The sequence below is a fragment of the Thermobia domestica genome, chromosome 7, assembly GCF_964235325.1.
Source record: "Thermobia domestica chromosome 7, izTheDome1.hap1.1, whole genome shotgun sequence".
NCBI classification, from domain to species: Eukaryota; Metazoa; Arthropoda; class Insecta; order Zygentoma; family Lepismatidae; genus Thermobia; species Thermobia domestica.
Genome location: NC_137460.1, coordinates 199,247,638 through 199,319,726, shown reverse-complemented (window position 1 = coordinate 199,319,726; position 72,089 = coordinate 199,247,638). Strand labels below are relative to the sequence as shown.

The 72,089-nt window shown below is 35.8% G+C and overlaps 1 protein-coding gene across 3 annotated transcripts; it reads left to right on the top strand.

Annotated features, from left to right (window-relative positions):
• The first annotated feature begins 36,604 nt into the window (after positions 1-36,604).
• Positions 36,605-50,917, top strand: LOC145690634 (uncharacterized). 3 transcript variants are annotated; one of them, XM_081765713.1, is made up of 3 exons: positions 36,605-36,732; positions 44,290-44,756; positions 49,285-50,917. In XM_081765713.1, exons 2-3 carry the CDS (start codon positions 44,323-44,325, stop codon positions 50,816-50,818), a joined length of 1,968 nt encoding a protein of 655 aa, XP_081621839.1. In that variant the 5' UTR covers positions 36,605-36,732; positions 44,290-44,322; the 3' UTR covers positions 50,819-50,917. The 3 variants fall into 3 exon arrangements, with proteins under 3 accessions (XP_081621839.1, XP_081621840.1, XP_081621838.1); XM_081765714.1 differs by having other exon boundaries at positions 36,689-36,717; XM_081765712.1 differs by having other exon boundaries at positions 36,721-36,856.
• Positions 50,918-72,089: the final 21,172 nt, after the last annotated feature.

Below are 72,089 nucleotides of genomic sequence, written 5' to 3'. Positions count from 1 at the left end.
GAATTCACCAAGCAAAATAATATAACTTTTGTCAGGTAAGTAAGAAAACATAAGGCAAGAGGAGAGAAGGACATTTTTGTCCTGCATTCCACTTGCGTCCCTGTTTAAAATATTTCGGCCAGTAGTTCCTGAAAAAGAAGATACAACGTACAAGACAAGTTGAGTCGAGACTGTCGGCGACCGAGCCCAGACATAATATATAATGATCTTTATACCTTAAGCGATAATTGGAAACCAAATTTGATTTAAATCTGACCAATAGTTACCGAGAAATAAAGTACCACATACAAACAGAGCCGAACCGAGCCTGTCCTTTGCCGAGTCGGCCACCAAGTATAGAGATGTTTATTCTTTGGATAATGGGCTATCTGCACACCAAATTTCGATTATATTTGGCCAGTAGTTACGAAGAAATAAAATAGAACATACAAGGCAAGCCGAGCCGAGCCTATCGCCGACCAAGCTCGGCCATCACATGTAGTGATCTTTATTCCTTTGATGATTGGGTACTTGTACATCTAATTTGGTTTAAATTTAGCTGGTACTTACCGAGGAATAAAGTACTACATACACATATACTTAATTACATCTGGAGTAAAACTAGAAGCTCCCTTATGCTTACTAAGGAAATTAAAAGGAAAAGTTCTAACATTACAAATGGAACATACTTCATGTAAGCAGAATCCACTTTCAACATTACAACACTAATGGGGAGAGCTTGAGGCGGGTGAGCCCCCCTGACTACGCCACTGCACTTTTGAGGCACTTGAGAGCTATCCGAATGGAGAAAACTGCTTTCACCGTTCTTGCTATCTTTTACCGCTCTTGCTCTATGTAGACCAATATTTATTGAAACGAGAAATTATAGTTGAATGAACCACTTCCGGTTTTAGTAGAGAGTTAATAATAGAGATTAAATATGTTCTTACGAAACAGAAACCCGGATCTTAATACGTATTACGTTTCCAATCTATGATGATCAATGATCAAACCGGAAATGATTTATTTAAACCACTTTCGGTTTGAGAAGACTATTTTAATAACAAACTCACTTCCTAATTCTTGACTCTTTGTATTTTTACCAAATTTGGTGATGATCCATGAAATACTTTATTTATTTACTTTTTGTCACACACTGACACACGCGAATATGGTAAATATATAATGGAGCTTTGATAAACCACTCTAGTTATTCAAAAAAAAAAAAAAAAAAACACACACAATGAAAACTTGATTTTTGGCATCCCTGCACACAATTAATCCGTTCTAACCATAGAAACATCGTACTGTGTGCGTTTTTGTGATAAATATTATAAAATGAAAAGAAATCTATCCCTCCAGAAAACAAAAGAAATAGGCAAATATATAAGAAACATTTAGACTTTTTTTGGTTGTACATTTGTGGGTGGAAGAGATTAAAGCTACTGCTTCGAAGGAGAATCCATCCGTTTCAACCAACAAAAGATGTAGAAAACCAATTGGAAAGACATTCCATCCTGAGATTTCAAAGATCATTATCTTTGTTCTACGAAGTATTTTGTTGACACGTGAATCATACCAACTTACGCCGAAAAAGCACATTCAGATACAATAGTTGCGTCGTAAAGTTGTGGGAAATCAGTAGGAAGTGGGAGATGGGAGTGGGAAGGGAGACTGCTCAAGGCATAAATGATTATGAAGCTGGAGGGGTAGACACGGGTTTCACTTTTCAAATTGTCATAATACATCCCTCCTCAGCATTTGTTCTTCAAAGAATGTCATCCATAGTAATTCATGAGGTTTGCAAGTGGTCTTTTGACTCTTTACCTGCAGTAACTCAATACGGAAGAATGCATTACAATTAATCCAAGTAATTAGGTGCAAAATTGTGACAGTCATCTGAATTGTATTACTCTTTGGCAACAAAATTACCAGTTCCTAAATGCAGTATTTTCTAAGATATTTATGAATTAAATTTTACATGTTATCTTATGAAGATTCTGAAGCCTCTGATGATGGGAAGACATCCCCTTAAGCTGTAGGTCATGTCTGACAGTGGCGTAGTCAGGGAGGATCACACGGCTCAAGCCCCCCTCCATTAGTATTGCGATGTTGAAAGTGGATTCCGCTTACATATAGTATGTTCTGTTTGTGATCCTGATGTTAGGACTTTTCTTTTTAGTTCCCGGCGTAAGCTGACCGGATGTTGTACTTTTACTCCAGATGTACTGTAATTATGTGTGTGTGTATGTAGTACTTTATTCCTCGGTAACTATCAGCTAAATTTAAACCAAACTTGATGCGAAAATACTCAATTATCTAAGGAATAAAGATCACTACATGTGATGGCCGAGCTCGGCCGGCGATAGGCTCGGCTCGGCTTGCCTTGTATGTTCTATTTTATTTCTCCGTAACTACTGGCTGAATATAATCGAAATATGGTGCGCAGATAGCCCATTGTCCAAAGAATAAAGATCGCTATACTTTACAAAGCGACAGGGCAAAGGACAGGTTCGCCTTTACAACAATAAAAGAACTACGAATATATTTTGTTTGACGGAAGGTGAAGGGGCTGAAGTATAATCTTGGGTGTGAGAATGTGTTCATTTGGCCCTGTACATTGTCAGTTATTCGCTTCAAACGCTATATTTCTTACCTTTTCATGCCGGCATATGTAATGACTTCTATATATTGATTTGCTATATATTACAGGCACGCCACGAAACCTCAAGTCTGAATCCAGGAAAAAGATCATATAGTTTTTTCTTTCTTTTTTCTTTTTTTGTTTTTTTTTTCTTTCTTTTTTTGCAAGATATAATTTATGCAAATGTCTATCGCCAAACTGAAATATTCAGTCATCATTGGCGATCTGGCGATCGAAAATTCCAACCTGGCGACCAATTGGTACATGGTTTTGTTTTATATTACTTAGGCACCAGACAAGGGTTGGAAAAAATAGTTTTATTTTTTTAAAAAAAGAACAAAACATGTGTTTAAAACATAAAAAATAGATGTTCAAAACGTTTTAAACATGTTTTAAAACACAGACGAAAAAAACATGTTTTAAACATTTTTAACAGTTTAAAACACGATTTTTAACATATTTCAAAATCATGTAATAACTTATTTCTTAGGACTTTCTGCTCTTTACTAGCAACCGACCTTTTCATTTATTTTATCCTGATTTATAACATTGTGCTGGGTACAGAATATTTCAGTATAGATTAGTAATTCTCAACTTATTTCATATTCCAACCCCTTTTTATTACACCCTCTTGCGAGTGATTCTCATAAGTACTTTCTTGGTTGTAATTAGCTTTTTAGGTAGATTTTAAAATCTACCTACTGTGGAGATTTCACACAATCTATCAATATGCATGGTGAAACAAGAGTCCTCACCACCCTTGTGCGTTGAGAACGGGTTGAGGGAGAATGATGAAACTTTTAAGTGGTCTGATACATCAGATAGTGCTATCAAGCATCATGGCTGCCATCTTTGATTGGAATTCAAAATTTCAAATACAAATGGAGTCATGTTACGTGTTTTAAGGCTAGAACTTTAGCAGAAATACGCTTGTGCGGTTACTTTAGCCTTTAAACAAGTCATTTCGAAGTTACTGCTTCTGAAAATTTCCTAATTATGCTCTTAGCGGCTAAGATCGCGTTTCATGGAGGCGGATGTGAATTTTAATTGCAAACATTTGATTACTATTTCAGAACACTCATGCTAATAAAATTATCTTAAAATAATAAATTTTCGAAAAGTAAGGATAGTTTGAAGCACACTTCATGTTGTGCTAACTTTAGAATATTTTCTGCAAGCCTATGTAATTGGTTGTTTTTTAAGTCAATAATTCATTGAAGAAAAGTAATATTTGAGGCGTTCAGAGCATTATGGATCCAAGTCCATTTTCAATAAGGTTCAGGTTTGCTCAGCAAATGAATTCTATTTCCAAACGTAATATTTTCGCAGTCAAGAGTCCGCAATAAGTATAACTAAAACCACGTTAAAGGCCGTGGGATAGTTTCATATGACAGCCGCTAGATAGAGGCGTCAATGGGGCAGGAGGGCATCCGCCCCCACCTCACCCTGAATTTCAGACTTTGGGGGCAGTAAGGCAGTTTTAAAAACCTTTCGATAAGCAAGATCCAACAAAATAAGTTTGAGGTCCTTACACCGAATAAATAAGGAGGAAATACAGATGATCGAAACTGGAAAGTTGTTCCAAATGATGTCGTTTTTTCTTCCTGTAAAACTAATGTTAAGCGATTCCAAGTTGTACGGAGACTGACAAGGTACATTCGCGAAGTGTCCCCTCGAGATTCGTGTAACATTGATTCAAATGCAAAGTTCTCCGTGGCCCAATGTGTATTGTACTAATTTAAGCGGCCCATACCGGTAATTTCCATATTTATGGGCCTTCATATATCCGGAATTCAATCATACACTACTATAACACTCGGACACAAAGTTGCTTTTAGTTTCTTTAGATTTCACTGGACATGAATATGGGCATATGCAGAACAAATTGAATCAAGTACTTAGCGTACGCGCCTTTCGCCTGGAAGACCCGGGTTCGATTCCCGGCGTGAGCACATGTGGTTTCGATTCCATGTTAATCAGTAGGTCCCGTCTCATAAAGCCTCGCTGTCGAAAAGGACGCTAAACTCCAAATCAACTCAACTATCGGCAGTGTCATCACAAGAAGAAAAATCTTATCAATAAGCTTACATTAAAAGCTTCACTCTTTGATCATTTCTCTTTTTCCTCTTTTTAAATACAAAGCAATCAAAGTAATGCTATTCTCAAAGGACATGTGCCTGAGGGCCTAAGGTGTTTACTGAATCTTAAGTATGAGGAAAAAGAAAACAGACTGAAAAATGTGGAATTTATTTACTAGTATAATGGAGATTCTTTTAAAGCCAACCTTAGACTCCCTGTCGCCAAGGATGTTTAAACGTTACTCAAGTGTAACTCCAAGACCATCAGAATTGAAGAAGATGAAATACAGGTACAAATGGTAACCGATAAAGAAAAGAGAATAATGGAAATGGTACTCATCATAACAAAAATATGTCTACTTACACAAAAATGTTCTGCAGAATTTCAATACGTTTCATATCGCTAAAATCAAGGAACAAAACCCTTTGGGTTCGAGAGAGAACTGGTATTCAGTGGAACCAGTTTTATCTTAACAATCTCAAGCAGGTACGACATACGTGGGTATTTCGAGTAACGCTAATCCCTTGGTGACCGTAACTACAATACCAAAATGTAGAATGTTCCATTGAGTAACGTTACTCAGCGTAACATAATTCAGAGCGTACCATTTTAAAAGTTACACTGACTAATAACGTTATTAAGTAGGTGCAGAAATGGGTTACAAAATAGTAACCGTAACAGATAACAAATTGTAAATATTGCACATTTCGTTAAGTTATCCACCCTTGGCAGAAACCTCTTTGTAAAACGTAATCTTTGGGCTGCTTTCCAAATTCTCACCAAAATGTAACAACAAAAGCCGCTTAACATCATGCATTTTCTTTTCTTTGACATAATATACCTTCGGAACCGTGTCGATTGGGACATTTCTTATTGTCTTTCCTCGGTTGCTAATTGGTTTCATGGTGCATGTCTGAAAATTGAAAAATGGTTCTCTTTAGACCAGAACTGTTGTACAGCTATTGTTTTCTTTTTCTTGCAGAATAATTTTGCATGTTTTTGGAATTAAAATACCAATTACCAGGCTGTTTCAAGATTTCACCGGAGGCATGTTTCCATTCCATGATCTCACAGTCTATTCCTAAATATATATCCTCATAATCTAAAGTAAATCAAGTAATAGCAAGCAAAAATAAATAAAGAGAAAAAATCGGAACTGATCTACATTTCAAGAACCAGAAAAGTAAAAAATATCAAAGCCTTATCCTATTGAGTGTGGAAATTTCTGTAATGATAAAATTGGGCTACGGTTTTATATAGAAAAGAAACATGAAATATCTGCTGCTTCAATAACTGAAGTAAACTTTTCAATTGTTTGTTCATATTTTTCAGGATTTTTTATGACGGAATTGCTTTTGATTTCCCGTTCAATATTGCTAAATACACAATCTGGAGGGATAAATGAGTGTCCCACTACTGGAAAATACAAAACGTTTTTACATGTGGAATTGCTTTATTCAGAAGCCTTGAACAAGACTAGTGGTTTTATTTTGACTACCAGAGCTTTCAGAGAACAAACGGACTGTGGTAATTCAGTAATATAACAAAAATGAAGCAGGATCTATTGAAAATATTCTTAAAAAACATTCCAACTGTGGTAAAACAGACAAAAGTGTGACATTTTAGGTCAAATTTTAACAACTCCGTTAAGAAGAGTCCTTACAATTAAATGTTTTACCAAAACACTGAATATTGCCTTTCCAGAAAAGCGCCTAGTTTGAGGTAGGACATTCACACAGAGTTACAACGGTCACATCCTTCGTACTCGGAGTTAGAGTTATACCCATCCATATACATTTCTAAGTTGAATAACTATATTTTGGAAGAGTTTGTAAACTTTTATGGAGTAACTTAGGTGGATATCAATTTGCGAATTATCCCAATATATGAATTTGAAATATAGCAAAACAAAATGTGCAAATCTTTAGTTGGAGCAAAACAGTGGCTACATTTTGTTTCCAGTTTTCCGGGTGTCGTGCATGTTTTCTAGACATTTTTGGTGTTTTCTGAACAATAAAATTATGATCACCACTGCCTACAATATCGTTTTTTTTTTCGAATTCGCGTTTTATTTGTCTAGTAATTATTACAGAAAGCCAATTAGCACAGACACACATCACAAACAGTTAGATTAAGACGTTTAACGCCTTATGCAGAGTCGTTCTGAAGTATGATTAGCGTCATACTAAAGGCATGACTACTGCATTAAACATATGTTAGTAGAACACTTTAGTATGATACTAATCGATCGTCAGAACGACTCTGCATAAGGCCCTTAGTGTCTAAATTCTCAGTCCAGAGTAAATAAATAAATTAATAAAAATTAAAGCACAAATTGCAATGAAAAAACTTTCGAATTTGTAGCACTTGAATTTTGCGATCATAATTTAATACTTATCTGTCTCTATCGCACGCCAGACAGTAATGTCAATGACTTTTTGAATAAATCAGAAAGGCTTATATCGGAATTCTCGTCCTCTAAAAAGTCGTTAGTAATTTATGGTGATATTAATATTGATTTTTTACTAAATAATAGCAAAGAAAAAGAAGATCTCATTTCGCTCTGCACATCATTTAATCTGAAACCTATCGTAAATACTCCTACCAGAATAGGCAAAACAAGAATCTCTGCTCTTGACCAAATTATAATTCCACGTGATGATTTCGTATCTCATGTTGATGTACTAAATCTAGGCTATTCTGATCATAATGCTCAACTTCTTTATTTTTACACAGAAATAATTAATAAGAATACAAACATGGGCGTGGAATGGTCCAAACGGCGTTCATTTACACCCACTAACGTGGCATATTTCAGATACTTGTTGAAAACTGAGTCGTGGGAAGATGTTTATATTGAATGTAATGTTAATGACCAATTTAATTCCTTTTTATGCATATTTACTCATTATTTTAATATTGCTTTTTCTAAACAAAAATTTAAGATAAATAAATCGGTAGATGTCAGTTCGAAGAGGAAGACTTTTGGAATAAAAGTTTCTCTATAAAAAATGCGCTATTTACATCAACTATCCCGACGGTGCCGTACTCCCGTGTTTAAACGATACCACAAAATGTACAGACGAGTTTTACATAAGGTCATAAAACAGGCAAAAATGTTAGAGAATGATACTTACATAGGGAAAGCTTCCAATAAAATGAAAGCTACATGGCAAATTATTCGGAAAGAATCTGGGGAACGAAAACCCTCCTCTAAGATAACTAGCGTTCCTTGTCAAAATAAAATTATAAAAAATCCGACTGAAATTGCAAATGCTTTTAACGATTACTTCACGAATGAAGTGGAAAAGCTTATCACTAATAACGTGAACAATAAACTATCTAGCAAACAATACGTTAGTAGACATAACGATATTTTCGAAAAATCATTGTTCTTGCACCCAGTAACTAGTCAGGAAATCTTAAATACTACACTGAAAATGACAAATAAGAGTTCTTCAGGATATGATGAAGTTCCTGATAAAATTCTAAAGCAATGCTCTTGTGAAATTGCTTATATCTTGTGCTTCATAGTAAATAATTCATTTAGTAGTGGCGTTTTTCCTGAGGCATTGAAGCTAGCAGTTGTTAAGCCCTTATATAAAAGTGGCAAGAAAGATCTTACATCGAACTATAGACCAATATCATGTCTGTCTACCTTCTCTAAACTTTTTGAAAAACTTATGTATATAAGACTAGTTAGCTTTCTAAATAATTTTAACTTAATATCTCCTGCTCAAAATGGCTTTAGATCAAATAAATCTACTGAAACTGCTCTTTACTCTTTTCTCTATTCTTCTTTAAATTCAATAAACGCTAAGAAATATACAACCGGCATATTTCTTGATCTTAGCAAAGCTTTCGATACAATTGATCATCAAATTTTACTTTAAAAATTGCAAGATTATGGTATTAGGGGAAATGCTTATGAGTGGTTTAAATCGTATATATCCAACAGAAGGCAAACTGTTGAAATTAACTGTCAAACTCGAGACACTCAGGGAGTAAGCAAATATTATTCAGATACCAGAGAGTTAAAATTTGGAGTTCCTCAAGGTTCCATCTTAGGCCCTATTCTATTTTTAATATATATATATATATATATATATATATATATATATATATATATATATATATATATATATATATATATATATATATATATATATATAAATGATTTACCACAATGTTTAGACTCTGCTAAAATTGTTCTGTATGCTGACGATACAAATATATTAATAACTGGAGAAACTTACGTTGAGTTATGTAATGCAGTAGATTCCACCATGTCTGCCATCAGTGACTGGATGGATAGAAATAAACTAATACTAAACACAACAAAGTCTTCGTGCATGTGCTTTCACGTAGCAAAAAACGAGATAAGAAAACGCCATTGTGTAACAATTAACGGCAAAACGTTGAATTACGTCTCGGATATCAAATTTCTTGGTCTTTGGGTGTCAGATATATTAGATTGGAAAATTCACATTCAAAAGTTATCTAGTAAATTGGCTCAAACCTGTTACATGTTAAAGCTTTTACGAAATAGTGTCAGTCAACATGTTCTGCTCACAACTTATTTTGGACTTTTCCATTCTAAATTGAAATATGGTATTATATTCTGGGGATCTACTGCACTGCTAAATTCCATATTCATTTTACAAAAGAGAGCTTTAAGGTTTATGACCGGAAGTAAACCTCGAACTTCTTGTAAACCTCTAAATTTCTTGAAATCTTACCTCTTCCATGTTTATATATATATGAACTTCTAAAATTTGTAAGAAAAGATATACAGATAGATACAAGCAGCTTCCGGTTGAACTCAGATATTCATATGCATAATACAAGACAAGCGTCTGACCTTCATGTAGAGTCCTCACGTTTAAAAGTACATAAGAATAGTACATTTCCTATGGCAGTGAATATTTATAATAAGCTTTCTTCCACTTTAAAAAACAAAACATCTGGTTTCAATAAAGCAGTCAAGTCCTACCTACTCGAGCACTGTTTCTATTCTGTAGAAGAATATCTCGCCTGTAGTAAATAATGTTTAAAGTATATATATTTTGTATATCTATAATGTAAGGTTTTATTAACTGTTATGTTGTTTTATATCGATGTATGTAAATTAGAATAATGAAAAATGTACCTCTTCTTTTTACATAAATTCACACTATTTTAATATTGCATGTAGATTTAAATCTATACATATGTACACATTCAGTGTTCTTATGACGTGTCCAACTCATACGTAACGTTGTGAACAATTTGTATGAAAAAGGATGAAAATAAATACAAATACAAATTGCCAAATGAAATTTCGAATGGTTTACCAAAAGTTGCAATAAATATTCAGATGACTAACCTAATCCTATACAGTACGAAACCTCAAATTGTTTGAAATATGGAATTAACCGGCTTTGATTCTGATTTTCTCATGACACTATTTGCAGATATGGGATTTACCGGTTTATGAAACTGAATATGGAAGATTGATTCAACTGGTTTTGCATCTGTAGCCATGATGGATTTAACAAGTTTTGGAAATTGACACATATTTCAATATCAATTTTCAACTAGTTAAAGTGACATTTTCTACTGAATACTACTTGGAAATAAAAGCTTACAAACTAAGGTATCCACAGCAACCACTCTCTCTCTCTCTCTCTCTCTCTCTCTTTTTTTTTTTTTTTAAGTGGATTTAACGGGTTTTGCCATTGATCTAGTCAAATATGGGTCACATATTCTCGGAAAATCTTGTCTTTATGGACTACGTCGTAAGAGTTACTCCAGGAATCCTGTCTCTTCCCACTCCTACTTAATATCTTTGCGTTGAAATTTTATCTATGCTGTAACATCACATTAGGAATCTGAGTTACTTTTGTGATAATCTATTCTATGTAAAAGGTTACTCGTTAACAAAGATCTAACGACGCCTGCAGCACGCCTTACAATTTATACAACAATGGAATTAGTATTAAATGGAGAAAATTGTACACCGTTTCTACACGTAAACGCCAGACAAGCTTCATACGGCACCGCATTCGGAAATACAACCTTAAATGTACGACTGACGTAAAATAATTTGGACTTATTCTAGATGTTCATCGCACCTGGCAACATTTAATGAAAATTCAACTTGTCTAGTGTTGTAAAATTTTCGGAAATTTTGAACGTGTTGGTAAAGAAAAACGTTTTTTACGGTTTCTTTCCAGAAAAACTGGGAAAATAACAAATCTTTGCATTAGGTTAATTTTATTAGTAATGGGACCAATTTTTCTTTCGAACGCGTGAAAAGCACAAGTTGAGACAGGGGCGTCATTTAGGGGGGGGCAGGGAGGGGCATTTGCCCCCTGAGTTTGAGATTTATATAGATTTTATCAATAGAGTAGTAGTAAATGAGTGAAAACGCGAAATTTTACTTATATCGAGGGGTTTTGCCCCCCCCAACCAAAAGCTGAAATGACGCTCCTAAGTTGAGAAATTTCAATATTGCGAATATTTGAGAAAGAAGCATTCGAAAGTAAACTGTTGTAATTGTTGAAAATTAATAGTCTGCACTCATTTCCTTCATGTTTTTTTTTTTTGTTGTTGTTGTTGTTGTTTATTAGTGGCTGTACATTAATTACAGAACTTTAACACTTGCATATACATCTACCACCATGAAGCGTTTCTGTTGCAACAAATAAGGCTCCTGAATGAAACTGAGTTCTTAATGTGCTCTCTGATCTGGTAAAATATTGTTAATTTTAACCAAATTACTTCTTAAAAGAGAGAGCAGTACGCAAGTTTCTCTAATACTCAAGTACTAAAACATATAATTACTATTATTTAATATACTACGGTAATATAAACTTTTATGTAAATTTTATGTACAAGATTTTATGTGTAAACAAATACGTGTTTTCTAGCACGACAAATTATATAAAAATGAAAGTGACTATATTTTACCTTAACAACTCTTGAACCACCAGACCGGTATCGATAAACTTTTCAGCATACAAGAAATTCGGCCCCCATATGTTTTTTATTATTTCACTTGGAAGGTGTAACTTAGAGGAAGGAAGGGGGATATATAGTGAAAATGATTGATATTAGTATCGAATCCATAGTTTTCAATTGCTAAGATCAACAGTGACACTTCCGATGCCGCTTAAATCCAAATTCATTATGCAACTTGGGGGAAGAGGGAAGGGAGATATATAAAATGATCGAAATGATCAATATTAGTGTCGAATCCATAGTTTTCGGGGACGCTGAGGTGAACAGTGGCACTTTCGATGCTGTTTAAATCCAAATTCATGCCCACAACTTAGAGAGGAAGAGATACATAAAATCGAAAATGGTCCTTATTAGTGTTGAATCCACAGCTTTTGGGGTCGCTAGGATGAACAGTGGCACTTCCGATGCCGTTTAAATCGAAATTCAGCCCCCATTAGTACTTTTAAAGGGGGAGGGTGACATGTGAAAGTAATTGAAAATGACCGACACTAGTGTCGAATTCATATTTTTGGGGGTCCTAGTTCATTGGTGACAGTTTTGGTGCCCTTTATGTCCAAAATGAAACGTATTGTCCCTGTGCGAAAAACGGGTATTTTGCTAGTATTTAATAATAATGAACGGAAGTTTCTTTGATATATTTCTCGCTGCTCAAATTTACGCGCTTGTGCGGTGTATGTGTGTATGTCTAAATCAGATAATATCTCTTTTTGAGTTGTTCGAAAAATATAAAAATAATAGAAGGATTTTTACTACCAGAGAACTGAAAAGTAAAATTAAAACCTGTTGCTTTAAGTATTTTTCTGCTAGCAAAATACATTGTATATACGCTGCAGACACGTTACAGCAAATAAGATTAGCATCGGTCGAAGAAATAGTTTTTAAATTATATTTTTCGGTTTTTGCCAATATTTCCAAACAAAAGATTTTTTCTAAGGGGTTCAAAAACACTTCATACAGGACACGTAAGTTTGGCCCTCCACTGTACAACATGTGTTGCGGTTGCCAATCGTCTTTTGTTTTCAATGTATCATGTGGACCTTCCTCTTTCGTCAGCAGTAACCAGTTCACCTGTGAGTGTCGTGGTGTGAAAGTGGTGCGGTAAAATGGGCGACCTGACAGACATCCAAAGAGGCATGATAATTGGCGCCCGTCTGGTTGGGGCTTCAGTGGCAACAGTGGCGAACATTTTGGGGGTATCTAAATTCACTGTGTCCAATGTCACGAGGGCATACAAAATTCATGGGCAAACGACGTCTCCAAAGCAGAACAGTGGTTGAAAGACAATCCTGTCAGATAGAGACCGGAGGGCATTAAACGGATTGTAGCAGCTAGAAAGAAGACCACTGCAATGAAAATTACGTCTAAACTCAATTCCGGCCTACAGAATCCAGTTTCATCGAAAACAGTGCGACGGGAACTTCATAAAATGAAAATTCATGGCAGGGCCGCTATCGCCAAAACCCTGGTCACAGCAGTAAATGCGAAGAGGCGTGTCCAGTGGTGCAAGGACCACAAGGCGTGGACTCATGATCAGTGGAAACACGTAATGTGGTCGGATGAATCGACCTTCTCCTTGTTTCCAACAACCGGTCGTGTTTACGTATGGAGAATACCGTCGCAGGCCTATGATACAGACTGTCTGCTCCCAACTGTAAGGTATGGGGGTGGTTCTGTTACAGTATGAGCAGTGATATTGTGGTTTTCGTCAGGTCCCATTATAGCTCTACATGGAATGATGAATGATAAGGCGTATGAGGCCAGCTTTGGGGACCAGGTTCGACAAATGGCTCAAATATTGTTCCCTGATGGTGATTGTATCTACCAAGATGATTTGGCACCCTGTCACGCTGCAAAAACGGTGAAATCATGGTTTGTGGAGCATGACCAGGAGCTATCACACCTCCCCTGGGTCCCACAATCATCAGATCTGAACATCATTGAGCTATTGTGGTCTGAGTTAGTATGGCGCGTTCGGTCTCATTACCCTCCATCAACATCCCTTAAGGAACTGGAGCATGTTTTGGAGGAACAATGGTACAAAATTTCACACACCACGATTCAGGAGCTGTATACGTCCATTCCACGTCAAATCCAAGCTATTTTGGACGCAAAAGGAGGCCCCACACCGTACTAAGTATGATTTTCACACCTCTGGAAACGTTTCAGATTTTTTGTCCGACCCCTATATATATATATATATATATATATATATATATATATATATATATGATTTTAACATACGAGTATTAACTAAAATGATTCTAGCGCTGTTTTTAACACTTCCTTCTATAAAGCAGGAACTTCATAAGATTTAAGATAATTTATATGTGCCTGTATTAATTAATCTAACTAGGATTATATTTTAGTATCTTTAGTAGCCATAATTCCATTCTATCACGGTACTAACTTGAAAGAAGTAGTGCACATAAGGTTATTTGTTGGCAAAAATTTTCCCTATTCTAATACAAGAAACATAAGTAGGGGAAAGCTGCACAAAATGGGGACCCTTATATATTTTAGTACATAAAACCAAAACTATCAGTGATAAAATTGCTAGATGTAAATCAAAACATTCAGTGGAATGTTAGCTACCATGAAACAGGTCTTTTTTGTATCATAAGAACGTTTATTTTAACAAAAAATTAGGGAAATTGAAAAAGGGCGAAAGTCCCCGTTTTATACCACTAGTCGGGTAAAATGGAGTCGCCTTTAAAAACTTACGAAATACTTTCAAAACTTACAAATGTCTTGCTTAAAACTTTTTACATCTTGTTGACAACTTGTTTATATCTTATACACATATCCAGTTTACAAATACATTTTTATAATGAATCAAAAAGAAATAAAAAAAATAGATTTTCGTACTAAATAAAACTAATTAGAAATAAAATGCTTTTGTCTAGTAAGTAATAATTTAAACTTTACGTGCTACAAAAGTCACAAAGAGATATATAATCCTTTTCGTCCACGTGAGAGCAGGCATCGTGTGCCCACCCATTGCAGCCAGAACACCAAATCCATCCTTGTTTTGCTTTCGAATGACTATAGAGTCCGTTGCAAAAACACAAGCCACATCAGAATTCTCTTCCGACGATGAAAATAGTATTGTTTCCGTCTTGAGTTTAATTTTCTTTGATTTCGGATCTCTAAGAGTATAATCCTTATCAGACAAGATCTCACTTTTTTTTCCAATACGCTTGCTCACTTTTCGTTCTTTACTAGTAGATCCTAGGATTAGCCTAATTTAGCAAATTCTCTGTATTTTTTTCTTATTTTCGTCCTTTTGCTTTCCTTCTGCTTGCAATTCAACTTTGTATGGTGAGAAAGTGAGAACTATCGCCTTACCCCTTTTTTTATTATTTTTGTTTCTTAACCCTGTTCAGCTCTTTAGGTGGAGGTATGAGCAATTTTGATGAAATGTGAAAACTTGAAAAACTTTCCACCGGATCCCAATTAATCCCAGATATTGAAGGTTCAGAAGGCTTAACTTTTTATGTCGGAGAAGTGGCAGCCGCATATGTGGAGTGTTGAGATAGTTCTGCAGCTGGTGGCAGGACAGAAATTGGCAAAGATGTTGAAGGTTGAGAAACCTCAGCAGCAGATGTCGGAGAACCGGTAGCTACAGAGGTTGAGTGTCGAGATGGTTCAGCAACTGGTGGGGGGATACAAATGGGCACAGAGGTAAAAAGTTGAGAAAGCTCAGCAGTTGTTGTCGATCCGCATGGTCTTTCGGTCTTCTCAGATAGAGTGAATAAGTGATCAGCAAATACGTCTCTGTTTAAGGGGTATATTCCAGTTTTCTTAAAGCAATTTACTGCCGTTTGCACTGAAGCTGCTTTACAAAAGATGCATTGAAGAGTTTTCCCGACTTAATAAATGGTTACTTTCCGGCCAGGATGCTTTATCAACCATTTCCTTACTTCTCCAGAATAGTAGTTAGAGGTGCCATGAAACTAACATCCAGAGGTTGTAATCTGTGGAATGTGTAGTGGAAAGCAGAACAAAATTACATTCCTTTTCTTTGCTAGATTTGATCAGTTTTAAGCTCTTGACATTTTAATTGTGACCGTCTGATAGAAGTAGCACAGGTTTCTCAGAAGTAGGATTTATGAACTCTAAATATTTATTAAACCAAACCAAAATTTTTCCTTATTTATCCAGCCACTCTCGTGATACACAACAAAGGAACCAAAAGATGCATAGGATTTTCCTTTTTCTGGGGAAAACAAAACATGGCGGGCACAAAATTAACAGTCACGTTTATACATATTTTTGTAGTCACTAAAACCTTTTCAGATGATGTCAAAGCACCTACTTGTTTCTTTTTTTTCTTTTTTTACAAAGAGCGCAAGCATTTTAGACGGCTTATTGGGTACCATCATGATGCCTGTCTCGTTAACATTATAAATATCATTCGGAGAGAAATGATATTGTTCATAAAAAGACTCCAATAGATCAAAAACTTTTTGACAGTCTCGCGATTAAATCTCTTTGCCTTATTCATAGATGTCTTCTTAGGGTCACGCGAAGAAAGGTTAGGGTGCCTAAGAGAAAACCGTAAACCAGTGTTTTCTAGCAATCTTCTTGTTCCCTGTTAAACGAGTGGGAAATACGGTTCGCTTCAGTTAACTCGAACCCAAGAGAACGTAAATCATTTAGTGTCATGCCAAAAAGTCTGTCTTCTAGTGTTAGTATGTGCTGGGCTGAAATATGCAGCCTCAAGCGGACTGTAATACGCGAACTACGAATAAATTGTAACGATGTTATATGTCGTCTAAAATGGGGACGTCTCCAATTTGTACTACCTTCTATGTCCCCGTTTTGGCAGAATGTGACATACATGGAAAAACATGGCTTTACTATGCACATAGGTTATATAACCCAATAAGTGAAACGTGTAAACAATAGCTTAAATCTAATGAATACATTAGTGTATTTACCAAATTTATTTCTACATGTAATCAGGGAGTAAGTCAAATAGTAGAAAGGCGACATATCGAAAAATATTTCGCCAAAAACTTCAAAGCAATACACATCCACACTAACTGTACAGTGATGTTTTTATTCCTGCCCAAAAATGGTTTAATCGTTGTCTTGAGCAACAATGTATAGCCTTGCCACTGTATGCAGCGCCAATCATGTAAAAACACCATGTCCCCGTTTGAACCGCCGCCGTCCCCGTTTTATACAACTCTCCCCTACTCAATGATCTTAACTGTAAACTAGTAAATATAAAATAGTTTTTATTTTAAAAGCATAATGCAGTAAAATATTCGAAAATTTCAATTTTTCCCAAATTTTCTGTTTTTTACCCAAAATTTCAGTTTTTTTCCAGGCTTCACAACACTAAACTTGTCTACAGATTATCCGAAGGGTCAGTCACAAAATATGGAGCACGGAAGTTGATTCCCTCTTATGGATCATCCAAGAATGTATTGATGGGATGTTATACAATGGTGGTTATTTCTTCGCTCCCACTCCCAATAGACTTAGTGCTCAACCATTACACCTTTAAGTTTGTAAAATGGTGGAGGTCTGCTCGGGCCAAACCCGCGGACCGGGCTCGGGCCTATAAAGCATATATCACTTCGGGCTCGGGCCGTGAATTTTTAAACATACAACCATATTTCTCAGGCCTAACTTTGTAAATATACTGTACAACGATATACATATATTGCGCCGTTCTTTGTGGAGAACTTTTAAAGCACAAATGGGGAACTAAACCTCTAATTGCTGTAAATAAAAATACAATTTTGTGTTAATTACTAAGTGTCTGTAATTCGGGCTCATTTGATTATCATACGATTTCGGGCCTAAATGATAAAACATTTTGGACTCGGGTCGGGCCTCATATTGTAAATTCACGGGCCGGGCTAAAAGTTCCGCCCGTGCAGACCTCTTTAAGACATGAAACTATTTTTAGCTAACCTGAATCTACACTGGTCAACCCTTTGCTCGTAGTAGTAGGTACCGCCCCCTTTCCATTTCAATTATTTCATCTCACTGAACTCTTCATGTTACACCGGTTAGGCAATGCCTCATCAATGGCTGCCCTTAAAGTTTTTTTTTTTTTAACGCAAAACTGGGAGCGAACTTTGATTTATTACAGGCAGCTCCCCTGTGTGACGCCCTTCTCTTTTTATTCTTAATAATATTTACTTTCCCTTTAACATTAATTAATGTAAATTCTGCTGTTGTTCAGTAGTCATGTTATTAATTAAAATAAGTGAAAATAAACAAGAAACATTGACAATGCTAGGAGGACACTCGATAGTTAGTGGATATACAAAAGAGCCATTTTGTTTATATATGATATAAAGTATTTAATTTCAAATGCAATAATACGATAAAAGAAGAAAACACAAAGTAACTTACCCTACACCAAAAATGAATATTTATTACTGATATCTGTAGGGTCAAACTACATAATAGTTAACCAATAACTAAAAAAAAAAAAAAAAAACTAACTCTATGGCCTATGGAACCCGGAGGTTCAATGCCGCGTTCACAAAAGCTCTCCACTGACATCTATCCTTAGCTAACTGCATCCAGTTTCTACTCTGTATTCCAATCTCTGCGAGATCCATCTTAATATTGTCCTCCCATCTGCGCCTAGGTCTTCCTAATGGTCGTTTTCCGATTGGTCTCCCAGTCAAGACTTTGAAGGCGTTTCTACTTTCTTCCATCCTAGCTACATGACCTGCCCACCTAAGCCTCCTAGACTCGACGACCCTAACAGTGTTTGATAATCCGTATAAATTATGTAGTTCCCCGTTATAAAGTTTCCGCCATTCCCCATTCCCGTTCCTCTTGGGTACGAATATTCGTCTCAGAATCTTGTTCTCAAATACTTTCAGTCTATTTTCTTCCCTCAGAGTAAGTGACCATGTTTCGCAACCATACAGAACAACAGGCATGATTATCATTTTGTATAATTTAAGCTTCAAATTCCTCGACAGAATTCGCGACGACAAGAGATTTTGAACCGAATGGTAACACGAATTCCCTGGTTTAGTCGACATTTAATTTCTCCGTGAATATGATTTTCGTCTGTCAATATTGATCCTAGATATTTGAAACTATCCCATTTATCAAAAGTATTATTTAATATTTTAACGCACCCATAATTTGCTGTATTTCGGTCCCGACGCACTTCCATGTATTTAGTTTTCTCTGCATTTACTTCTAAACCCATGTCCATGCAAGCGTTTAATAAAATCTCTGCATTTCTTTCTATTGTCCTCGTATCATCCCCTATTAAATTTACATCATCAGCATATGCCATAACCTGGTGAATACCGTTCAACTGTAGGCCCTGGCTGCTATCTTTGATTTTCCTTATAGCGTATTCCAGAACGAAGTTAAATAATAATGGCGACAATGCATCTCCTTGTTTCAGACCATTTTCGACGTGAAAGCTCCTGGGAAAAAATTTTCCTACCCGGACTTTGCTTTGGGATTCATTTAAACATAACTTAATTAATCTAATTAGCTTTCTCGGTATTCCAAGTTCTGTAAGAACGTTGTATAATGTTTTTCTCCTAACCGAATCGTACGCCTTTCTAAAATCAATAAATAGTTGATGTTCCGGGGTATTGTATTCCCACTTTTTTTCAAGTATTTGACGAATAGTAAATATTTGGTCGATAGTTGATCGATTTCGTCTAAATCCACACTGATAATCTCCAATAATTTCATCTGCGCATGGGGTCAATCTCGCTAATAGAATATTCGAAAGGATTTTATAGGATGTTGACAGAAGAGAAATGCCTCGATAATTATTACGGTCAGTTTTGTCGCCTTTCCTGTGAATTGGAACAATGATTGATTCTTTCCACTCTTGTGGCAATTCTCCCTTGTTCCAGATAAGGAGAATGAGTTTGTGTATCTTGTTCCACAATTTTTCGCCTCCAGCTAAAATGAACTCAGCCGGAATTTCATCTACACCTGGAGATTTGTGTTTCTTTAATTTCTTTATAGCGGTTTCTACTTCAATATTAGTTAACATTTACAATACTAAATCATAGATTGGATCTTAATATTTTACATGTAATGGTGGCCTGTCTGAGAGACCATCCGATATATTGGACATTGCACATATTTGCCTCTGTAAACACAATGTTGCACCTTGTATCGGTAGAAAAGTTCCTTTCTGTTGTACTTACGAAAGTCCTTCCATTTTCAGGTATTTGCCCTTCTCTCAGTGTTGTCTGTTTATAATATATGTATGCAGCACTGGATAGAGTAATCAAGCATATGCCAGACTCTTCCAATCGGAGACCAGCAAAAAGATCTTCCAACCAGTCGCAGAATAATCAGAAATAAGATAACTCGTTAGAAAAATCTAACCTTATATAGTGTTTCTTCCTGTGTGAGTACATTCCATTTTTATGTTGGTCACGTAGGCTTCTATTCTAAGAGAGTTGAAATAAATATATTCCACGAAAAGTGAAATATTAGAAGATATATTTTAAAAAAATCTTTTTCCATTTTTTCAAATTAAAGATTAGAATAACGCTACACTTCCATTCTGAGGGGAAAAAAAAAATACTAATCACTTTTAATGTGTTAGTTCATAACGTTTTGTTTAAACTTTTCCTACAGAGTTCATCATTTCTCCTGAATTGGCTAAATTCAGTTCGTAGAAATGGAATAAGAACTGCAGATAAAACCTATTTAGTTTTAAGGATCGTCTGAGACCCCGACATCACCTCAGGATAAAAGAAATTGCATGGAAGTTTGAATTAAGCAACACTGTTAAGTTGTAACCTGGGTTCAAGTGCGCCGATCCTGGGGTGGCCGATGGGGCCCGCCCCCCAAAGCTCATGTGGGCCCCTCGTATTTGTAAATTTACAATATTTTGCATAATTTGAATGTAATTTGTCTTAAAATCCTCATATATGCTTTCTGCATCTGAATGCGCCCCCCCCCCCGAAATTTACAGAGAAATCGACGCCCTTGCCTGGATTGAGGTCTTAGTTCAGGTCCATGTGAGAAGGGCTTAAAGAAATGAAGGGCAGTTCGACAACTTATGCCAGAGGCCACCGAAGAGCAGAAAATTCGTTTTCTATAAATAGGATTACAATGAAACTTCTTGCAGACAATACAGCATTTACAAGAGTGTCTCCATTCTGTGGGAAATGCCCAATAACTAATGAAGGAGAGGTACTATGTGGAATTATCTGAGATGATTCATTCTTTTTACAGCCAACCCCACCGCCTGTCAGCATTTCGTTTAAGCGAATAATCTGTGATTCCTAACTCTTCAATACCAACCCACACAATCCATTTCTACTGTGTATAACTCAATTTATACCCAGGAGTAAGAGTGAGAAGGAACGCGGCGGGACGTCGTCCCCTCACTTCTAGAAAATATATGTGGCATCTCCCCGCTTTCTCAAAAAATACAATGGACAAAGATAGGCAGGAAGGACGGCTCGACGTCATACACAGACTAGAATACATACAGATGAGCAACTTTCTATATGCGCTATAGAAATCAGTTTGGATCGTCTGCACAGCGAAAGAACCAATCAACTCTCTCGGTGGGCGGGATCAGTATCGTCGTGTGTGGATGGCGCTGCCATCGGTTTTGGAAGGTGACGTCATGGGTTGTCATAGTAAATGACAGATTGTTTTTGTCTGCTTCGCAACTCAGTGTTAGATGTAGTGCAGAAAGATCAGATGTTCACTTTTTCTTGTACTATCTCTGGACTGGATGTTCCATTCCAGCTTTTTTATTTATATTAATAGATTTTTCTTTCTTCTAAAGAATTCACTTTGAAAATACCTAAGTTCCGTGAAGTACGTCAACAGAAAAACCTGTTTCCCAAACCCAACTAAGGGGACTAAATCTAGTCTGTGGTTACTTTCGAAATTTCCACGTAGATGACGTCAGATCGAATGGTTAGTTCCGTCGTCGCGTGTTAGAGGAGCTACTGTCGCCAAGTTTCCAGTTTTTCGCTCAGTTTGCGGTCTGAATATCCTAGTCTGTGACGTCATGCGTCCATCTACTTTTTCAGATCCACTGTTATCCCTGCCTATACCTAATTATTCGCAAACGCAATACTTATAACTAGAGACCGGATGTTTAGGCACTAAAAACCTGGAAAATAGGCAGGCAAATATGCACTTAAATTTTAAAAAATAGGCAGTAAAATAGGCACTAAAAATAGGCAGTAAAATAGGCACTAAAATGTAACTCGAAATAATGAAGATAAATACTCAATATCATTAAAAAATAGATTCAAGTCATAGATAATGTTCAAAGAATATAGAAACACTTGTTTGTTAAATAATATTTTATTTTACTGTATACACAAAAACGAGGCATGTTATGCATTGCACATACTGGGTGAATCTGAAAGATGTGCACATACTTCGGGAGGTGATTCGTGACATGAAAAGAAGACAAAAAGTGCTGTTGCATGTTGTCGAATTCTGCGTCGTGTTCGAGTGACAGGTGTGCCAAATTGGAATCGAAATCGAATCCTGACAATTGGAACGGGACATAAAGATACGCACATACTTCAAATGATGATTCGTAAAATTCAAGAGGACTTTTATCTTCTTTTCATGTCACGAATCACCTCCCAAAGTATGTGAACATCTTTGTTCATCCTGTATATATATTGTAACGTACCACGAGCTTGTGTTTACAAACACATAATATAAGTAAATATGTGTGTATTATGTTACGTAAATTATGTATTTTCCCAATGAAAGCTTATTTTGAAGAAAATGCATAGAATAGGCAATATTAGGCAATAACGCAATTATTTAGGCAGTAAAGGTCAAAATAGGCAAAATAGGCAAAATAAAATTGGCTTAAATCGAAACTATAATCCCCCATATAAACTTTAAAACGTTATTTTTGATCATATTTTTAATATTAAAGAATAGGCATTTTGCCTAACATCCGGTCTCTACTTATAACATTTACCCTCTCTACCGCTAGTGCAGAGTTTTTATCCCACCAGTCAACCATAAGTTAACTGATGTTTCAAATCTAAATCCCCACCAAATAAATCAGAGCTTCCTCATACCGATCTAAGCAGGTTAGCAAATGAAATTACCGAACTTTCACTATTGGTCGCACAAAATGGTATGAAGACTAATTTAGAGCGCAATAATGGATTAAGAAATCGGCAGAGAAACTCACAAAAGAGCGCCACGAAAAACATTGGACAGGGCAAAAACAAAGATATGTAAAATAAAAACTTCAAGATATCTGCATATGCTATATAACAAGACAGGGGTGTAGCCAGCAGGTTTATGTAGGAGGGGCCCGTCGTTTTTGAGGGGGGGCAGCTACAAAGCCAAAAAAATTATGTTGCAGCTAGTATTTTTGAGGCCTGAAAAAACCGGAAAACTTTGTTTCCTTCCAGGAAGCTAAAAAACCTTGCTTTCTAGATTATTATTATTATTATTATTATTATTATTATTATTATTATTATTATTATTATTATTATTATTATTATTATTATTATTATTATTATTCGCTTTTTCTCCATAAATTATATTCCAGATAGTTTTTATTATGTTTAACCAATAATTACTGTCCCGGACCAAACGTTATACCTTTGTGCATAACTATTTTTAGTTTAAGCTCTTGTACACAGAACCTGTCTACATAAGGCTGATTTTCTTTGAAATTTCACTTATTTTCTTTAAGATTTCCTGACAAAAATATTTATTTATTATTCGTGACTAAAAAAAACAACAACACACAATTATTTTATTAACATCCATGTCTCATTTCTTGTTCTAGGGGCCCTCCACATATTACGTAACGCTAGTTTTGACCAATTTTTACCCCCTCCCTCCTGTTTATCACACTTCGTAACGCAATGCCGAACCCCTTCCCTTTGTTACGTAACACTTTTTGATTTTTGTTTTTTTCATTATTTTGATAATTTTAGGGCTTATTACAATAAAAAACTATTTTTAATGATAGAACTTTTTATTACAAAATGCTTGTATTATTGTGAATATATTTGTAGCGTTTTTCGCCAACAAATCAAAGTATTAGAAAATGTTATACTCATAATAATATTTTATCCCCATAAGGTTGTTTAATTAACCGATCCTAATTCTTCAAAACTACTGTCGTTTCCGCAAGGAGATCGCACCCATCAGTTTAGGTCACTGGTGATTGGCATTGTGAAAGTACTGCGGAAGATGCAGTTAAAACAGGATTTAAAGAAATAACATCGACCTCTTCTTCCCATATCCAGGATGCTTCGTGCATTTGAAGTTCGCCAGTGTTAACGATGCAGAGGTCTGTTCCTCGTCGGCCACAGATTCAAAGTGGCTGCACGCATGAAGGAGCAGGAACATCTCGTTTGTAAACAAGCTTTCGAGCATCTTCTTTGGACTTCGGACTTCAGTTTACCACTTTACCTTTTTTTTTCTAAATCAGTGCGAGAATGCGAATTAACTCGATTTCTTCAGCAATATTCAAATCCAAAAATAATAATAAAAAGTACAGGGTGCGGCACGTAAAACCGGCCCGTAAAGTGAACACATAAAATGAAATGTAATGTATCGAATATGATTAACTACAACACATAAATGAAATGTAATGTATTGAATATGACTACTCACCTTCACAGCAGGTGCTGAAAGTGTTCTCTGCCCACTTCAACACACATGTGAGCACGATTGAGGAGATTCATATATACCCTTGTCAGTTCTTGTGTTGTAATGCTATTGGTGACATCCTGGATCCTGGTCTTGAGTTCTTCAATTGTGTGTGGATTTGTTTCGTATAATCTTCCCTTTAACAGTCCCCATAAGTAAAAGTCACACGTGGATAAGTCACCAGACCGCGGAGGCCACAAATCTTTGCTGATTGTCCTCTCTGGTGTAAACATCTCATGCACAAGGGACAATGATGCAGCTGATGTGTGGCATGTTGCACCGTCCTGCTGAAAGTAACATAACTGACGCTCCTCTTCGGTCAAGTGTGTATAAAACTCCTCCAGGATTCCCATATACACGTCACTGTTCACTGCCGTCTCAAAGAATATGGGCCCAATAACGCGTGTGGCGGAAATAGCACACAAAACACCAATCTTCTCATCATGCAAGGGTACCTGGTGGATTGCAGGTAGATTTTCTGTCGACCAATACCGGTTGTTTTGGGAATTTACGTACCCAGACAGGTGGAACCACGCCTCGTCACTCATGATGAGCATTAGTGGATCCAAGAAACCACTGGCAACATTGCTCAACAGCCATGAACAGAAATGCACCCTCTTCTGCAGCAGAGTTGGCGTGGGTCAATGAAAACTTGACCCACGACCCACTGACCCACCATCCACCGTGACCCACCATGACCCACCACCCACGGTGACCCACTCTGACCCACCACCCACCATGAACCACTCTCATCCACTTGTGACTTACTTTGACTCACCAAAATCCATCGTCATCAACTCTGAACACGATCCACGGCCTCTTCTAAACTGACTAAAGAGTTTACACTTTTAATAAAACAAGACTGTGAAATTGTCACTAATCGGAGTTTGAATTTCTAATCAATCGCTCAAGCACCACTCTGTTACAGTAACAGTGGATCTGACCTTTACGATATCAAATGGTAAAGTGTTTGTCAGTGAGGAAATTGAAACAGTTCGAGGTGGGGGGAAATTAGTGTGTGCCTAAAATATACTTGTACTAAGAGAGTATTCTTTCAAGTGTTAATTTCTGAAGGCATTCCACAAGAAATTTCTATTCGCAGGAAAATACCCCTGTACAATATGGAAAAGGTTATGGTTTCTCAGTTCACAGTATTTTTCTCACAAAAGACTTGAAAAATTAGTTGTTCATAGGGTATAAAAGTGCTCGGTTACCCTCTGTGAGAGCATCTCCATAAAGTATGCTCATAATTGTAATTTGTGTAATCACTAAAACACCATGTTAAATTTAAGTTACAAATATGCATAATTGCAATTATTATGAATATTTAGTGTATTTCTAATATTAGTCATCTGTAAATTCATAAGGAGAAATTTCCGTTCGCACTCTGTCGTGGAAATTGATAATATTTCTACCCGATTTCTGCAACTTCTCACCGACAATCTACTTGTTAGACTTAAGTCTGATAATTTTTCTTGGTTAGGTTTGAAATACTCAGCAAAAAGTATCATCTCTCTATCAGCATACAACATCTTTTCCATATCGACCATGTCAGTTGGTGATGTCGACCCATGTAGAACAGAAACTTCATCTACCACGCCTTTGATAGGAAATCTTGTGAATAAATTATCAATTAAAGCCTGATAAACTGATGATTTCTTATTTGTTTATAAATTTAATTTTTGTAATTACACATGAAGGTTTGATGCCATTACCAAGTTCGCTCCCCCTTCTAGAAAGAAAAAAGGGAACGAGGTTCCTGGAAAGTGTTCAGAGTTGAATGGGAATTTCCCTCCTTCTTTCTATTCAATTACCACATTGCTGTTTGCCATGTGCCAAATTACGATGAATTTCAATTAAATTATCATAGTATAATTATTTCCTTGTTGAATTATCAATACTTTTCAGTGGAAAAAAGGATGAAATTTGAAAGTTCCAAATCAAAGTAAGTAGACCAACGTAAAGGGAGAAAAAGTGTAAAATTTTCCATACAATTATGCGTACAATCCAAAATTCAAATTTCCGTATAATTAAGCTTACAGTACAAATTTTATGCCTATTTTTCTCACAACTTTATGGGTTGATTGCCCTGTGCTATAAGCGCTCCAAATAATTAACATAAGCTTCAGCAATTATAATAGCAGAAAGCAATGGTTATATGAAGCCAAGCACTGTATTTTTTGTTTCTAATTTTTTTCTTAAATAACATCGATCGTTTTCGATCATTTTTACAAACCAACTCACTACCAATTTTCCATATATAGAAAGTCCCCCCCCCACATAAAGGAGAATTTAAAAAAATGCTAGGACACACACTGTTTATTTTCAATAAAGAGTTAATACATTGAATTTCATCTCCGTAAGTTTAACGGCTTGCGAGATACTCATTTTTTTTCGCAAAAAATCGGATCCTCACTACCTCCTTAGGATATTATGCATTATAATAAAAGCAATATAACATTACAGTTTGGATTAAGGCCTAACTATATACCAAAAGTAATTTCATTTGACTTTGCAATTTGACCGTGATGATCAGGCACACATAGTTACATTCATTTTTTTTAATATAATAATTTATATATTAGTGATTCAAAAATGTATTTTTGCCAGTAGTTAGCTCTAAAAACTCACAGGTCTCGAAAGCCAAGTAGTAGTGTAAGTCCTATTGCTATTATTACTATTAAAAATATCAATATCCAAAAGTGCCTGAAGTTCTTTTTTCACTTGGTTAAATATACTCACCTCAGGTTAGTAGACAGAAACAAGTGGAAAAGAAAGGGAAATGAAGGTCTTGAAAGTAAATCGGAGTAAATTTACCAGTTCTCAGAAGATACTGTCTACAATGCAGTGAGCAGAGAGGGTCGGTACATCATACTGAGTCGGTGGGTCGCAGTGGGTCACGGTGGGTGGTGGGTCACAGTGGGTCACACGCTGTTGACCCACGACCCACTGACCCACCCAGAAAACTTGACCCATTTGACCCACTGACCCACTCCATCTCTGTTCTGCAGGTCAGGCTCCTTCAGTTCTTGCACAACACTTATCCGGTACGGTTTTAACTTCAGTCCCCTTAAAACACGTCTGCAACTTCTCTCACTCGCATGAACCTGTTGACTCAATCTCCTGGTTGACTTTCGAGGACTTCTTGTCATTATCTCCTCCACCTACATCTTTAATTCAGGTGTGCAGACAGATGGTTGTCTGTTCCTGGGAGCATTTTGAACCGATCCTGTACGCCGCCATTTTTCAATCAATTCCTGAATGGTGCTTTTTGCTGGCACAGAACGACCTGGAAATTTCTCCCGAAACAAATTCTTTGTTTTCACAAAAGATCCAGTGAGAATGAACCCTTCAACAATGGCAACACGCTCGGGTATCGAATACGGCATTATCACACACTGACACTCACCCGGCTTAACACAACGAGGCCTTTTTCTCAACTGGTTTCGGCAAGTTTCACTGGCTGCGGCTGCACGTGACTGCTGCAGGTCACGTAAGTCGACCCGACCTCGACACGCCATCTCTTGGTAGGAAGGTAGATTATTTAAGTGTTGCCAAAATCACAATATACCAGAATATTACGACGGGCCGGTTTTACGTGCCGCACCCTGTAGTACGACATTAATATCCGACGAATTAGGTTTTTAATATCTTTAGATCTGCAAATCGTGCATCGTTCCGTCGTGGAAGATATTATTTCACGAAAAAGAGTTTCTTCTGTTTTACATGCGAAACTTCTTCGAAGAAAAGAGTGGGTAATGATTCGAATCAGAAGTTTTAAATAATATTCTCAGAAATAGCGATACAAGTGGGAACGCGAAGGAATTTTAAAGTGGTGGTTACGATCACTAACAACTAACTCCAGAAAAGCATGTGACGTAAATGCAATGCTGCGATAGCCACAAAACGAGTTTTATTTTATTGTAATACACACAGGGTTTTTCACCAGTCATTCTGGTGTCTAGTGCGTCTTCGAATCCCTTCTGTATGATTCAATTTATATAGGCTATAGTTCGCAACTTTCCAAAATAATGGAAATATTTATTTATCTATCTATATATTTATATATACAGAATGAACGGTAACTACGTGGACGAACTTGGACGAGTGATAGTACATCTTAAAGAAAGCAAAAAAAAAAAAAAAAAAAAAAAAAAACCCTAGCGAACATGGGGGAAATTCCGTCCCGTTTAGGAATGACAGAGTGTTGAAAGCGTGGGAACATGAACTTCAGAGGCCAACAGCTTAAAAACAATACATCGTACAGAGTCCGGTTAAAAACCTCACTTAGAAAGTCATACCTACTCTAATGAAAAATGCATATTTGAAAACGCAGATACATGTGCGCACGGGATTAACAACGCATGACACTTCTTTCCTTTACAGCATGTCCGGGAATCCCTCCGTTCCTTTGGAGAATCCCGTGCGCACGCATAATTGCGTTTCCAAACATGCATTTTTCAATAGAGTAAGTATGACTTTCTAAGTGACGTTTTTAACCGCACTCTCTATGATGTATTGTTTTTAAGCTGTTGGCCTCTGAAGTTCATGTTCTCACGCTTTCAACACTCTGTCCCCCCTAAACGGGACGGAATTTCCCCAATGTTCACTAGGACTTTTTTTGCTTCTTATTAGATGTACTATCACCCGCCCAAGTTTGTGCAAGTTGTTACGGTTCAGCCTATATATATATAATGAAGTGACTACATTCGTAACAACTCTTGAGCCGCCCGACTGATTTCGATTAAATTTTCAACGTAGATGAGGTTCGGGCCTGGGATGGTTTTTATAGCTTTACTTTGAAGAGAAGGGAAAGATATAAAAAATGATCAAAAATGACCAATATTAATGTCGAATAATAGTTTTCGGAGTGACTGATATGAACAGTGCCACTTCCGATGCCGTTTAAATCCGAATTCAGCCCCCATTAGTACTCCTAAGGGGGATGGTGACATGTAAAAATAATTTAAAATTACCGATTAATTGAAATCCATACTGAAAAACGTTTTTCACCAAATTTCCACCTGATATAAATATGTTTTTTTATACTAGTTACAGCATATAAAAAATATAATGCAGGCCTACTTACAAATCAGTTTAGTGCCATTGTTTTATGGTAGTATTTATAGAAACTGTCAAACGTTGAAACGTTTGTCTTCAAACTGTCAAATATGAATCGCAGTAAATTGTGTAATCTGCTGTAAAAATAAATACATAAATAAATATAAAAATAAAAATAAATCACACTGTTTTCCGATTGGTATAAGGAGGAGATACCATACAATTTTTCGATTGGTATGGTAAAATACTATTTTTCCATACTATTTTACCATAAATTACTAATTATTTGTAAACTTTGTTACTTTTAAGTGGCTAAAGCGAGGTAATATTACAATGATGTTTTAAAAGCTGGTCGTTTGGGGGGCCAGGAAATCATTTGGAGGGGCCTGGCCCCGATGCCCCCCGTGGCTACATCCCTGTAACAAGAATCCTGGGGCCTTATGCATAGTCGTTCTCACGTGGGATTAGCGCCATACTAGAGAGTTTGACTAACATGTTTTCTGCAGTAGTCAGGCCTTTAATATGATGCTAATCATGCGTGAAAAAGACTGCATAAGTTCCATGGTGTCTTGTTGAAATAGCCCACAAAATTGCACCTCGGGTGAATGGCATAGGCTTTCATAGTCAGGCCTCACGGGCCAGAGCAGGAACCACCGTCACAGAACATCAATGATACTTAGGATATACACTTATCAACAGAAATTTCCAACTGTACGTAGGAAAATTTCTTTACTCAAGCAACTTTCAGCAACAGGAGAGAACACGCCGACTTAAAAACAAATTATTTCTTAGCGCCAAGGTTAATTAAACAATCCACCAGTGATTATTGGCACAGGGTCGTTTTCGTCACTATGGTCCCGAAAGGATTTATCTTCATATTGCCAGTTAAGACCATTTGAAACATGCCTTAGGGCTATCGCTGATAAAATCATTATACTGAGGCACAGGTCCGAAACCAGCCAAAGGTTTGGGGGCCTTGAATACATTAGGGGTTGCAAGTCATTAAAAATTCTCTTACAAATATCTAAATTGTGCATTTTATATTAAGGTCTGAAGGGACCACGAAAAGTTTAGGGGGGGCAGGCCCCTGTAGCCCCCTTTGGTTGCGGGAGTGCTGAGGCACATAGCTTTTATTAAATTCAAAATTGGAAACACTACTTTTTCGTACTACTTCCATCATAGATCGAGGCTTCAATCCAATATTTAGTCAAAATGAACTTTTTATAAAATCGACCTGGAACGTAATTCTATATCTATTCAAAAGTCAAGGAAGCCTATTTTTCCACAAAACATAGGAAGACTGAGGAAATGTCACGACAATTACTCGTTCGTTGCACCTAGAAACGAATGCAGATGTCTTCACATAACATAAAATTACTATTCCAGCCAACTCGCAGTTCTTCCTCCCACTATCGATTCACAAGGAAAATAAAGACGCAGCATTCTATATTCTTTCACTACTACAAATATTACTAGACAGATATGGATTGGAATCAATTACAATGAAAGTTCTAACCAACGGCTTTACTTTGTTTATTTCAAATCGCATGTCACATATTATCACGAATGAAGTAACTCCAAGGTTTAGACAAAGTGCCACAACTTTCATCATTGATGGCTTTGATTATGAACATCCTTCATAAGCAACCTTCACTTATCTGAACACCAAAAACTTTCTGTACACAACTTGTAGAAATACAGAGATGTAATCTCATACAGTCCAGAAAATATTGGTTATTTTAGGGATATGAAAATAAGATACGGATAGATAAAATCGCTTCGTTCCATCACCGTTCCTCACCTATTCCATTAGAAATATAGGACCAAATTACTAAACAGATACAACTGTTGGATGCTAGCATTATAAAAGAGACGCAGATTAGCAGTTTCTCATCTTCTCTATTAGTTTAAAAAAACAAACACTGAAGAATTTAGACTAAAGTTCAATTTTAAGGCCTGTAACAGTTATATGAACTACATATGTCTATATCATTTTAATCAGTGGGTAGTATCTTATACATGCTAAACAGAAATTTTTCTTATCTTCCACCGATTGAAACAATCATTCAGATTGTATTTCATCCAGAGTACTAAATGCATGGCGATCTGCATCGTACACGGAAAAGCTGTACATGAGAAAGGTGCATCATGGGGTCACAAGACAAGTACCCAGGAGTTATCTATAGCAACTAAAATTATATTAGACGGGTTAGCGAAACGAATCATCTCATTTGCTGATAACATAGTTATCGGCTGCATTGGAACTGCCGATTTTGAACCACCGTTCCCGAAATGGAAATTCTATTCCAAGACTGCGAAAACATGATGTTCAAGCTATTGCGAACAACACGCATTTACTATACAATGAATTAGAAGAATTGAGATTCTGAGCTTCTGAAAAAATAAAAACTAGCATTTTACTGAAAATAGCTAATAAAATTATGAACTTCAAGAAACCAACTATAGCTTATCCAGACTTAAGAGTGGACTGTTGGTCTTATGGGAACAGGGAACAGCGATGCCAAGTTAAGCATCAAAAACAAATGCAGAATTGATCGCGCTTCAATTATACTGCCGACTGATGTTGCCAACTCACGTAGTAAAAAGATAAATAATCCACACCACAGCGATTAATTATTATTATTATTATTATTATTATTATTATTATTATTATTATTATTATTATTATTATTATTATTATTATTATTATTAATAATAATAATAATAATAATAATAATAATAATAATAATAATAAACAACTTACCACATTGAATCAATTGTACTCCACAGAATCAATTCCTTCCATATCATCATCATCCCAATCCAACCCAACTTATACTTTGCCCGGGTTTTTCTGCTTTAAATAATTAAACACGTTCATAACAATATCCCTTTATTTGCTCTTGAACACTTGACCACTCTTACGCTTAAAAGAGGTGCTGGCTGTAGTTTCTTCCATTTTGATATATTAACACACACTCTCTCACCTATGTACACACAGATGGCGCGATTTTGTTCCCAGAACAGCACAGTAAGTAAATGAACACAATCAAGAAAATGACTAATGTTCAGAGACCACACTCCGCCACACACTACACAATAGCAAAGACAACAGAGAAGAATTTCGTCTAGAATCTGACATGAGTCATCTAGCGCGACAATGGACGATACAGTAGGTAAGCTATTGGCCCCACCCACCGCACCAAGCTTTCTCCCTATTTTCTGGTGTAGTTTCTGAAACGAATGCTATTATGAAACCCAACAGAAATCACAGTCAGTTATGAACTCCCAAAGAAATTTCAGTGCACGAAAGATAAAAGAAATATGAAATGCGTCCTGCAGCAAATCTTGCTCAAATTTCCTTCACAACAAGGAATACATATACCTATATATAATTAATAATTGAACTCAGATGTTCCGAGAAACACTTCATGAATCAATGTTTGGCCTAAGAAGTTTTACACTTAGCGTTTATTTTTAATACAAATAAATTAATAGTTTTGGAAAGATATTGATTATGGCTGTAGCTTGGTTAAATAAAATAATAATAATAATAATAATAATAATAATAATAATAATAATAATAATAATAATAATAATAATAATAATAATAATAATAATAATAGTAATAGTAGTAGTAGTAATAGACTTAATGAAACTGAAGTACTGAAAAAAACATCCCGCAGACCATCCCCTGAAATTATTACTGCTTTTTATTCAGAGTGCCCCCGTGGATGAGTGGTTACGCTCGCCACCTTGTAATCAAAGGGTCCTGGGTTCGATTCCCGGTGGGGACACAAGTTGTTCGAATCTCGAGTTAAACTGCAACAACATTTCCGGTCTCTCTCCTTTTTTGATTAAAATGTTTTTCTTTGGTTGAGATAAAAAAACAGAAAAGGAGATGGAAGTAAAATTTTATTTTTTCTTAAAATCAGAAAGATTTCATTCAATTCTACCTGGCCGTACTTTATTCCTTTTTAGCTACCTTTTTTCGTACTTGAAATAAGTGGAAGTGACAATACTAATGAGCGCACAAATGTAGGTTGACACTACAGTGAAATTTCTCGTCAGTTGGTAACGGTATCTTTGAGCAGACAGTTTTAGTCACGTGAAAATGCACCGGCAACGTTGTAGCAGCTGTTACGCTTATCGTGTCTTCCCCCTTGGAGTTTAGAAAACAAAAACTAGCCATTAAAAGCTAATTAAATACTTTATAAGGAAAAGAGAAGTTACAAAAATTATTTTTGTATAATCGGTAAATATTTAACATTCTTTAAGATAAACTACAATACTAAAATCCGTTCTCTTTAAGGGGTAAGTACGCAAAAGTAAAAGCCCACAAACAACCACAGTACAGACTTAACTCTGGACGAACTATACTAAAGGAACTCTTCTTTTCGTAGGACTTTGTAAAGTGGCGTGCATTCGTTTCCTCATCATGTGCGGAGGTTGCGGAAGAGTTGGAGTTGGCTGGGAACTAAATTGTCAGTTCATTGATATTTTCATTATATTAGCATAACAGCAGCAAACGAAATTCCACTCAAACAAATCTGTAGCAAAATCAAATTTTCAGTTTTTTGTAATGTTTCTACTTGTTCCAAATATCTTATGATGACCGTAGTATTCGATACTAAGGTACTTTGGATATGCGTTACCCCATCTGTCTTATTTGAATTGGTACTGTTGTAGAAGTCTCCAAAAGTTGATCGCTTCTCTATGTTAATGATACTGTGCCGTCCTTATTTTAGAACACTGCACAAAAAGTGTGCTATTGCAGTTTATGTTTAATGCAGGTTTGGAATATGCAAGAACCTGACGAAGTCTCGTTTGCAAAAATACAATTTTATGTTTTTTTTTTTTTTTTTTAATTTATGAGAAGAGATTTTATCGTGGATAACTGATCGAGACCTGTTACTACTTACTTCTTATCCGTAAGAGAGTTTGGTACAAACTGAAGAAAATTCAGTAGAATTCAATAATATTTCTTTATTCATATTCTGTCCAAGAAGTGCTTAAGTAATACCACAATAACTGGAATACTACAGTAACTGCAATACTACAATTATCTGCTTAGTTTGACGCACTTGATAATAAACGGATAGCATCACAAATACAACTTCGCACGTACTTTACAACCAGTAACCGAATAAATGTCTTTTCAGTCCTTCAATTCTGTATTAAACTCACACAACAACTTTGAACTATCAGGGATGTAGCCATGGAGAGGGTCCCCGACTAAAATGGAAAAAGAAATCATAATAAAATTCAAATTTAGGCTATCCTATATTGGTTTAAACTGAAATACAGTTTTTTAAAAAAGGTATTGAAACGCAATTTTAAGGCTCAAGTTTTACAAAATTTTCGAAAGGTACTGCCGCACCTCGTGTATTCGGGGGGAAGAGGTTCCCAGACACCCTCTTCCGGTGTCATCGAATCGAAATCCTGGCTGCGTTCCTGACTACTATTACAATATCAACAGCACAAATAGTTATCGTGTCCGACAAATATCTACTTTTAAAAAATTATTTTCTATTTTCTTATATTTGTGTAAGAATGCCTATCCCATTGACAATTTAGCAAGTTAAAGCGGATAAAAACGTATTTGCGCTCAAGAATGGCCCAGGAAAGACTTAATTCATTGGGCATAGTAGCTATTGAAAATGATGAAGCCAGAAAGTCACATTTCAAGGAGATATTGTCCATATTTGCTCACAGAAAGTGCAGGAGAATGTCATTTCGTGTTTGAATAAAGTATGTATATGTCATTATGCAGTTAATTTTGCTCACTTCTGTTTTAGTTTATTAGTATTTTTATGTTACCATTAAGAAGTATTATAGTTCTTATGATCTTCACGGTACATGTTTTGGAACAACGTTGTTAACCTCGTCTTGCGGAACAAATAATAACGAACCGTACATTTTGATTTTGAACATAATTTACAATTGTAGGATTGAATTGAAGCAAATACTCACAAATAATTACAAATGTCACCTGAAAAAGTTAGTACTTTAATGTTATGATACACTTACTGAAATATTTATGTGTTGATCGCAAGGAAGGAAAAGTTTATTTTATTGTTTTTAAGTAAAAGTCAGAAAATAAAGGTTTTGTTATCACCTACACATTGGGCTTTAATATTTCTATTGTTATTTGCATGCTATTACTACGTTGATGTGTTTCAAATTCAAAATAAATAAGAATAGCATTCAAAAACCATATTTTCAATAATTCAAGAACCATATTTTCATTAACTTTTATGTTTTAAATACAAAAATCATTTACTTTGAGAAAATTTACATAATACTGACTTCTTTCATCTTACATTATGATCTTATATTCTATATTTAATTCCAGAACTACAGAATAAACTCTGGTTGTTCCTCATGACCCATTGGGGGAAGGGCACCTTGGAATTCTCTCCCCGGGCGCTTACAACCCACGCGATGGTCCTGTGTACAAGTGTTTCTGTCCTAACCTAATCGTTAGTCTTTCTAAAATCAATAAATAGTTAATGTAAAAGTTCTACTTGTTTTCGAGTATTTGTCGAGTGGCAAATATTTGGTCAATAGTTGATCGATTTCGCCTAAACCCACACTGATAATCTCCAATAATTTCATCTATGTATAGGGCCAATCTTGATAATAGGATGTTTGAAAGTATTTTGTAGGATATTCCTTTTATCACTATTCGAAAAGTTAATGTCAAATAATTCTACAAAATGTAATTTTTCACTTGGACTGACATCACTGCTAATAATGCAGAAGATAGTGGGAGGAGCTTTGGGGAACAACAGCCACTAAGAGTACTGCAAGTAAAAACTAGGATGTAATCTAAAATTTCGCAATTGCCGACTAGACGTTATAATGATGTAATAGGCGACTATGGGAATTTCACGTTAGTTTTCCTCCTAATGATGTAGGAGGATAGCAATTTTTTACAGTTTCCATGGTTTGTCCTTGATATTTAGAAATAAATACAGTAAAAAAAAGTGGTTTATTATGGTTTCTTAATTTAGATCCAGTTTCTGTGTACAGATGTATCTTCTGTGTTTCCTTTCGGTTCCAATCACGTGAGTTTATTATTGATATCACTTTTAAAGTGAACATGGTGTAAGTGTTCATTCTCTATTTTGTACAGAGTTTTTCTTCTTTTCTCTTAAAAAAATCTCTTTCATTGGTATACTATCGATTTTATGTTTGAATTGCTCATAGGCTAGAATTTTATGTGGAGCAAAAGAGATATAGAGAGAAATAGGCTATAACAGAAGAAGAGGACGAAAGTTCCTTTGTAATTAATAACTTTTAGCCTTGTACGTTGATCTGTGGTACGTTGTGAGAAGTGTATCGAGTTGTTTATAAGTAATGAAGCTGTTATTTCAGAAGTAGTTAACATAATATAATGTAAAATGAAATATATATAAATTTTATAGTCATCCTACAACAAGAAATGTATGTCTAAGACAATTGTGCGTTGGTAATAGGAATGTAATGGTAGATTTTCGTTGAATAGGGTACAGGTTAAGAACAGCCCATCATAAAAAAAATTGATTTTACGGATATAGTATACGTAAGACCGTCTGAGTTCCAGAAGAAGCTGGACGCTCATACTTTTAGGGATTATTCATTGAGTATCTACGAACTTAGAAAGGGGGTAACAAACCCACTTTCATTTACTTATCCACTGATACGAAAATAAAAAAGAACGTACGTATTTGCCCTTGTACTTTATATGCTATAGCGCATCACATTATATGCAACAAGGATTTTGGTCTGCATCATGATATAAATTTAAAAATATTTAACATTTTTCGAATCGAAATCAACAAAATTTATTCTAGAAAGTAAAAATAGACTGTTGAGCACATATAATGAAGACAACGCAGTGATTTAATTTGGTAACGTATAAATATATAATATGAAGTATCCTCGCGCACGGAAGACAGGGGGTTCTCATGTATACTATTACCGATTTTACGATTAAAATGAATAAGTGCATATGAAAGTGGATTGTCGTAGATATTAATTTCGGGTTAAGTTCCAAAGTTGGGCGTCCGTTTCCAGCAAAAATTTTCAGGTTAAGATATGGATAATTTGGTCGTTTGTGTGCTTGATAATATATGAGTCTTGAAAATCAGTTTATGTGTTACATATAAGCGGTTATAGACATGGGACTATATGACGAGCGGAGGGAACTACTTGGCGCAAGGTAACCGAACAGTTGCATTGTGGGAAAGAAACGAGCATTTATGTTATGTTATCAACATGGTGAGTGTACAAGGGCAATAAACTAGCAGTTTTAACATTTGTGAAGCAATACGTTGATAACGAGCAAAATCTTTTAAAAGCTTGTGAAGAGCACGGATTAATGAACCTAATAACAAATTGCAGAAAGTGTGCAAAGGAGATAACAGCGAAAAAGCATTGGGAAAGTGGACGCCCAACGTCGGAATGAATGCCTTAATTTCCACTGTAGGAGATATCTACATAATGTAAGATACCAGATTTGAATTTTAAAAGTGTAATTTTACTAGTGTCAAACCATTACAATAAGTATAGTAGGGTTAAAGTGAGTAAGTGCAATATCAATCAAATGCTAGTTATCTATCCTTGTTCATTCACATATGGCTACCGTCGGCGTTCCTGCTGTATCGCCGGACCACACAAAAAGAAAAAAGAAAATTAGTTTCTCCTCCAAAATGCTAGGTTGTGACTCTGGCTCACTTCTCAGTGATTATTGTTCGAAATACAGTGTGGACGTATGGCATAAAAACTAGTGCATAAAACAAACCAACGTGTGCTAGCCGGCCACTACAAGCACAAATACTATCTAGCCGAATCAGGGCAGGAGCATAGCAGGGAGTAATGATAGATACGTCCGTAGGGGACGCGTGTCAGCGGCGGTGGATATGCGACCAGGGTTTGCCCAAGTGGGACCAAACCGAAAAAACCCAGTGGGTTTTTCGGGTTGGACCCACCTGAAAAAACCCACCTGGGTTTTTGAGCTTTTTAAAAGTATATTATCGGTACAACTAAGGTGATCACATTGAAAGTGAATTTTATCAGATTTTGGACTTCCTTTGGGCGAATTAGATGCTTTCATGTTAGAGTAGGTAACAACATTTAATGTTAGACCTATATAAAGTTCTGATTGCACTGAATGAATAAAAAAAGCTTATCTTAACTTGATATGATTATAGAACAAATTAATGTATGGATTGTGTTTATAGCCTATTTGAAGTAAAATGTGCAATTTTATATTTTAGGAAATCTTTCCGTGAATAGTGTGCTCGGCGACGCCGTGGGACTTTATCCCTCATACATTTGATGAGTTTAAGGCCATAGGTGCCTGTACCACCAGTAAATATGTAAACACATTAATAAAACTATTAGTATTATTCCATACATTTGATGGTAACACAAGTATTCTTCAGTAAAATTTGGCTTTCCAACAACAGTTTACTTCCGTCATTAGTTGCTACTGTTCAAATAAGCATTCTGTAGAATCAACACCAGCAATAGCGTAAAAATCTTCTCAAAAGGTCTTCCCTAGTAAAATAGTGAAATTGGCTCTTGATCCAAATTGGGTCTCTATTGACCAAAAAGGTTACCCTTGACCTAAAACTGCCTAAAAAAAATTAACCCCCTACCCTTACCGAATTATCGTATCATACATGCTCAAAATTGAATACTTTTAAATTTTGGTGGGGATTAGAAGTTTTACAGATTTTGAAAGTTTCACAGATTGTAAATACTATCTAGATGTAAATATGCAATTTTTCTTTCAAAACCATAGATGCGTATTTTCTTTATTTTTTTGCGTGCTGAAAATTTCAAAACGTAGAAAAGAATTGGAGGGGGGGGGGGACGTCGCTGATTTTTTTGTTTAAAACATTTGTTATACCCTTAGGTACAACATATATTTTTTCGGGGCCTGAAAGTGATGGCAACATTGTCAAAAAGAAATAAAACTGAAAACAAACGTGTTTTTCGCGCAGTTTTCTCAGCATTTTGAGGGCCCCTTCAAACAATCCTTTGCTAAAGTTCACAGTTTTCACTTCTCTTCCGTCCCTTCCGCTTCTGTCATTCTTCGGCTGCTTCGATTGTGTCTATTTCGGAATAGAAACACCAAATATATCTCCGTAACAGTACTTCCACTTCAACCGACTCTTGCACAACAAAGTTACACAGCTCGCGGTAGAGGGCACTACTGATAGAGAGCTTCACTGTGTGCGGCCAGTGAAGCAAGAACTGATAGATACGAGGAGCCGATGCGAAGGTGTGTAACTTCGTTGTGCAAGAGTCGGTTGCAGTGGAAGCACTGTTACATTTGGTGTTTCTATTCCGAAGCGGACACAATCGAAGCAGCCGAAGAACGACAGAATCGGAAAGGACGCAAGAGAAAGGAAAATTGTAAACTCTGGCAAAGGAATCTGCGAAAAACACGTTTGTTTTCAGTTTTATTTCTTTTTGACAATGTTGCCATCACTTTCAGGCCCCGAAAAAATGTATGTTGTATATAAGGGTATAACAAATTCTTTAACCAAAAAATCAGCGACGTCCCCCCCAAAAAATATTTTACATTTTTTTTTTAATATTTTCAACACGCAAAAAAATAAAGAAAATACGCATCGATGGTTTTGAAAAAAATTCACATCTACATCTAGATAGTATCTTCAATGTGAGAAACTTTCAAAATTTTTCGACCACCCCCAGCAAAATTTTAAAATATTCAATGTTGAGCATGTATGATACGATAATTCGGTAAGGGGGTCAATTTTTTAAAGGTAGTTTTAGGTCAAGGGTAACTTTTTTGGGTCAATAGCGACCCAATTTGGATCAAGGGCCGATTTCATTATCTTACTAGGAAATACCCTTTATGAAGCTTAATGCTTGGAATTCCGAAGACTATGTAACCCTATTATTTCAAGTGCTGAATTTAAACTTCCGTACCAGTGGAAGTGTTGATGTACAGTAAAGAAAGTTGCATTTTCGGGGAAAACCCGTCATGATAAAGTTCTCGGGAAATTCCCGCAATTGAACGCACAAAGCATTGGAAAAATCTTTTAGTTTTACGTCCCACAGTTATGCCGGTTAGGCTAAAGGAGACGGTGATTATAAGTAATGAATGAAATGGTGGAATGATGAAAGTGGGAGGAAACGGAAGAACCCCGAGGAAACCCACACACACGATGTTTGTCCACCACAAAGTTCACTTGGCGGGGGCTGGGATCGAACCCGGGACCCCAAGCACCAGAGGTGAACGCTGAGCCACCGTGGCCCACACAAAGCATTGGAAATGAATACTTCAACAATAAAACTATTTATTTTAAGCTGAGTGATATTTAATTTCATTTAAGACATTTACTTTATAATAGAAATTATCTCTGGTAATTGTTTTAAATTGATTTTCGAGAAAGTTGAGTTGAGTTGATTTTAGTTTAGCGTCCCTTTCAGCAGCGACGTTATGTGAGACGTGGACCTACTGTTTAACGTGGAATCCGAACCACATGAACTCCCGCCGGGAATCGAACCCGGGTCTCCCACGCCAAAGACGCGTACGCTAACCGCTTAGCCACGACGGAGCTCCGTTTTCGAGAAAATACCGTCTTGCTAGTGCTAGGAAATTCTGGTAATTGAACGCACGAAGTATCGGAAGTGAACTTCAACAATAAAACCACTTATTTTATAATACATGAATTACATCTTTGTTTTAAATTGATATATTTGGTATTGATACTGTATTTTGCGAAAGTTACTGAGGCTCCTGGAATGATTCGATCTACATTTGTTCGTTTGTCTGCCTGTACCACACACATATTACAGGGTACAACTTTCGGTCTTTTAAGTTTAAATTTTCAGGGTACAAGCACGAGACACACTAAATTTCCTGCATGAATTTTGTCGGCATACCAACGTAAAATTTCAAAATGGCGGCATTTTTTTTTCAAAATAGCGGGTATCCACGCCGCAAAGTAATTTTTGGTCTCTTAAAAAGAAAATTTTATAGTAGAAGCACGAGACACTCTAAATTAGCTATTTATGTATTTTGGCGACGGTCCATCGTAACATTTCAAAATGGCGGCCATTTTTCAATTAGCGTGTATCGACGCTACAGGGTGCATTTTCGGATTTTTAAGTTGAAATTTTGAGGGTATAGAAGCAAGAGGCGTTTTAAATTTGCGGTGTAGATTTTCACGGGGATTCAATATAAAATTCCAAAATGGCGGCCATTTCTTCAAAACAGTAGTGAATTGAAAATTTTTGCAAGTTGCGACAATGACAATCTTGAAATACAAATCACATTTTAACACTTTTACCCCCAAAACATTGAAATATTTCGAAAAAACCCAATTAAACCCGAAAAAACCCAATAAAACCCGAAAGTACCCGAAAAAACCCATATGGGCCCAGGTGGGTTGGGTTTTTTCAAAAATACCCGGGTTTTTTCAAACCCTGTATACGACTAAACGATAATAATGGAAGAACACTTTATGTAATGGGTGACTTAATGTGTTGCACAGCTTTGGGGAGATACTATGTACTATCCAAAAAGGTACCGAAATGTACTAAATTAGGTTAGATTCGATTAGGTTTTGTTAGATGTTCCTCTTCTTTTCTTTAGTTTTAATTCTTTTCCATACTTTCGTCAAACTCTTCGCCTATTTAGTAGACCATGCCTTTCACACGATTTCAATAACTGATACTCCTTACTTTTGCATAACTCGATAAAAGTTAAAGATGATATGTCACAGCATTTTTATACTGCCTTTGCCATGAATCATAAGAAGTGTACCTCTCCGGCAAATAGTCCTTTCCGCCTTCTTATATAGTACCGCGTACAACATCAGAAAAACTAACAACATTTCCCTCACCTGACTTGCACTCACTCTTCCTCACAAACGAAAATAAATTCTCCAATTCATCTGGTAACTTTTCTAAAATTGGTTCGGCGATATAGCAGTCAACCCCAACCGTCTGTCGCTAACGCAGTTGCTGCCTACGGACTCATTCCGGCGCTCCTGCCCTGACTCCATTAGAGAGCACTGTCACCTAGCTGAGGTTGATATGTGTTCCTTGTTACATTAAGTGTTCGTTAACATATCCTCGTTTATGTGCATACCCTTCGCTGATGCGCGTACTCTAGTGACGCGCTTCTGCCCTGACTCGGCTGAATAGTACACTAGTTGGTTCGGCTAGTATACCAAATTGCATTTAGACAACCAGTAAAACATATATCAAGATGTATAACTTCCAGGAATGGTTAGGCAACCGTAACGTCATTTCAGATATGGTGCTTTTATAACGAACACCTGTTGGAAAAAAATCAGTGCCAGTTTGACAATAATCAAGACAGCCCCGAAATAAAGTGGGACTCACAAGTTCTGGATGTGTAAACACAATTTCTTAATTTTGGAATGAATTATAGGGAAATTAAAGTGGTACTTGAACAAGAAAGTCACATACGCAAAAGAGAAAATTTCCCTTTTTTTAAAAAGCATTTCTTTTGAAGAACCTGGCTTTTTTAATTGAAAGAAATCTGTCTCAAAGAGGCCGACTTTTTTTTGCATCTCTATCATATTTATTGTACTGCGAATTCAGTTTAAGATAAATTAGTTCAAAATTGAAACGTTAAGAATTTAAAATATTTAATGATCATAATATATAATAAATTGCTCTGGATATTTGTGCAGTAGGCAAACATACTTCATGTTATTGAGTGACTGACGCAGTTTATTAGTAGCAAGTCAATTTAAAGTTGTTTTTCAAGGGTTGTATTTCGGATTTGTAAAGAAAAAGTTTTGGATTATGTTCTCATCTATGATTGTAGCAATGTACAGGGTGTTAATGAACTATACCGACAAACTGTAAGAGGTGATTCCTCACATGAAAATGAGAGAAAAAGTTCATATGGACCTATGGCGAAAAGTGCATAGTTTAGGAGCTAGGGCTGTCCAAAATCGCGAAAAGGCTAAATTTCAATAGGCCCTATTTCGAATTCCAGAAACTGTGGATGGTGGTTCTTATTAGCGTAAAGGAGGCCATGCATACACAATCTAAAAGTGCATATTTCATCAATTGTCGATAGGTGTAGAGGGTATTCTTTTACAAGGTGTAATTCTCAGATATGTTTTCAATAGAGTTTTTAGATATACCCCGATTTCAAAGAAGGGTCCAAGGTAGGCAGGAGGTAAACCTTGACAACAATTGGCATCGAATGCTTTGGAGGGAAGGCGGAAGTGTTAAGAACCGGCAGCTCCATGTTTTTTTTTTGTGTCCGGAATAACGTGTGATGGTATGTATTTCGTCACAGGATATTTCAGTATTTCTTAACTTATAAGAGTGAAAGAAAATATCGCACCATGCCTTTTCCCGAGTACCAAAAACTGCTGCTGACGATCTTTAACAGTTCAGACATCACGCCAAAGGATTCCGTGTCAATTGGTATAAAGAGTTATCGTTTTCCTACTTTGAACCAATCACAAAATCAGAGCATGTCTCAAAATTCGGTTGATGGCATGTCGGGGAATTTCACCCTGCAGGGAATAAACTGTTCACCTATTGAACATTAATGAAATAGGCGTTTTTGGATTGCGTATGCATGACTTCCTTTATGCTGATAAGGACCACCAACCACAGTCTCTCGAATTCGAAATAGGGCCTGTTGAAATTTGTTTTTCTCGCGATTTTGGACAGCCCTAGCTCTGAAACTATGCACTTTTCGCCATAGGTCCATATGAACTTTTTGTCTTATTTTGATGTGAGGATCACCTGTAACAGTTTGTCAGTATAGTTCATGAACACCCTGTATAGGTATATTTGGATCTATATATAGTTTGATGTTTTAAATGTTTCTAGTGTATTCTTTTCATTTATCTTGCTAGGAAGTATAATGGTTTAATTAAGCGAAAATAATAATGGAAAACTCTGATAAAGATGATGATAGTACCTCTGAATTGGAAGTCATTACTCTTACATGCTCGTCCTCTACAGACACGAAGTTTGATGATGATGATGGTGATTGTGATTCTTCAACATCTGATTACATATCAACTTCATTTTTAGTGGAAGATGTTGAAGTCATTTCCATTCAGAATCAAAGATCTAACTCCTCTGTTAATGAATCTCTTGGCATGATTGATAGTAGATATGCAGACGACAAGTTAATAACTACTAGCGACGGAGTGTTTGGTGAAGTTGGGAAAGGTTCTCCGATTGAAGTATTTGAACATGTAAACGTAAAAGAACAGAACAATTTGGGGTGTGTGCTATCAAAATATGAAGAGAATGAGAAGATAACCAGCGAACATGGCCGTATGCAAGTAACAAATGAAGTGGCTGAGGCAGAAGTGTAAGTTTTTAAATCAGTGCATTATTTAAACGAGAGTTCAAGGTTTTGAATTTGATTAATTTTTCTAATCATGTAACTTGATTTATGATCGAAGAAATTCAAAGTGTTTCGAGCACATAGTAAGTAAAACCTTTAACCTAATTCTATCGCTAGAATAAAGCATACAATCCTAAACAAATAAACTTTTATGAGTTAGTGGTACTGCTACTATTACTGTCACAGCTTGTGATACGGTACTACTGGCGCAAGTAATATTGGTCAGGTGGAAAAATTACCATCAGTGCCTTAATTTTGAAAAGTAGAAAAGTAAAGAACACGAATAATTCTTGAACTACGAAGGAAAATAGTATTGTGGTTCTACTCTGTATACACTCTTTGGGAAAAGCTCTAATATTCTTCGCCACCTTTTGCCTTCCCACTGGTATAGTAGTTAGCACGGGCGTCTTTGATGCACTGGATTCCACTTTCGGTTGGAACATAAAATATCTAGAGCTGAGTTGAGGATCCGTTTCCTTGTTATGCTATTTCGTCATTCATTCCATCCTACCGAGATCCTTTATTTTTTATTTTCGCCTTCGAATATTCGTCAGAACATTTTTGCGGGGATTCTGAAATAAATAGCAATATATTTAGGTTTTTCAGCTTCATTAATGGATTTTTTTTACATGCTTTCATAGTTACCATAACTTGCGTGTTCTCCATGAGAATAAGGCTAATCACGACACCAGTGATACAAGGAAGTGTCAAAAGGATATCTGTATATATTTTAGTGCGAAAGAAGTGGTGGAAAATCTTCGAAAATGAAATTAAATCTTTCAGTTTAACGTCCCACGATTATGCCCTTTTGGTTAAGGGAGACGGATGATGAGGGCAAGTGAATGATGGTGGAAGAATTGGTGGAACGAAAATGAGAGAAAACGGGCGTACTTCGAGAAAACTCATGAACATCATGTTGTCTACCACAAATTTGCTTGGTTGGGAATAAAACCAGAGACCTCACCCACCAGAGGTAAGCTCTCTACCGTTGACTCACTAACCATGCTCCGAAACATTTTGGAAGAGGTGATTATTAAAGCGGGCCAAAGAGATATTCAAATCTTGAGTTTATTCTTATAGATGACAGTGTATGCCATCTACTCAGTTTTGTAAGACCGTGCAGGTGTCGTAAACTGTGATCTACAAGAATCAACTCGAGAATTGAGAATTCCCTTGGCCTGCTTTAATAATTATCTATTTCAGATTTTTTCCTTGCACTAAATTACATACAGATATCCTTTTGGAACAATGATGATAACCTCATGAGTATTGTTCTTCCATCCTAATTGTAACATACCCCTTCCAAAATCTTAGGTTTTAATTTAAGTAAGGAGAGGTAGCTGGAAATTGTCAAGATCCTGCTTGTAAAGGTACCATGTGCTTATTAATGTCCACGGCAATATTTGTGGATAGTTGGGCTTAATAGCAGAACACGTGACTTCCGGAGCATGACATTTCTTAATATGAAATTTCTTTATCAATATGAAATGTCATACTCACGTTTAAGCTAAAAGCGCTGTTTGTTTAGAAAAAAAGATGGTTCCTGGGTTTTTACTTTTCCGGGTAGTGAGTGCATAAATTGATTTAAATGAACGTATTTGTTGTTCCACACTAAATAAGAAACACAAATCATACCGTTTTTTACATGTGATAAAACATGTGTGAATATGAGGGATGTCGGATGAATTCAAAACTAGAGATACGCATTTGGTGAAACGTCTGTAGAACATTGTAGCACTGTACATTGTCAAAGAAAGAAAACACTGCATCTTACTTGTCAGGGCACTTTAAGTGAATCGGTTTGTTGCAGGCGTTCCATCAGGTTTAAACAATAGCCTGCTTTAATGGTAAGTTCTTTGGGCAGGAAATCATCCATAAAGTGAACCTTGTGCGTCCCAGAAATCATACGTTATCACTTTCCCTAGGGAAGTTTCACAGCAAGAATTTGTTAGCGGAGGAAATGTGGAATGTTTCCACTCCTGGCTGCTGTTTTAGCTCTGAGTCAAACTGATGACACCATGTCTCATCATAAGCCACAAATCTGCTCAGTAAATCTTTATGGCTGTAGACATGCACTGCAAATTTGCTTTCGAGGGAAGCAAGCACTCTTTCGAGTTTTTGGTAAGCTGTTACATTTTTGCCCAATGCTCATTCATTTTGTGCATCTGCAGATGATCGATAATGATAGCATGTACGCGCTGCTTAGAAACGCCTAGACGTATTGCAATAGTTAACTGAAGGACTGTTGTCCACGATTCATTTCATTCATTACCATTTACAGTTGCATAGGATGGGGTATTATCTTGCAAGTAGTTTTCCATGTAAATTCAACATTAAAAGCTACAGTATTTTTTTTTCACGCATTAAATGTAAAATTTAGACAATATTCACCTCCTCCTCAGAAAAATAATCTAACTCTGCTAAATTGTTAGGAAGGTCTTAACAACAATTAGGTGGTCCCATGTCAAAACGACTAACTACATTTTTGATGAAATTGAGATAGAGTAACATTTTGTAAACTGAAAGTTTTATCATGCCAGAATGAACCAAGTCTGTAGCTTCTTTAGTTTGCCAAGGGATGAAGTAAGTTGTTGTGATGAGTGGATTCTATGGAGAGTGGTAAATTTTTCAGTTCGCAACACGAAGGGCACTCTATTTAAATTTCATCAAAAATGTAGTTAGTCCGTTTTGGCATGGGACCACCCAATTATTGTATAGATTGTTTATTTTATCTTTCTTTTCACGGATAAATTAATTGTTGTTGAATACTAGGTAAAGGCAGTAAGTTTGTTATCGCAAGATCTGCCTGTAGAGGGTCCAAACCCTTCTCTCGGCATGGATATTATGTTTGTCCTTTTATGATAATCTTTTATTTTTTATGTCCTTTAGTCTAAAGAGCAGAACTATAGGGCATAGAACTTACTGTACGAGGCGCGCCTAGAAAATAAGTTTCCCGATGGTGATAAACACAAAGAAAACGCAGTGATTTTGAAACATTTATTGCCACAAATACAGCGCAGATGACACTACTTTTCAACGTATTCACTATCAAAATTCAGATACTTGTCGGAGCGTAAAAGTCAGGTGGTTGGAGTGGATGCAGTGTATGACAACTGTCTTCAATTGTTCATCATTATCAACATTCTTTGCCAGACAGGAATTTCTTTCAGTGTAAGAAGACATGAAAATCACTCGGAACAAGATCCAGTCTGTACGGTGGATGGCCAACCGGTCCATGTAGAACGATTGCAGAAAATCTGTTTACATCTGCTGTATAGCCCGGCTCTTGCTCCAAGCGATTTTTATGTCTTCTTGCACCTCAAGAAGTTCATATCCAGTAAGGATTTTCATAGGATGAACAATTGCAGGTTGTTGTCACTGATTCTACTTCCAAGTGGTTGATATTCACGATACCGAAATGCAAAAGTTGATATCACGAAATGACAAGTGTCAGAATTCTGGTGCAGAATATGTTGAAAAGTAGTGTCACCTGTGCTGAATTCGTGGAAACATAAATTCTGTTTCCTTTGTGTTTTCTTCCTAGGGAAGCTTATCTTCTGGATGCACTTCGTGCAGATAAAATGAATTCGAACTTATGATTGTTCTGGATAGCATGCTAAATAAATCAACTGGTGCACATTTACAAACTCAAATCAAGTAATGAAACAGCGTATAAAATAATTGAGATTTTACCTCTATAGAAAAAAAATATATACAGGGTGGGGCAAATAAAAGTGGCCTGGAGAACAGACTTTCAGGGTACAGAGAAACACAGCAAAAGAAAGGAAATAGTTCGCTAACCTGCTTATAGCAAATGTTGAAAGTGACCACCATCCATTTCTTGGCACTTTTGGGCCCTGGTCAGCAAGTTGCAGAAGGCAGATTGAAGCTGAGTTGCTGGAATTGCTGCAATCTCATAAGAAACGTTCTGCTGCAGTTCTTGAAGACTATGTGGACTGTTGCGATACACCTTACATTTGAGGTTTCCCCACAAACAGTAATCACAGACAGACAGGTCAGGTGGCAGGGGTGGCCAGCTAGGTAACTTTGCACAAGTAACACCCTCTGCTGCACTGGGAGTGCTATCTTCACCTGTGCACTGCTCAACTCACACTGTCACAGCTTGCAGTAAGATTTGAACCAGTGGTGTGCGCGTCACGTGATGTTTCCATGCATGCATCCGGACCAATTTTTTTTGCCCTACCCTGTATAAGGAATTGAATTTTGATTAACCAAAGAGTCCCGTAGGCTCTGTTACTATTACTCTATGCTTAAGCTAAAAGTATTAATAAGTTTGTGAAAGTGAGCCTGAAAATTCTAGCAAAAGTATATTGCTCAATATTTAATTTTAGTAGTGCGTCAAATGTAACTCGAAACTGCAAGAGGTTTGAGTTATTGAATATATATATGTATATATTTATACCTTAACATGATAAACTTCAGAAGTTTGTAGAATGCTTGTTTCTGAAACGGACGATGTCCTTTCTTTCAGGTCTGCCTCTCTTCTGAATCAAATACAACTCTCTGCAGAATTTAGTGTTGAAAAGAATTTAAGAAGTATAGAGGATTTTAAGTGCCGAAACCTCCTTAAAAGGTACTCCAATAGCAAAAAGTGTGACGAAATGTTTCCTGGACTGCTAGAAGAAAATAATAATACAAAGTTTATGTGTAATGTTTGTAAGAAATTTTACAATGATGTCTCAACTTTGAAACGGCATGAAAGGGTTGTTCATAGAAGAGACCGAATATTTAAGTGTGATCTTTGTTACAAAGAATTCTACCTTAAAGGTAATTTAGCTACACACATTCGTGTTCACACTGGTGAGAAAATAAAGTGTACTCATTGCGATAGGACGTACTCAGATTCGTCCTCCTTGCGGTTACACTTAAAAAACGTTTTTGGAGACAAAAGACACAAGTGCCCATTTTGCGGTAAATCGTTTTTAAGAAGATGTCAATTGTTGAGGCATTTAGCTGTAGAGACAAGCGAGTCAAAATCAAAATTTGCTTGCAGTTATTGTGGAAAATTGTTTGCTGATAAAATGTATTTAGAATATCATATTAAACGACATGTTGGCGATACACCATTCAGTTGCGATTCTTGCCCGAAGAAATATTCAGATCCAAGGTCTCTGGATCGACACATGAAAGTATATCACAAGAGATATAAGTGTGAGCAATGTGGTGACAAGATTGTAGGTAAAATTAAATATAAGAAACATATAGTTTCTCATATGAGCAATCCGTGGTTTGTTTGTGATTATTGTGGCATGACCTTCACCCATAGTGATATATATGAAGAACATGTGTCTCAACACACAAACAAGCGCTACGTATGTAATCGTTGTTGCAGGTCATTTATTCATAAAAGTAGTTTTAAGAAACATTGGAGATTAAAACATCCCGATCAGATGATACCAGAATTTGATGTGGAAATTTGTGAACACTGTGGAAAGAGTTTTTCAGATTTGGTTTACTTCGAAAAACATGTTGCTTCTCATAAAGAAGGGAGGTCTTATGTTTGTTCTCTGTGTGGACGTTCGTACGTATTTAAGAGTGGTTTATGTAGACATATGAGGGATTCACATCAAAAAAACAATAATGCAAATTCTATCTTTGTGTCATGTAAATATTGCGGAGAGAAATTCACAGATAAAACTGGATTACGGCAACATATTCATGCTCATCCAGAAAGACGTAGTTACATATGTCACATATGCGGTAAGTGTTACATTGGAAATAAGTGCTTACAGAAACACATGAAGAAAGCTCATGAAAATGGATCATCTAAAATAAAAGAAAGAATAGCGAGCGAAACTGAAAGGAAAATAGCGCAGTGGATCTATATCACAAAACTCAAAAGAACTAAAAATTCAATGCGTTATCTTTGTAAGTGTGGAAATTCCTATAATAATAAAATTCAGCTATGGCTCCATGTACAAAAAGAACACAAAATACCTGATACTTCAGTTCTAAGCAAGTCTTCAAAAATTCAGCTGGAATGCAATAATGTAGAGGAAATATAAATGTAGAGTTTGATGATTCCACAACATTTCGTTTGTATATGTATGTTTATAATTTATTTTCTACACTTGAAATTCGAGCTATTAAATTTATTCCATCTATTTTATAGAAAATTCTTTATACTGTAGTATTTGTTTTTACTAACTTTAATCATGTTAAAATATTTGTCACTTCTTCGTATAATACTTTCATTTCTATACCGTAGCCGTTGTGCAAGGTGACACAATGGGATCTGTGTAGAAATATTTTACATTTTTTGATGCATCTTTAGTAAAGCTTAGAGCGATCATTATTCGTTATATTCTATTCAGAGATAGTGTGAATTATATCAAGCAATGGTTCTTTTTATTTTTGACGGAGTACTTTTAAAGAGTAAAGAAAATTTACTGTGGGCAGCCGTAAATTAGTCCACAAATAGCATTTTTAGGTTTTACAAATAACTAAAAAGGCTAGTACTTGGTAACAAATGGATCTTTCTTTGCACTTTAGACATTTTTGTTTGTTAACAAAATTTCATGAACAACTGTTAAATCCATTTTGCACTGAATATATTAACAAGAGAAAACAAGAAAATCTGTGGAAAAAGATAAGCTATATCTTGTACGTAAAGGAATGATCGCAGCATTCAAAAAATTGGACTGAGGAAAAACTGTTGAAAAAATGTTAATCATGATAAGCGGTTTGATGATCCAGTTCCTGGACTACCGATTCTCAAAACGTAAAAGCTAACTACTACATTTACAAAATCAAAAATTGTGTGAACTTCGAGAAATCTTCGTTGGCAGATAATTTTCTCATAATTCATGTTTCAGTTTCATAATGTGAAATTATCGAAAAATTTTCAAATTGATTGGTCCATTGGTTATGTAATTAATTTTAGCGTAGTAAAAGTAATAACATCTGATTGTTGTTGGGAAAAGGGAAGCGTTAAAAACATCAACAAACAATGACAAGAAATTGATGACAGATGGTAAGGTCTCTGTGCATGTGAAGGTGAGGAAATTGTTTGTTGAAAAAGACAGTATTTGTGTTGTTACATATAGAAATATGAAAGGCAGTTATAGCAGAGAAGGAAATTATTTTAGAGGTCTAAGAAGTATAAAGAGGTATTTGCAGAGAAGACAACTTAAGACAAGAAGTTGTCATAAGATGTCCAGATGAAACAAGGCAACTTTGGTTGTTTTGTTTCAAAGTGGAATTCAAGAGAAAACGAAAGATCAAAAATTACAGTAACAGATCTATACTTATTAATATAATGAATTAGGGGTAAAAGTATTTAAATTGTTAAATTAATTAAACATAACAGAAATTGTGTCAGCAAACTTTAAGAAACACGCACAGTTCTAGTTCCAAACAGTTTTAACTGTAAAAGTACCAAACAGTCCTTTTGATTACTTTCAAATTTTTAATTAAGATATTTAAGAGAAAGTGCTCTTCATCCGTGACTTTCAGTATATTTTGATGAGGTTCCTAAGTTAGTTTGCTTGAAATATTCGTTGTAGAGTGGACTTGGTATAATTGGAACACAAGTCTATCCCCCTTGAAAGCTGTATCGGGAACAATGGTAAAAATAAATGTGGGTAAATCGAACTTTTGAATCTCCTGTTTGGATAATTCGAGGTAATACAGTACAAGATTTTTTTAGTGCTGAAGTGCTTTCAAAGTTAATCCAATTGAAATAGTTACAATAGGTTTTCAATTATCCAGAGGCAGCAGTAGAACAGAGTTACACGAAAACATAATCTATCTGATGATGAAAGATGAGATCAGCAGTGAAGAAATAACGTGTGCCAATCTCATTTAAAGTTTCCGAAATTGTAAAAAGTTTAAAAATAATATATTGATGGTCAACCAAATATTACTCAATGAATTACGCGCAATAAATGAAATTTAACGTTTTATTGGTAGTTTAAAAACAATCAATTCAAGCGGAACTAAGATCAAGAACTTCTTAGGTGAGGACAGTAATTAAGTTTATTATTTGTGTATCATCTCCAGGATCCTCGGACTTATCTTCATACACTTGCATCCGGTAACAATAACTTGTTTCTGAGCAGCAGATTGCCCATTGTTTGAAACCAAACCTGATGGGCTTACTACGTATAAACTGCTTGAGGTGTTGATGTCCTTAATATCAAACTATTTTTTCATCAATACTGAAATTTTCAGAGAACACACCAAGTTTTAAAATTTTTTTATGTAGTTTATTGATCAATAAGCGAATCTTGGAAAACTTATCCCATTGTTTTGCTGCAGTCTGTCAGAGCTCCGAGTTGTCGCTGAGATGGAAGAAAGCGCTTGATTTTAAGATAAATCTTGCTACTCATGCATTTTCTCACACATTGGATATCCATTCATCGTCTTCACACCAATACAGATGTTCTTGAGGAAGAGAGTGATAACCAGTGAAAAGAAGAATTTCAATAAATTTCTTAATGTATTCTTTTGAAAGTTGAAAATTATGGACATTCTGCGCGGTATATGTCATCGTCTGTTGGACAATATGTGAGACAATTGTGTCATCAAACATCTCCTCAAAACATTCTACAGGGGGTCACGAGATTGTTTCTCCTTGTTTCTACAGCTTCCGAAGTTGGGTACACTTTCGAGTAATTAGGCTGTTTTGAAATCACAGACACTCTTTTCTTTTTGGCAAATTGTAGGGCTTCATCGTCTTTAGTTGTACTTGTCGAAAGTACAGCCACATCTACCACATCTTTTTCATTTCTTCCTGTTGCACGATTAATTTCTATATGTTCAGGAACATTTGCTAGTTCTTCATCATCAATAATGTCGTCGTCGGTATTTTCATTCTCAGACACTTCGTCGGCTTGTTCTGGAGGAAGTTCAACAATGTAGAATCAATACCCTCATCATCACTGTCAGAAGTCCAAAAGTTGTGAGAATTCAGAATATCTCCAAGTTGTCTCAAAGAAAGAAGCTTTTGTCTAGTCATTTCCTTAAAACGCAATCATAAAATATTTGCTGAAATTCTAGTCAGTAGCAGGCATGATCCCCAAATCAGGGTTTATATGCTTGTGTCCACTGTTCCCACGAAAATTACACTGACATAAAAAAAAAATGCTATTGTGGTAATCAGCACACACTAACAATCAAGAACACTTACCTACACGAAAATTAACCTCGACTGCAACGTTTTATCTATCTTCAAATCTCATGTTTCTCTTTTGTGATCAGGAGGAGGTAGGTGCAAGTAGAAAATGAGCACGTGAGCTCAAGACAAAGCACGCACGAAATCACTTTAGGTTCCCTGTCACAGGCGATATCCTGTAGAAGAAATTAGCGTTTTAGTTTTCTTCTAGAAAGACGGATGGCGTTACTAAGCGGATTAAAGTATGTGATCCTCAAATGGGGATCACGCCAGCTAATGGGTTCGGCTTAATATTTGCAATTCTTGATATCAATCTCATGAACCTGAAGCAGCAAAACAAGCTAAAGCTGTTCTTATTTGTATATTCAGATTGACTATTTACATAAGTTTCAACGTTTTAATTTAGTTTTGCAACATCAAAGACGGATTTAAAAAGAACTTGAGCCTGGTTATTTAATGTGGCATTTTATTTTACAATACATCAGTTTTTTTTTTTTTAAACAGTACTTTTCACTGGAAATTTTGGCTTCAACTTTCGTGTTAAATAGAGCGTCGACAAACCTGAAAAAATTGAAAGGAAATTTCGAAGAATGAAATTTTAGAAACATTTACAATGAAAATTCCAAATTAAGTTCAGATATATTTGAGTACTTGCTTTTTAATTGCCAACTTCAAAGTTGGAAACTTAGTTGTGTTTTCCATCAATAATGTGTAGCAAACTTATATTCTGTAGTTATGTGCATTATCTTTTGCTTTCATTTGTTTAGTGGAATATCATAGTGGTTAATCAGCCACAAAATACAGTTGAATTAAAATGGTAAATTCATTTTCCATGCACTCATTATTCCAACCTTTTCCGGTTTTCCTGCAAAATATAACAGTATGTGTGGATATAATCATTTTGACGGAGATTTGGAAAAGTGAGTCTATTTGTAATTCTAATTTAGCTGGTTATCGCTGTAATTTTACGTAAAGGTCTTTAACTCGAGCAGATGATGTAATGATTATTATAAATGAATATGTAAACGAAGATTAGCTACAGAACTAGAACTTGCCACAAGTGGAATGCATTTTTGCATATCCAATGGTTGTAAAAAAATATATATAATAGCTATCTACCGGCCTTCTAGTGGTGATGAAGATGCACTTCTAAAATCTGTATGTAATGAGCTTAGAAAACTTGTTAACGTTTTCTTTACTAATCGGAGATATTAATTTTGATATTCTAAAAGAAAAAATACAGTGAAACTATAGATATGAACTTTGCATATGTTGTATACAAACGATTAAATCTCATTATTGGCAGACCTATTAGGGTTACAGAATACCCTAAAACTTGCATTGATTACGTTTTTAACAAAAAATGCCACAAAAATGCATATCAGTTATACTCCAGATATCAATGACAGACCTTTATCTTACTAGTATAAATGATTCAATAACACTATCAACACAAGATAAAATACTATATTGTCCAGCTATGTGGGAGGATCAGAGACTAAGGTTACAAGGCCGATATTTCAGGAGTTTCGTCTGTTATAAAAGATAGAAAAATGTTTCAGCAGTAATTTTAGTTTCTGGCACCTGTGTAGAATTTCATCCATCTGTCACCTATGGCGCTAGTCCTAGGTAAACATAAATGGCGACTCGTTTTTAAAACGTATCGCGAAGAAGTCCGCTCAGTTATTCGATTTCTGCGGGCGGAACCTATAAGCGCATCTGAAATTTACCGGCAATAAGTAGAGGTTTCGCCTAGGGCTTCATCTTTCTTCACGCTAACGCGCGCCCGCATACAGTCCAGAAAGGCCACCGCGCTGTTGAAGCAATTTCGATGGGGCATCATCGACTAGTCTCCCTACAGCTGACCTCGCTTCAAGCGACTTTCACCTGTTCCTGTAGTTGAAGGAGCACCTATGAGACTGTCGCTTCGCTTCAGACGAGGAGGTGAAACACTTCGTGACAACATGGCTGAACACGCAAGGATAGGATTTTTACCAGGAGGAAATCTTCAAACTTATCCCACGATGCGGCAAGTGCCTCAACCAATATGGAGACTATGTCGAAAAACCTTATGTATGTACTACCTGTTGACTGTATTGGTTGTATGAAGTAATATATACATATTTCACTACAGGCTTACTTTCTGATCATCCCTCAATAGAGTTAGAAGAATATCACTGGAGAACTACACCCTGTTTCAAAAAGAATATACGTATTACGAAGAATTATTTTGTCCAAACTATCGATTGCTGCGCCTCGGCTCGCCTATTGGAGAAACAAATACATAGTCTAGTTTATATTAACAGCCGCTAGATGTCAGTTGTCTTCTGTTTGGCTTGGTAACCGTCATATGTTTAAAATGGCTACTCCGCAGCAGAAATCATTTTGTGTTCTCGAATTTGCGAAGTGCAATTCCGTGATTACAGTGCAAAGACGTTTCAGGTTGAGGTACCAAATGGATCCTCCGAAAAGGTGGAACATTCGCAGATGGTATCGACAGTTTGTAGACGTTGCACGAATTCAAACTGTTTTTTTTTTCAACGTAGTCCTTCAAAATCAACTCGTCATTCCAGTCGGGAGTTACAAGTGCCGACAACAACAATTTGGCGTGTTTTGAGACGTCGTTTGGTTATGAAGCCGTACAAATTACAGCTGTTACAAGCTCTGCGTCCTTTTGACAAACCCAAACGTGTGGCATTTTGTAACGAGATTCTGGATGCTATTGACAATGATAACACTTTTGCACAACGCATCGTGTTCAATGATAAAGTGATTTTTCGTGTTAGTGGTCAGGTAAATAAACAAAATGTTCGAATTTGGGGCCTACAGAACTCACATGCAGTCATTGAACGTGTACGAGATTCGCCCAAAGTCAGTGTGTTTTGTGCGATAGCCCGATCATCTGTTTACGACCCATTCTTCTTTAATGGAAATACAGTTAACAGTCAGCAGTATCTCGCTATGTTACAAAATTGGTTGTTTCTGAGGCTGCACGAAGACAACTTCACTTTTCAACAAGACGGTGCACCCCGTCACTGGAGTCGCCAAGTGTGTGAATATCTGAATGAAACTCTACCGAACCGTTGGATTGGTCGTCAAGGAGCTGGCGACTTAGCATGTCTCAACTGGCCTCCACGATCACCGGATTTACCACCCTATGACTTCTTCCTGTGGGGTTTCGTTAAGTTGAAGAACCGGATCCGTACTGCCATAACATCAGTGACGCAGGACATGCTTGCCCGAGTATGGTAGCAATTTGAGTATCGATGTGATATTGTTCGTGTCGCTGATGGAGGACATTTTGAGCATCTGTAATTTGAACTTTGAACTGTAATTTGAACTTGAGAGGTTCGTAAATATGTGTGTAAAATTTCATATTCGTGTCTTAAAGTTTAATAAATATATGCATTCAAAATACGTATATTTTTGTAAACACAACAACTAACAATTTTATTCATAATATAAATTTTGTATACAGAAAAGTGTAAAAGGTGACTAGGAGGCACAAATAGTAAATTTCGTAAGCTAAAACCGTGGATAACAAAGGGGTTAATAACTTCAAAACGAGAAAGAGATAGGACCTAGTCAATTAGTTATAAATAATATAGAATTAAATAACTTCAGTCTTTCCAGTGCTAATGAAAAAATATATAGGAAATCACGACGAAAAAATATAGAAGGTCTCGTGAAGCTGTGAAAAAGGAATATTTCAATTATCCAGTAGGTAGAAATAAAAAAAAAATGCACATGCAAATTACACCAATTGTGATATGAACATACATTCCACTCTAAATATAACTAAATGGGTAATTATCTCGTTGCAAAATTTCATACGAGTTTCTTAGTGTAGAAAACGCAGAAATGACAATGGAATACTGAAAACGTTACGGAGAAGACACAGAAATACCGTTTCACCCTTCTTGCAGCTGGCGCTTTTATGGTGAGATTTGACTATGTGTAACATATTGTACGATTATTTGCCTACAGTTAGTGGAGAAAGTATTGATACATCTAAATAAATTATATATAAGTCTCTTTCAAAATCACTACTCCACAGAACTTTTTGATGAATATGACGGAACTAGTTTATTTTTTGTTCCATTTTGTAGGTGTATGAATACTTTCTGCGCTAGCTGTATATTGTTTAGTGTAATTATTTTTAGACAATAAGCAGGAAAGGACGGAACACACAAGAGTCTCCATTCAACTACCCTACTGTGGAGACAAAAGTCCCTCCAACTACCCACAACTTATTTCCTTATGTTATTTTCACAAGTGGAAGTAGCAATGCCACAAAAATATAGGAGGTTTCGTTAAAATGTAGGAACTATAGGAGTTTATAGGAAGAGACGCAAATATATAGGGAAAATAGAAAATATAGGAGCATTGGAAAGCCTATATTAACTTACAAAAGCTATAGAAATAAGTTAACACAAGTGGTAAGGGGTCAAAACTGAAGAAAGTTTCTGAAAGTAAAAATAATTCAAATAAACTGTGCGAAGTTATTTCTGATTATATCGATAAGAATGATAGGAAAGTGAATTAAAGCGTTTTTCACAGTCCTTTCAAAAACAAACCGCGTAACTTGATGTTGTATCACTGCGCGCACGACTATTTGCTGATTGGTGAAGACGAAATTGTTTCGTCTGTTTCTCGCAATATTTCTGCTGCAGCACGTGCATGTATTTCTGCTACTGCGATGTGCATTACTCGTCTCACTCTCACACCATTGCCGTGATATAGGGCAAAATACCCAATACTATATAATCCCCCCTTCTTTAAGAGCAACTGAACATTATTTTTCTCCAAACTGTAATAGTAGATGAAATTACAATGAGTTATGTCAAATTATCAACTGAACGATAAAGAGATGGCACTGGTATGTAACAACAAGCATATTTATCATTATGGGAGACTATTTCTTTTTCATCTATTACCTAAATCATTATATGCATATCCATGAAAAACAAATGGTACTTTTCCCCCTTAAGTTCAATTTATTCTCAGTGTTCAGTGTTTTCTTACATTGTATAGCATGCGAATGTACAAATACTAACTTCAGTACTACAAAGTAAGTAAATAAATATTCTATGAGAACATGAAAATTAGCTATTATAGGTCTTCATTTTCTTCAAGTGAATTGAACAACGTTGATATTGTTTGATAAAGTCTTTGCTTTTCTTCTGCACTTACGGGTTTGCCTTGTTTATGTTTAACAGAATAACTCGGAGCAGCAGATAACCTGTTGGCTTCCTTATGCGACATCTTTAAATTGTGGCGCGCACTTCGTGGGTTTTGTCATTTGTTGTAACAGTTTTCTCTTACAAATTCGATTTTGGTTCAAGATTTCGATCACATATATATACATACTTTGAGTCGAAACCTAAATGTTCTTACTGCGCATTAACAATACACTAATACCATAATAATTGCATTTGTTGTGTACTATTTGCTCATGGAAGAATACTCTGTTATTAGTCTCATTTTCAATATTGCTAACTCATAGTTATTTTTCAGTTTTTCATAAAGAATGGCTGTCAAACAGTTGTGTCATTTCATGAAAGTGGGCTAAGAAAATGAAAAAGAGAAATCAAGTGAACTCGCTGTTCTTATTAAAGATAATAAGTTCCTTATAGCATTTCAGATCTTTGTTTGACCTTTCATTAGAGATGAGGAAATAGTCAATTTAAAAAAAAGAGAGGGGGGATAGAGAGAAGTTAAAGAGGATAAAACCTGTTTTAGTGATTCATTACGAAATAATACGAGGCTAATTTTTCCAGTTATAATTTGTATATCGCCTTTTTAAAATGCGATCAGAATAAATGACCATTTAAAAGATGCAAAACCGAATATTAGGTGCCAGAAATGAAATAATGACAAAGGAATCTTCAACATTTACGAATTTTTATAATATTGGAAAGGAATGTTAATAACTTTTGAGCCGTATTTTTTTTTCTGGCTGCAGTGAATTAAGAGGATGTACAGTCAGCGACAGTAGAAAATGGAGGTTGGATACATAAGAAATGATAGCTTTTTCCAGTAGCAGAATAGTTTCACTCGATGTCTGATAGTTGAACAACCAACATGACAGCAAATACGTGCCCGAAAACATAACATGCCAGGATATTCCTCCATTTGGAGGAAAAAGTATTACTATCTGAGAGCATCATTTAGAGAAACAACCACGAGATAAATCTGCAGAAATTCCATTCACATTAAGTTCAAAGAGATAGGAATTAATGCAAAGAAAACGAAAAGAATAATACGCTTCATGCAGAAACCGAAAAAGTACGGAAAGCTAAACAAAATGAGAAAAGAAGGAAAGGAAAGAGCAAAAGACATGGGAATAAATTAAATATTAACACTTAAGGATAAACAGTGTCCGTCCTTCCCCCGTCTTGGTTTTTCTCCCTTCATAGGATAAATCTCTCTCCGTATCAAACGCGAACATCATTTATAGTGCTGAATTCCTTGAAAAAAATTTTAACTCAGTCTAGGCCGAGACTCGAACCCCAGACCCTTAGAATTACAGTCTCACGCGGTATCCACTTACCTACACAGGCTCTATCTATAAATAAGCTCTTACCCGCGCTGTTATCAAACGTGTTAAATCAGCCATTGTCGGCGAACCACCCCAGTTCCATTTGAAGTTTAAATTTTATTTACCTCACTTAGCCATCTATGGGTAGCAGTCCCCTTGCTTTCATAAAAAGCATTTGTTCTGTAGATTAAAATCAAGAATGAATTAATCTGTACTCTTGGAAGCTTACTGGTGCACCAACATATCTATCTATCTATCTATCTATCTATCTATCTATCTATCTATCTATCTATCTATCTATCTATCTATCTATCTATCTATCTATCTATCTATCTATCTATCTATCTATCTATCTATCTATCTATCTATCTATCTATCTATCTATCTATCTATCTATCTATCTATCTATCTATCTATCTATCTATCTATCTATCTATCTATCTATCTATCTATCTATCTATCTATCTATCTATCTATCTATCTATCTATCTATCTATCTATCTATCTATCTATCTATCTATCTATCTATCTATCTATCTATCTATCTATCTATCTATCTATCTATCTATCTATCTATCTATCTATCTATCTATCTATCTATCTATCTATCTATCTATCTATCTATCTATCTATCTATCTATCTATCTTTAGCTGCTAGGGGTCTAAAAAGGACGAAACAATAGATATATTCTAAATTTTCTAACTTCGATTTATTTGCTCCTCTCTATATTATATTGACTAAATCTTGATCTAAAGAAATGCGTGAAGCAATAAAACTATGAATATGCTATTGCCATCAACACGTTTTGTTCTAATTTAGTTTTCGGAATGTCATGATATTTTTCCTAAAATATCACTATTTTTGTAGAAATGACTTTTGATGTCACCGTTTTACAAAGAAATAAGTATAAAAAGCTTTATCGACCCTATTATCTATTCACAAATAAATATTTTGTTGTTTTTTAAGAAACAAAATGTATTTTGTTCATTACATACCACCAAGGCATCTTTCTGTGAGGCGAAAAAGTCGAAGGACAAAAAAGTTTATATTTTCCAATAAATTTTGTCGAGAGTGGTAAAGGACTGTGAGAAACATCGTTATAGAAAGTTTTGTTAATTAATTTTAATAAATAACATATTTATACATATCTATAATTTTGAGGGGTTTAAACGGGACGAAATGTTTCCAATAATTTGGATTTTTTAAAAATAACAACAATATTTTACATCTTATTGCAATGAATCTGACATAATTCAATCTAAATAGCATAAGAAACGTTTTCCCGAGATGTGTCAGTAATTAGATAGAAATAACGTTGATTGATATGACGATATTTTTTATGGTCAAGGGGTTTTTTCGGGACGATTTTTGGTTATTTCCAGGTATCCAACTCTCAACAGAATGTGTAAGAAAATGTCGGCAACTGTGAGCGTATTCTTTAAAACGTCTCTTCTCAAGCAGTTTTCATTTCATAAACTATTCTGTTTAAACAGTTCACAGAAATTAGGATGGAAAATTGACAAAAACAGTGTCTACCAACATTTCAGATGGAACATCTCGCCATACACAATTGCTTCGGAGAAAGTCGCATCACCGTTCGCTCATAACAAACAGTATTGAGAAGGGGGGAAATATGTAGAGGAGGAGCCCTCCCCGCGTGCGTCACGCAGCAGCTGAATAGTTGATTGACACCTGAAGTTCCTTTATAGCTGTTTTTTTCCGCTGGTTATAAAGCAGTAAAGCGAACAAGAAAGAGTGGTTACAGATTTCAATAACAATTGTATAGGCTGTGCTCTACACAAACATATTTAAAGCTGAGAAAATATGTAGAAGCCCTAGACTAAAAGACACACACCATTTGAAATATTATAATATATAACTACAATACATGTATATAGAATAAGAAATACATGTTACTCAATGATAATTAAATAATCCAATGTAACACCACTCTACAATATATCCCATATTTTCAGGAACACCATCAATAAGACCGTTATATTGTTTTATTTATGGTTTAGTGTCTCACTGGTAATTACACTGAAAAGGGAGGTTCCGACTTCATCTGATCTCATGCAGTTTTTTATATGGTTTCTTGCCTTTCACTCCTTACATTGTGTCGTTTATTATTATTATTATTATTATTATTATTATTATTATTATTATTATTATTATTATTATTATTATTATTATTATTACATTATTAGTGAGTTGAGTTGATTTTGAGTTTAACGTCCGTTTCAGCAGCTACGCTGTATGAGAAGTGGACGTACTGATTAACGTGGAATACGAAACACATGAGCTCCTACTGGGAATCGAACCCAGGTACCCCACGTCAAAGACGCGTACGCTAATCGCTTATCTATGTAGATACTAATAATAATAATAATAATAAAGTTTAAATTAAAAGACAAATTCTGAACAAAGCATGAGCTCCTCCGTGGTTAAGCGGTTAACGTACGCGCCTTTGGCGTGGGAGACCCGGGTTCGATTCCCGGCGGGAGCTCATGTGGTTCGGATTCCACGTTAATCAGTAGGTCCACGTCTCATATAGCCTCGCTGCTGAAAGGGACGCTAAACAAAAATCAACTCAACTCTGACCAAAGCATATATTAACTAATAAATAATAGCGTTACAGTTTCGGCAAATTAATTTGCCGAAACTGTAACGCTATTATTTATTAGTAGGCCTATATATATGCTTTGGTCAGATTTGTGTTTTAATTTATACAAGAAGCTCCAATGCTAGAATGAGTGGTATTCAAATAATATAGTTAATAACATCAAGAAATTTTGAAAAGAATAATTTTGGGAGAAAATAGTTTTTGTGGTGGTAAATTGAAGAAATGAAATTAACACTAAAAGCATTTGCGAGATTAAATGTTTTTATAAACTAAACTACTTCCCTGATATTCGAGTAAACCGCACTCAATGTTTTTAATTTCTTCATTTTACCTTCTCAAAAATAGTTTCTTCTTTGTAATGCATTTTATAAAAACTTTGCTTTGTTATAATTTCAGCATCATCTTTACTAAAGGATTTACCAATGAATAAATGAGTTTATTTATAACCTCTTTCTAGTACCGAAGCTATACGTTGCTTGAAAACAGTAATGGTTTTAGATTTTCCCTCAGGGGTGAGGATTTTAATACACTATGTGTGAAAAGTAATATTGTTGAAGTGGTAGGAAATCCACATTTAACATGCTCAGGAGGAATTCAATAGCTCCAAGGGGCCCCCTGTCACTCTCTGAAATAATCACTGCTTGAAAATGAAATCTCTGAGTTTAGTGCCACAAAATTATGCTCCAAGGCTGAAGGATATGGTAGCGAATGAAACAAACAAATGATGGTAAAATCTTGGCGATATAAAAAGCGGGAGGTAATGGAAGATCTTCGAGAAAACCCGTGCACATAGTTTTCATTCTCAATGAAACCGGCTTGGCGAGAACCAGGACCGAAGCTGGGGCCACATATCCTAAGAAGTAGGTTGGTGCTCTATCACTGAGCCACCGAAGTTTTCGTATAAGTGAATCCATACCTTAAGATCGAATCAGATCTACGCTAATGAGTTCAAATTTTAAAGCTGATCAAGAATCGAACTCGGAGCCTCTTACATCACGCTCACTAACCACTAGAACAGAGCGGGGACTGTAGGGGGTGAAATACAGGGACCTGATCCCTATTAATTGTAACTTCCTGAAGTTAGCTCCCCTCTCATCACATATATGTATTCCAAATATTATACTTTATTCCTTTTAAGTCATTTTAGTACTCAAACAGCATGTTCCCTAAAAATCTCGAAATCTAATTTTGTAAAACAAACACAGGGGCTGAATCCAGAATAGCGATCGGGGGCCATCGCAACCCCAAGAATAGGATTTAAAAAAATAAAACCCATTACAAAGTTGTAGCTCTTGATTTTTTTAAAACTTTGTATTATAATTGTAGAATAAAAACTAAAATAAGTAAGTCTTTAATTGCAGGAGTTAAATGAATCAATACATCTCAATAAATTACTTGCATTGGAGTTCTTGCTCAGAAAATGCCCACTTCCGAAAATGTAGGTGGCTGCTTCTCCTCTTTCTTTTCAAGATGCAATATTTTGAGCTATCCGTTCCTTCTCAAAACTGATTTCTGCTTCTTGTTAACAATTGGTAAACAGTAAGCTATAAACCCATTTGTCCACAAGTGTTTGCCAATATTCCTGTTTTAGAAAGTCCAGTTTGACAGTACAGAAAGTCAATAAACGTAATGGTTCTGGCATTTTAGATGCAAGTGCAATTGAAAATACAAAGAAGGAAGTAATATAACTAGCGTATGAATAGAAATTAAAGTTAATGATTCAAAAAGAATTCGTATTCTTATTATTATAATTATTCTACTGCTACTACTGTTATTTATTATTATTATTATTATTATTATTATTATTATTATTATTATTATTAGTATTATTATTATTATTATTATTATTATTATTATTATTATTATTATTATTATTTATAATCCATCAGTATCAACGTTTAAACAAGTCAACATGTACGGCACTGCATGGCAGCCAAGTTCCGCGAAGAAAATGAAAACTGGCCTGCACTGCCGTAAGCATATTATACACGAACAAGAGTTTTGGGTAAAATCACCGATTTCGAGGCTCTGTAAAACCAATTCTAGTAACGGGAAGAAACATGAAATTTAGAATTTAAGGAGATATCCGAGAGATGTGCTCATATACCAAATCTCACATTCCTACCTTCAACCATATTTGAGTACTGGACCTCTAAAATATGCAGTTTTCAGGCTCACTGACTCACTGACTCACTCATCAAATTGATTAGGTACTTCCCAATGAGACAGAGACGTGAAACTTAGCACAAAGGTACCTTATAATGACTTGAGTATAGAAAAAGTCCAAAATCTGATGAATGTGCTATGGGAAATTTTTCATGGGCAAAAAACTGTCCTTAGCTAAGCAAGAAATCGTTTCACTCACTCACTCATCAAATTGATATGGTACTCCCCAATGATCCAATATGCTACAATTAAGATATACGATATTGACATGGTGAACTACAAAAAGAAGTGAAATATGAACAAAAATACCAGAGGTACACAAAGTGCAGCCAAGTTCGTCAGCCTCAAAAAGTGTTGAGATGAGGATGGATGAACCAAGTTCCTTGGCCCTGCATCTGAAACGAACACTGGAACTTGGCTGGCGCGATGTGTCAAGGAAAATGATGTTAAGGATCCTTAGGGATAGTGGTGGTGGGCGTGGTGGGTTTGGGACCACCACCAACCTTAGGAATATCAACTTCGCTAAGGCGCTAAGGCACATATACAGTATACTGCAGTAAGATTGATGGTTCGAAACCCAGACAGGGAAAACTTATATTCCTTCACGAAGTGTCAAGGTAAATGATATTAACGAGCCTTAGGGATGGTGTTTGTGAGGGTGGTGGATTTGGGGGTCACCATTAGCCTTATGGCTAAAATGTCCCGCCGTGAAACTAAGTACAGACATCTTAATGTATTCGAATATATGTTAGACATCTCGCAGATGCAGTGATAAGGAGCTTGGCTCATCCATCCTCATCTCAACACTTTTTGAGGCTGACGAACTTGGCTGCACTTTTTGTACCTCTGGTGTTTTTGTTCATATTAATTCTACAGAAGAGTCCATTCCCTTTTCTAAAATTGTTTTTACTTTTCGTATTTTTCTTTTTTTTTTTGCAATATATTATTACCTTGTTTTGAGCTCGAACGACTGCCCCCCCCCCAATATTCAACTTGGATCCGCCTATAGTTACACAATTAAGGAATTATCCACAGAAAGATTCATTTAAAATTTTTTGTTGTTTATTACAAGCGCTTGCATGCGTGGAATAAAACGAAATTTCTATTTTACGTAGATACCAATGTAAAGCTAATTAATGTTAACTGGAAAGCAAAGTTGTTAATGTTTAATTTAGTTGGCAATGTTCTAGTGAGATCAGCGAAGTTAAATAGTACCGGATCTGGCCCGAGTGACCATGCGTACTCATTACATGGTATCGGCATTTCGGTATCTACCCAGCGTCGTGAGGACAATTGGGGAACTACTTGAAAGAAAGTATTGAACTCGGTAACTTCAACATTCGGCCATTCAAGATTCGTCTAATAACCTCAGGCAATGAAATTTGCAGATGTTAACTCAAGAGAAAGTGTAAGCGAATCTTGAATTCAAGATTGCCTAATGTGAAATTATGTTGGTAGTACTGACAAGAAATGACAAAATTTAAGAAGTTTGTAGTTTCTAAATTAAAATAAAAATAAAAATAAAAAGTACACATCAAAACAGTATAAGCGCAATTACACTATATGACTAGATATTATATGTTTGACACCAAGATATGAAAATATTACGTGAAGTTACAATCATTACAGAAAATATAAAATGAAGTCACAAATTCGACGAGAGTTTACATAATTCATAAAATAAAATTAAACAAAGCACCAAAGATCAGTATAAGCACAATTACGGTATAGATAATATACGCTTGACATCGAGCATCACCATTAAAAGTGTAAATTTTTAATTAGGTGCAAACTGTTTTAGTGCAGTATGCACACTGGCGGATCCACGGGAAGGGCGGAGGGGGCGACCGCCCCCTCCAAAGAGTTTTTTGAACTTTCAGCATTTATTATTGGGAAATACTAATTTGGTCTTTTCCCGACCGATCTAATGTGTGTGACAAGCCTAGCAGAGTCTGATCAAAATGTGTTATACTTAATTGTACTTAATACAGATATATTTGAATTGTGAATACTTCTCTCCCTAGTTCTTTTGGACGGTCACCATAAGCTCCAAAGGAGCGTGAATATGATTCATTGGACGTTGGACGAACAACTGTAGGAAGGAGGTAAGACGACTCACTCTTTGAACTAAAAATGTGTTATTGTGTCCTAGAAAAAGGATATGAAATGGATTTCGGAATTCCGGATTATAACCTCAATTACCTTTACGACCTTGCATAAAGTGAAATATAGAATCTACAGCGCTCCTTACCGAATAGCTCTGCAAGGAGAATTTTCGGTTGGTTGATTGACTAATATGTACACTCATGTCCAAAATTATTGTCGCATATCTATAAATATGTTGTTGTAGGAATATGATTTGATAACGAATTCGCCCGGTATTTCTTATAATGTTAGTATGTGTATAATCGGCGAAGACATGCATGTGGCAAATTTCATGTCAAAAGAGCAGTAAATAAGAACAATAAAACGAAAATAAAACTTTCTTGTTCATTTAGCAACATTTTGTTTTACTGATTCTAATTTTCGTATTTATAATTCTTTTCCTGTGAAATTTACCACAAATATACATTTCCCGATTATACCCATATTATCAGTATTAAAAGTATCCTGCAAAATTATTATGAAATTATATTTTTACAAGAAGACAGTTATAGATATGCGACAATCATTTTAGACATGAGTGTACTTACGTCGTTTGTCAAAATCGATGCTTTACAGAACGAGAACTAGAGTTTAAATTTGGATCTGAACCACCGTAGTGCGTTCCATGCTCGCTCACCGGGAATCAAACCACAGGACCTCATGCATCAAAGATCAAAAGTACGTTCGCTAGCTACTAGACCAAAAGAGAGACCCCTGACTTTTGGGGTTCAACACGGAAACATTAGGAAGGACCAGACATTCATTGTGACTCCTAATGGCATTTCACGAAATCCTGAGTGAAAATCTTCGCACAGGCCAAACCGCTTAAGCTAGAAACTTTAAATTCGGACACCAGGTAAGATTTGTATCGTAAGGTATCACTAAGGAAGAATTTTTGGAAATTCGAAGAAAGGAAGGGAGAATTGGGTGGAAATTATTTTAATAAGATGGCCATCTCTTCGAATCAGTTAAGACGAGAGACTTGAAATTTGGCATTTGAATTTCTCATTTAAAATAATTTGACACGCTTTTCAACGTTTTGTGATATTTTAGTAAAACGGAGAAAAGAGATGGAAAGAAAAAGGGGCGGGAATTGCAAATATTATAATAAGATATCAATATCTAAGAATCGTTAAAGGTTAGAAACATGGAATTTAGTATATGGACTTTTCAGTTAAAATAATTCAATATTTGTTCCAGCGTATTTGATATTTTACTTACAGTTAGAAGGAAGAAAAGGGGTGGATTATATTATTATTATTATTATTATTATTATTATTATTATTATTATTATTATTATTATTATTATTATTATTATTATTATTATTATTATAACATGCCCACATCTCGGGATCCCTTGCGATTAGAAACATGAAAGTTAGTAGTTTGATTTTTCTATCTGAGCGGTTTTCTTTCACTTAATGTAGAAAAGAAGGAAAAGATATGGGGGTGGTTCATTAAAGTACCTTACGAGATGTTTGAATTTCGTGACAGAGTTTTAGCTCAATCCAATTCTATATGAAAGACAGAAGGAGGAACGCGAAATATTGTGCCCCAGTAGCACGTAAGAGCATTTGCTATATTGTGCAAGGCCGTATGCCGAGCAAATTGGGGATCTGGAACGAAGCCCTACCTAGACTAAGGCTAGCATAATATAATTTTATTGATGTTGTAAGCATAGCTATAATTATACTATGCTTCGTGGACCGCACACAAATATAGAGCTTTTGTATTATTCTTTATACACATATACTTTTGTTATCTATTTTTGCGTAGCTCGAGCCTCCAGTGTTTCTTCCAGACATGTTTTTTGGGGGCACTGCACCCCGGACCTCTGACAGTGCCCCCCGGATGAGACCAAAATTATACGTGTATAATATAATAATAAATAAAATAGTACCAGCAGTGCCCCCCGGAATACTACGTGTGCCCGCCCGGAACACTTTTTCTGAAAGAACGACAGGTTCTAACTGTTGTCCCGCAATTGTTATTCAAAATTAAATGATTAGAGCAAATTGTACACTCTTTCGTTAAAATTAATATTATCGTCAATACAGTATTTTCTTTTGTTCAAATACCGGTACTGTCAACGACAGTGCATCTGATATGTTGCGGTGATTGTGTGTGAAGTGAGTCATGACACCGCCACGCCTCCGAAACGGAAGTAAGTATTGAATTTAAATGTACAGAAAGAATGTACTTCCATTTAAAAAAAAAAAAAAAGTTACAAATTCGGATCCTAAAGTGAAATCAGGTTTACACCCGCTCCGCTTCAGTCCCGGATTCATATGCATCCCATTCTTGCAAATTAAAATTCTGATCACCTTGAAGCTACACTCATCTTCCAGGAAGCGGACCGCCCCTCTCAATAAACGATCCTTCTAGATCCGCTAGTGAGTATGCAGGGGTCTGAACCGAAAAGAAAAAAAGAATAGTAACAATAAAACTTATGGGACAGCTTCTTCCAATCAAATATAGGCATATCCTAAAAGTGACCAGATATTCACTTAAGCTTCACCCAATATGGCTGCCATATCTCATGTGATCGCCGCAGTCTATAGAATATCCATGTTTCCTTGATTTCTTACCTTTCGTTCAATTATACGATTATGAAACTTATAACAAAATATTTTGTAAACAAATTTCTTCTCGTTTTATATAAAGTATAATCTCTGTAGGTTAGGTAGATATAAAGTTACAAATGAAGGAGAGGGTTGTGTCGTTTAATCTTGTATTTTTTTTTAAGCGTATTTTTCTGATTTTTCATAAAGAAAGCAGATTTCATCAATCAGTCAAAATGTTTAAATACATGAAAATACAGGAGGAAACATGGATGATGTGATGATATTTTTACATGAATTTTCAGGAAGTAACATGGCTTTGTCTCTGTTGCAAAAAGGGAAGAAAACCTTTGAAACTACTCAAGAGATATACAGTTAATTGTAATAGGTTGTGAGTATATTCAATAATTCTACCACGAATCCTGAAGAACTAGTAAAAGTGGAATAACGTTTCCAATCATACTTTTATGCATCCCATGGAGTGACACACTGGCTTTCTGTCGATATTTCACATACAGAAGACTTATTTCTCACCAGTCATTTACCTCTCAGTTTTACTCTTAAGAGCAAGTGTGAGCAGACGGCACGTATAGAAAGTGTACCATAAGGAGCTAACTTTGCTGGAGCAACATATTCAAGTAATTAATATGGGGGAGCAACATATTCAAGTATTGGGGATCGGAAGAGAAAATGGGAACGCTACCTAGTTCGTTGTTTGGACATAGCAGCACCATTTTTTTTTAAAAGCTCGTGTATTGCAAATGTAAAACTCTCACGTACTTGGGCCTATTGTTTATGTTCGAGATTGTTTCACTCAGACATGCAGTGGCGTAAGTAAGGGCTTGGGGGCCACCCAGCAGACAACGTGGAATGGGGCCTCTTCTCTGTCCTACATCACGATTTGGGGCCCCGTGATGACTTTGCCTCCCCCCCGCAATGCGGGGTCTGCGGGGCCTTTATTTACACCCAACCGTATCGTTTATGTCCCAACAGTGTACCGTGCCAGGAATGGACTTTTTTTTGTCTTTTATGTACCATAAATTATTTCTATCGCTTATAAAAAACTGAATTTTGCTTAAATAACGTTTTCTCTATAGATTATTTTGCTAAATAAGATTACAGAAACTTCCGTATAATTACCTATTGTTCTCAAATGCATCATATTTTGTATATGTCAAGTGTAATTCTAGCATGTTCACAAATTTTTTTCTCTATTTTTTTTACTTATATAAATATTATTTGTACAAACAAACAAAGAAATCAGAAAAATACGCTTGACAGAAACACAGGCATAACATTCAGCGATACAAGCCTACTCCTTCATTTCTAGATTTATATCTACCTGACCTACAGAGATGAATATACGAAACGAAACTAAATTTTATTCACAAAAAATATTTTGTTACAAGTACCAAGACCGTATAATTGAACCTAAGCTAAGAAATAAAGGACATCATTATTTTTTTATACACAGTGTCAGCCAAATTGAATATGGCAGCCACATTGAATGTAGCTCAAGAGGAATGTTCGGGGACTTTCAGGATATTACTATACTTGATAAAAGGAAACTATCCTGCAAGTTTCGTTAGGCTACCAATTTGCGCTGGGTTTGTCAAAATTTTCCGCTACATACTGGACTATTTAATAAGAACGTGAAAATACTTTCAAGAAAAAATGATAACTATTAATAAAATGCAGGATTACCAACGTATGCGAGCTAAACGAAGTGCTTTAAAAAATCAACTTTCGCCTAGTAAGAAAATTAACTGTGTCATCGCTTTGATTGACGTTTGCATAGCTAGGAGGTATTAGGCGAATCTTGAATAGGCAAAACTTGAAGCCCGGTGAACTCCCGTCTAGTAATCCAGCATTAACGGCGAGGGGAGCGATGTGCTGACCACACATCACTCCAAAGGCATAAGTGCCGTAAACCAGCTTTTAAGCCATGGTCCGCTAAAGGCTGTTACGCCAGTGTTTTTTTTTAAAGTTTAATTTAGTGATGGTAGGTAGTATTCTGAGATTTATTATTTTTCTTTTTCTATTTTGCATAATTATGTTTTTTTCTCGTTATTATATAGATATAAAACATTCTAGCAGTTTCGATTTGCTCGACTACAAACACGG

Excerpts from the sequence above, each read along its gene's own strand:
- LOC145690634 (XM_081765713.1), top strand. The coding sequence starts at position 44,323 with ATGGAAAACTCTGATAAAGATGATGATAGTACCTCTGAATTGGAAGTC. Across the intron at positions 44,757-49,284 it reads GAAGTGGCTGAGGCAGAAGT|GTCTGCCTCTCTTCTGAATC; the intron begins GTAAGTTTTTAA and ends CCTTTCTTTCAG.